Genomic DNA, 72,089 nt, shown 5'->3' on the forward strand with positions numbered 1-72,089 from the left:
AAGGATATCGACACTCCCAGAGTGTTGATTTGTGGCTGTCTACACATCGAAGGACGGCTCACAGTTCTTGGAGGCGTGTCACATACGACACGGGCGCATCTACACACGGACTGTAGGCGACATCCACTAGTTCATCAGGTAGCTTGTGTTTGCTGCTTGATATTCCAGATTTCATCCTGACATTGCAGGTACTTCCACATGGGATGTATTGTAAGAGATGATGTATGTTTGTTGAGGGTTTGCTGGCTGTGAGTCACGCAGCAAACAACCGCCGCAGCGGTTACAGCATAGAGTGGGAAATTTGTGGATGTATGACTTTGTGGGAAGTCTATGTACTATCAGATTTATTGCAGCCTTTGTTGAGGGTCGAGTGAGGTTTTATTGAGTTGGGGGATTCTCGAATGTTGAGATCCTTTCGGTGATACAGGTCTTGGAGCGATCCCTCGAGCACCCTTAGATAGGCAGCTAGGATGTATTGACTGTGAGTTAGACAGTTGGGATTGCATCTTTGCTTTACTGCCGTTGAGGCATTGTCGTAGTCTATGCTTACAGGACAGTCAGAGACAGTACAGGTGCAGGACAGGTTTACCCACAGCTTACAGTGTCAGAGAGACAATGTTTTTTGAGGTGTTTTTTGGTCTGTTTTTGAGTACACCAAAGCCATTTTACAAAGGAGACTCTGTCGAAATTTATGCAGAATCTGAAGCTTTCTTGGTTCATTTGACAGGTTGATATTGGTTCGGAGGTCAATTTACAGGGGAAACTCTGCCGAATTTTTCCCAGGAAAGTAAACCATTGTGAAGCGTAGCTATGGCTGGATCACTACGCTTATGGCTGGATCACAGGACACTGCTCTTTACAATATCAAGAAGCTGGATGGAACCAATTTCCCATTGTGGAAGCAGCAGATTTGGCACGTGTTGGTACAAAAGAAGCAGATAAAACCTATAAAGCTCAAGGGGATAAAACCAGAAGATATGGACGAAGATTAATGGAGCGAAATGGATGAATTGGCACTTTCTACCATTATGCTGACTTTGGCAGAAAGCGTTTACTTCAATGTAGTAGACGAGATGTCGGCTTATCAAGCATGGTTAAAGCTGAGTGATCTTTATGAGAAGCAGAGTGCAGCTTCACAGGTATACTGGCTTAAGAAGCTTGTTGACTTGAAGATGAAAGAAGGGACACCTATGTCGAATCATCTGAATGAATTCAACACAATCTATTGTCAGTTGTCAGCTCAAGGTGTCAAGTTTGATGAACGTGTTAGAGCTATGTTCCTGTTGATCACATTGCCGGAAAGTTGGGACACTTTTCGCACAGGTTTGAGTAATTCTGCACCTCCAGATGGTTTGAACATAGCAGGTGTAGAAGGAAGTCTGCTTACTGAAGAAACCAATAGAAAGACAATGGACAAAGGCAAAGGAACAGCCTTAGTTGTCAGGGGAAGGACCAAAGAAAAGTACAAAGGTGGAAAGAGGAATCAGTCTCGTAGCAAGTCCCGCAGTGCTAAAGGCAAGAGTGACATAGAATGCTACCATTGTGGCAAGAAGGGTCACATGAAAAGAGACTGCAGAGAATGGAAAGCAGAAAAAGGCAAAGAGAAAACTGAAGACCATGGTGAGAAGAACAAGTCCTCAGTGAAGATTCAAGAAATAAATGTGACAAACAGTGTTGCAGAGGATGACAGTCTAGTGTTAGGAGACATCTACTTCTTGAAGAATACAATGGACTCAGCTCTTCTTACAACATCTGATGGAAATGCACTGAGTGACTGGATTATAGACTCATGGGCATCACTTCATGTGTCTCCAAACAAGGAGTGGTTTACCTCTTATGTGACCACTAAAGATCATGTTCGGCTAGGCAATGGGCAGACATGTGAGATCTTAGGTGTTGGAGATGTTCAATTGAAGTTTCAGAATGGCTCTTCTTTCACGCTGAAGAATGTGAGACATGTTCCCGCAATTACAAAGAGCTTGATTAGCACAGGTTTACTTGATGATGCTGGCTACGTCACCACTTTTGGACAGAACATGTGGAAGATATCCTAGGGTTCTATGACAGTAGCACATGGAGTAAAGTCTGGAGGACTTTACATGATTTATGTATCAAATGTCTCTAAAAATGTAATCAATGTAACCAAGCAGTCGAACGTTTCTTTGTGGCATAGCCGGTTAGGACATATGTCCAAGAAGGTAATGGAAATCTTATCTCGTTCTGGTTATTTACCTGGCTTTTCATTTAATGATTTTGAATTCTGTGAACATTGTCTGTATGGTAAGCAAACACAGCAGCCACATAAGCATAGAAGCAGTAGAAGAGATACACAGTTGGCACTTGTTCATAGTGATTTGTGTGGACCTATGCCTAACCTATCTCTAGGGGGAGCTTCTTACTTTATGACATTTATAGATGATTCCTCGAGGAAAGTATGGGTTTACTTTCTCAAGCACAAGGATGAAGCGTTTAGTGCTTTCAAAACGTTTGTGACACTTGTGGAGAATCAGAGTGGCAAGAAGCTTAAATGCTTACGCACTGACAATGGTGGAGAGTATGTTTCAAAGGCCTTTCAGGACTTTTGTGAGTCAAAAGGTATAAAACGTGAACTTACTGCTCCTTACAATCCTCCTCAAAATGGTGTTGCTGAGAGGATGAATAGGACCATACAAGAGAAGGTCAGAAGTATGTTGTCTAATGCACAGCTGCCTAATGGGTTTTGGGTTGAAGCTGTATCAACAGTTGTTCATCTTGTAAATAGATCTCCTAGCAAGGTTTTGCAGAAGGATTCAGTGCCAGAGATGGTATGGTCAGGCAAAATGCCCTCATACAAGCATCTCAGAGTCTTTGGCTGTGAGGCATATACTCACGTTCCAAAGGAATTTAGGAACAAACTTGAGCCACAGAGTAGAACGTGCATCTTTCTAGGCTATGGTAATTCTGGTGAGATGGGGTACAGACTTTTGGGATCCCGAATCCAGAAAGGTTGTCCGCAGCAATGATGTTCACTTTAATGAATCCAAATATCATTCTAAACCAGAGAGGGTTGAGGAGATTAGAAGAGTTGTCTTCCAAGAAGATGGACCTGCACGTGCAAGACAAAATGTCAGAGCTCAAGAGGAGCAAGGACAGGATAGAGTGGAACCACAGGTTGTGGCTGAGCCTGAGCCACCTATTGTGCGTAGATCTGGACGTGTCACGCGACCTCCTGATAGGTTTGTTCCATCTATGAACTATGTCATGTTGACTGATTGCAATGAGCCTTCATGTTACAAGGAAGCAGTGCAAATGAAGGACTCCGGGAATTGGCAATTGGCCATGCAGTCAGAGATGACAGCTCTGCATAAAAACAAGACATGGAAGCTAGTTAAATTACCACAGGGCAAAAAGGCTCTACCTTGTAAATGGGTTTACAGGTATAAGATCACCGCTCATGATAGTCAGCCATAGTACAAAGCAAGGCTTGTTGCCAAGGGCTTTAAGCAAGAACAAGGCATTGACTTTGATGAAGTCTTCTCTCCGGTGGTCAAGATGACTACATTGAGATGCTTTCTTGCATTGGTTGCCATATTAGATTTGGTGTTGCACCAAATGGATGTCAAGATAACGTTCTTGCATGGTGATTTAGATGTGGAAATTTACATGCAGCAGCCAGAAGGGTTTGTTGAGAAAGGCAAGGAAGATTGGGTATGCCAGTTGTTAAAGAGTCTTTATGGCTTAAAACAATCACCGAGGGCATGGTACCATAAATTCCACAAGTTTATGCTTTCTCAAGGCTACAAACGTAGTGAGTTCGATCACTGTCTATATACAAAGAAGGCTAAGGATGGTAGTTGGCTGATCCTTATTTTGTATGTGGATGACATGTTGATTGCTGGCAAGCACTTGGAAGAAATTTCAGCTTTGAAGTCAAAGATGGCAAAATCGTTTGACATGAAAGACATGGGTGAGGCAAGTGATATACTTGGTATGCGCATTGAGAGAGACAGATCAAAGAAGTTGATTTGGTTATCTCAAACAGAGTATATTGACAAGGTTTTGCAACGTTTCAATATGGAGAAGGGAAAGGCATTGAGTGTTCCATTGCCACCATATGTGAAACTTAGCAAACAAGATTGTCCTGTGTCTGAGGAAGAACAGGCTGAAATGGATAAGATTCCATATGCGTCTGCAGTGGGTAGTTTGATGTATGCAATGATTGCTACTCGCCCAGACATTGCATTTGCAGTGGGAGTAGTAAGTCGATACATGTCAAACCCAGGCAAGAAACATTGGGAGGCAGTGAAAGGAATATTGAGATACCTGAAAGCTACAAAGAGTATGCGTATATGCTATGGGAGTCAGGAGCTAAGTGTAAAGGGTTTTACAGACTCAGATTATGCATGTGACTTAGACAACCGAAGGTCTACGTCAGGGTATGTCTTTACATTGGCTGGTGGAGCAGTATCATGGCGTTCTAGATTACAAGATTGTGTTACTCAGTCTACTACAGAGGCTGAATATGTTGCAGCATCAGAGGCATGCAAAGAATCAATTTGGCTTAATCGACTAGTAACAGATTTCGGAATCAAAGAAGAGATGCCTCTGTTATATTGTGATAGTCAAAGTGCTATACAATTGGCTCGCAATCCAGTTTATCACTCAAAGACAAAGCATGTGGATGTGAAGTATCATTTCATCAGGGAAATGCTCAAGGATAAGCAACTTCAGCTTGTCAAAGTTCACACCACAGAAAATCCTGCTGATCTACTTACAAAAGGACTTCCCTCAGAGAGCTTTGCGCATTTTCGCAAGCAGTTAGGTGTAGGGTAGTACATCACTTCTCTACATCTCTTGTATACTAGCTTGTATAGTAGCTTCTCTCACACTTAAAGTACCACATTGGACTTTAAGTGGGAGGTTGTTGGGGTAGAAAGCCCAATGTGGTCGCCCAGGTAAGTGGGTGGGCCGCCAGGTATGTACACATATTCTTTTGTAAAAACCTAATAAGAACTCACTATGCTCTACACATTACAGTAGAGCGAGTTCACCATATCGTCGTGCTCTTCTTCTCGCACTCTCTCTCGTGTCGCACTTCCGCTTGTACTCCTTCAATTCCAAGAGTGGGATGACCTCAATAGCACCCTCAGACGCCACGTAGCTGGAGATTGCCAGTGGACGGCTTCTGCTTGTCTTTGATTCATCGTCAGCTTTATTGGATATTTTTTTTTGTAATCACACAACAAGATAATGCTTGTTCCCACGGACTATAGAAGCTTAAAACTCTCACTCTTGAGGTATTGTCATCCTTTCCCACTTATTGCAAGCTTCAAAAAACCGAGAAGCTTCAAACTTTAAAAACGACCCCCCAACTTCAAACATTCAAGCTTCGACATTCAAAATCAAGCATTCGAAGGCGACGTCAATTTCAAACCACGATAACCAAGGTGGGTATGGGAACTCCTTCGACACCTAGTTTAATTTTGATGTGACACATTTTACATATATGTGTGTATCCTTTTGAAAAGGCACTTAGAGATATGAGCTACCGGATACTGGCTGTGAGACCTTTTGTATATAAACACTTTCTTTTGTATATGAATGATATTATATATGCTGTAAATATATTGCATGTACAATATGGTCTATTGAGTGTGAGTCTCTCTCCTTTTCTCTCTCTCTCTCTCTCTCTCTCTCTCTCTCTCTCTCTCTCTCTCTCTCTCTCTCTCTCTCTCTCTCTACTGTGTATAGCCATGGTTTTTCCAAGCTTCAAGCCACCTTGAGCTTATTGCCATTCGAACCTAACAACTGGTATCAGATCCCGTCTTCCAATCCAGAGCTTTGACCCTTCCCTCCCGCGTGTACAGGCCCTCCAAGTCCAAGTAAAGGAATTTGAAGCAAGTGAATTCAATCAAGAGAGAATCGGGCAAGCTAGGTAGAGAATTGGCGGAGTTTGAGTAAGAAAGCAATCAAGAGTATAAGCTTGGGGGATTGCTGAGATTTGAGCTGACCAAGGTCGAAACAAACAAATCAAGGCAAGTAGTGAGCACAATCTCCATTATAAGTCAAATTTGCAATTTGTAGCACAAGGCTTTTGCAATTTCTTAGTAAGCATCAGTGAGGCAAGCCGTAGCAAATTGGAAATGCTTGGATTCAACCTGCCCTTAATCTACGCCATAAGTAGCAAAATCAAAATCTACTCAATATTAGGTGGGCTTATAAATCAATTTGTAGCATTTGCCACATCTTTTGCGAGCATCTCCTTGGACTCAATTGTATGAGTCACACCTTACCTGGTTCTGCCTCAACTCCACAATGTCACAAAGTGTAATTTTACGCATTGTCGAAGGTCACACAACGTTGCACACTCATTGAATCAACCCGCAACACACATCGTCGACAGCTCAGCCTCACGTAGATCATCGACTTCCTTGCTACAGCCTACGGCCCGACTTTCTCGAATCGGCATGATTTGTTGAAAGCGTCAAGGCATTCGGAGGTGACACACACACACACACACACACACACACACACACACACACACACACACACGCACACACACACACTTGCGCGGCTCAAGGCTCTTCTGACATGAGCTCCTACCCAAATCGAGCCTCATGGATGTAATTCCAAGAGTGGGACGACCTCAATAGCACCCTCAGACGCCACGTAGCTGGAGATTGCTAGTGGACGGCTTCTGCTTGTCTTTGATTCATCGTCAGCTTTATTGGAAATTTTTTTTTTGTAATCACACAACAAGATAATGCTTGTTCCCACGGACTATAGAAGCTTAAAACTCTCACTCTTGCGGTATTGTCATCCTTTCTCGCTTATTGCAAGCTTCAAAAAACCGAGAAGCTTCAAACTTTAAAAACGACCCCCCAACTTCAAACATTCAAGCTTCGACATTCAAAATCAAGCATTCCAAGGCGACGTCAATTTCAAACCACGATAACCAAGTTGCAATCAAAATCATCAATCAAGCCGGCCTTTCAAGGCGAGAACAAAGGGCACTAATTTTGTGTGAAGAGGTGCTTCACAATTCTTATTCATGAAGAGTGACTTCACAAATCAAAATTATTAAGCTCGCACCTGCACCGTTTTTTTGTAAGATTGGACAAGACACTGCCATAGAGAGAGTCTCTCTATCGGTAAGACCAAGTCCTTGGCATCTTTCACGACTGCTTGCACCATGGAAGAGAAAGGAATCATAAAATTTAATGGAGAGGGTTTCCATACCTGGCAAACTAAGCTAAGGGGATACGTAATGAAGAAAACATTATGGGTTGTAGTAAAAACATCTCTCAGTGATCACGAAGGCACACAAACTAGGGCTACTACCACACTCAATCAAGAAAAGGATGAACAAGCACTTGGCATAATAATTACTACACTCCATGACAATAATGTACATTTTATAGATGAGTGCACACATGCATATGAAGCCTGGCAAGTTCTAGAAGAGAATTTTGGAGCTAAAGCAAAACGAAGTAAAGTTAGCTTGAAAAGCAACTTTACAAACTCACTATGCTCGAGGGGGAAGACATAGACAGTTTGGTCATATAGGCTTAAAAGCATGATTACACAATTGACCTACTTTCAATGCGAAGTAGAAGAAGAAGAGAAAGTTGCAGTCCTTCTTACCCTAGTCTTATAGCTTTGGGTGTACCAGTGTTGAGTTGGGCTCGTGTTCCTTCAATAGTCTCACATTGATGGATATTAGCTTAAACTTTATGACATGATAAGGCAATGAATATTCATGCCAATTTGTTTCGTTCTTTTTGGGAGTAATCTGAGTGGCATTGAAGGAGTGTACCACCCTCTCTTCCCACTGCATGGATTCTTTCTAGATTTGCTTTGTTTCTTCAAGTATGTTGGCCTTGAGCTTTGTTTTGGCTACAACATTTAAGCTTTGGCACCCATCAGAAGTTCCTACCTTTGTTTTTGCAGGTGTTATCTTTGGCAATTATGCTAAATCACCAATGGGTTTTGTTCTGCATTGGGCAAACTGTAAAGCTTTAGAGTCACTCATTTGTGATTCTAGCTACTCATCCTCCCTCTACCCGCTTCCCCTTTTTGTTTTGGGCCATCTTCAGGGCATTCCTTAAGTTTTCTATCTCCAGTTGGTAGGCTTGTTCCTTCTACATAAAGCTGATGGTGAGCTCTCTTTGTTGCATTTGCTCAATCTTTAGCTCCATCTCCAGATCTTTGCTCCTCTTTTCCAATGCTTGATGGGCAATGTCAGATCCTTGGAGTGTTAGGATGGCTGGTTGGTCCTTAGCTTGTCAAGAAGCTCATTCTGATCTTTAACCCTTGACTCTTGTTTATGCTACCTGGAGATTTGCCATATCTAATTGTACCTTTAGTCACTGAGCATGGGCACCTGCGTCCAGGAAAGAAGCGTTCATCTCTTTCATCTTCTTCTCTTGCTCCTCATTGTCTCCTCTCCATGATTAGTGGCCATGTGAAATATATTTTGCTCATCTTTGTAATGAGTATCTTTTGTCTCCACCAACCAATCAAAAAATTATGTATTTAAAAAAAATAAGGTTCGTCGTTTCATTAGAAAAATGTGGAGGCATCACCAAGAGCTCTATCCCACTGAGTGGTTCTAGAGGTTGGAAGCCCTCGATGTTGTCTTGACAAGGGGTTCCACCAAGTGGCTACAACTCTCCTAGCACTTCTTTAGCATGCTGTAGCCACTATAAATAAAATGCTATCTATTTTGTAAATTTTACAGTGCATGCTCCTTGTCCAGCCTACTAATGGGCTTCATCACCGGTTACATCCGGAAAAACACTTCAAAATGCTAGCTATTTCACCAATTTTATAGTGTAGGCTGCTTGTCCAGCCTGTCAATGAGCTTCGTCACCAGTTACATCTGAAAAAACACTTCAAAAGGGTTCAAAGGTTAGTGTTCTTATTTGCATATAGTTAGGATTGCACGGCATGATAGGTACAACTGATGATCCAGTTTGCGTGACCACTTTCTGGCGCTTCGCATGTGTATTCTAGGCACTCGAGCCCTTATAAGGGCTGAGTCGCACCAGGGTGTAGGAGGGGTAAGGGGAAAAGATTCTCACCTCTGGTCGCACCTGCAAACTCACGTACAGAAAGCCAACTTGGGCTACAAAAAAGGCGAAGGTATGGCTAAAAGCATCGAAGCTCATTGGGAAGAGCGAGAGAGAACTGTAAACTATATCCCTTCATTTTTAAAGGGGTTAGCACAGCTTCAACAGGGTTTCTACAATCGTGCAGAGAAATTCGTAGTTTCTGTAATTAGGCTCCTTCCGCCCCCCCACCGCCTCTGGGTCCGACTCGGCTCTTAGAGCTTGGCGCTCTAAGGGTGGGTTTAGACTAGGCGACGGAAGAAAAAAGTAAAGGGGCGTTCTTCCTCCATGGCAAAATCTAATTGGCTGGAATTGAGGCACTCTTCCGTCGGGCCCTCCATTTTTCTTCCGACCCCCCCCCCCCCCCCCCCTCGGAAGAGTTGATGGCCAAACCCTCCCCTTACCCAAACCCTCTCCTCTCACTCTCTCTAAACCCAAGGAGTTCGATGATATCATTAATCTCTCCTTTCTTGAGTTTATCAAGCTACACAAAAAGCTAGCCAAAGCTTCTGCCTACACCACACACCTCATGGAACTACACAAGAACAATGCCAATCCCAATAGCCTCAACATGAAATCCCCTCGTTTGCAACTAGAGGACACCCAAGCTCAAGCCCTTCTCAACGCCAAATTCACCGCCCTGACAATCCAATATCAACTAGATTGCACCCTTGCCCTCATCCAAGCACAAAAATGCCTTGTTCAAAACCTCCAAAATATAGTGGATAACTACCACCTTGAAGTAGAAAGCCGTCTCACCAACCTCGTCAACAAGCTCTCCTCTATTACTTTACCCCTCTTAGCCGCAAGTGATTGGCTCCAATACCTAACCAAATGGAAAGTACCTCCATTCGACTCTTCCACTCTCAAATAAAATCCCTTATTGTAAACTCTCATTTGGCCTCCACAAAAGAAGAAGAAGCTTTAAAATCTAGAAAGCGCACCATCACCACAATGAAAGAGTCTATCACTAGCCTCCCTAAGGAGCAAACAATTAAGGAGCTCATAGAGCTAGAAGTTCGCAAGCATTTCCAATCCCTCCCTCTCACTAAGTCACCAAGAAATCGTGCCCCGGCTGTAATGGAATTTGCCTATTCAATTTGAGAATAGCGGAATTTAATGAGAGTACTTTCAAGAAATGATTTTGTGAGCATAGCGGGTAGACATAATTGAAGATAGCAACATAATCATAGCAATTAGTTAACTTGGCATAGACAATAATTTTGCAAGAGAGAGAGTTTAGAGAACATGACAACAGTTGAGGACCGGATTTATGTGGAGCCAGTCCCCCCTCCAATAGTTGGCATTTGTATTATGATTTCTCCCATAAAGAGAGACTTGTTACAATACAGTCTTTGTGTTCCTTGTGACCTAGGTGATGCCATGAAGATGGAAGGCTTCATGCATCACAAACATAACATAAACTTGAAGAAAGCTTTAACTATCCCAAGCCTCAGTCCCAAGACCTCAAACACCTTCGAAGGTGGAGAGAGCTAGTAGGGAATGAGGGTAGGGAAGAGGAAGAAGAAACATTTCGTAGGAGAAAGAATTAGTTCCTCGCTTATCATACTCTTGTTGCTAGCATACATAATAGCATAGTAATGAAGAAGAAGGAGATGTCAAGATTAAGCATTGAAGCATGGCTCTTGGTTGGATTTGCACTCCATAGCCAAGAGTGTTGGTGTAGGCTCTCAACCTCTACTTGCTTGGAGAAGGAGAGGGAGCTCTTGCACTTTGCATAGTACACCATGAGAGTGCTTGTGAGTGTGTGTGGGTGATTATACCCCCTAGGCACCCCCCTAGCTTGCTTGGGTCGACCCCCCCTTGTAGCTCATGCTTGAAGCTCATTGGACCCCTCCAGGCCTAGCCAATCACAAGCAGGAGCCATTACAAGCAACATGGGTAGCCTTGGGACAAGTGTCCCCCTTTCCCCTTTGAGAGAGAGGACTTGATAAATGCTAAAACAATTAGATAATTCATGTAATTTATCATTGGACCCCTTTGAAGCCTAGCCAATAGGCTTCAAGCAACACATGAAGGTAACATGGGTAGGATCCTGACATGTGTCCTTGCTGCCTCTTCAAGTTGGGGCTTCCCTTGTGTGTGTGCGTGGGTGTTCTCTCTCTAGCCCCTAGGAAAAGGGATCGCCCCCCCTCTTGTAGGAATGCTTTTGACTTTAGGTGATCAAGCACCTTACTCACCAAGCATGACAAAGCACTTGAACTAGGGGGTGTTCCCACAAGCATCTCAGGCAAGCTTCTCAAGGCACCTCAAGTACCTTAATCATGCAGCAAGTCAAGCACCTCAAGCATGGAGCCAGTCAAGCACCTCAAGCATCTTAATCAAGCACCTCAAGCATGACAAACACCTCAAGCACGACAAGCACCTCAAGCAGGACAAGCACCTCGAGCTTGGGCCGGGTTCCCACCTCAAGCTCAGCCCTAGCTTACCTAAGGTCAAAGGACTTTTACACACATTTATTGGAGGTCTTCAATGAATCTAACCCTAAGGTCTTATGCTCCACTGGTTAGCCTTGCTCTTTGATAGACCATCTCCCTTTTGGGCCCCTTTACCATTGGCCCCGTGTTGAGATAGATCTATAAGCACATATCTATATCTTAACACTTGTTCTCGTTTATTCTCCCACATTAAGTGATCAATTTAATATGAGAAAATCATTTGGGTTGGTTAGATATTAGATTTTATGACATTACCTCTCTCTTGAAATCATAGTCGTCCTCGACTATGAGGTAGAAGAGATAAAGTCTTAGTCATTAGTCAATCGTACTTAGCGGGTAAAGGATCCCTTTTTACCCTACGACATCTTTCCAAGATGGATGACTAATCCATTTGGTGCTTGGGAGACATAGCTTCCGCAAGCATGTCTGTTCTTTAGTCCATTTCATTCTCCCAAAGTAGAGTGACAAATTCTACTTGGTGTTTGAGAGACGTCGTCATCACAAACATGATTCTAAGCATGCATACTAGTTAAATTTGTGCACAATTAAAAAGAGGACTAGTCATATAAGACAAAAACATGAGTTATTTAAAAGAAATTTGTACATTTGCTTACTCTAATGTAGAATTGTAAGCATTGACAAGGTTCATACTATCCTTAAGTTGTACTCCTTGCATCCATTTAGCATCTTCAAAAGGATAATTTTTGAACTTAATAAGATATCATCGGATAATCTTACCATGTCGTAGTACCTTGTCTTCATGCCGAAGGATAGCTTCGGGTTGTAGCACCTCTTCTTGGTCTTCAACTTTGGGAGGGTCTTCAATAATTGGTTCAATTGGTGGCTCTCCTTTGTAGGGCTTAAGTAAGCTTACATGAAAGGCATTGTGTATAAGCCAATGGTTGGGCAACTTAAGTTGATAAGCCGTCTCATTGATAGGCTTCAAGATTTGGAAAGGAACATAGTATCTTTTTGCTAGTTTAGCATAATACTTTTGATGGCCCGTAGGATTTTTGCCCGTCGTTTGCCTTAATCGAGCCTTAGGAAACTTGAGTAAGACCCAATCATTTTCTTTGAACATTAAAGCTCTTCTGTGCTTATCAGCAGCAGCTTTTTGCCTTTGTTGAGAGATGGCTATAGCCTCCCTAATCTTTTGAAAAGATTCTTGTAGGTCACGGCTATACTCATCGGCGGCGAAGATCTTCCCATGTACTTTCAGTAGCAAGGGACTTTTAGGTCTTCCCTCTATGATCTCGAAAGGTGCTTTCCCTGTAGAAGTATGTACAGTATTATTGTATGCATACTCTACTAGCGGTAAATACTTTTCCCATTGTGAGCGTTGATCTACTTCGGTAACATAAGTCTTGAGTAGATCGAGTATCGTAAGATTGGCTATCTCACTTTGGCCATCCGTTTGTGGGTGATAGGCCGAAGAGAAATTCAATCTTGTTCCTAGATTTTCAAAGAGACCTTTCCAGAAATTACTGGTCATTCTACGATCTCTATCTGACACGATGGATGTGGGTAATCCATGGTGTTTGAAAATATGAGATATGAAGAGAGTTGCCATTTGATGTGCCTTAATAGTCTTTTTGACAGGAATAAAATGTGCTTGCTTGCTAAACCTGTCGACTATTGTCCATATTCCTGTATTCCCACGGATAGACTTGGGTAATCCAAAGATGAAATCCATGGATATACTCTCCCATGGTGAATTTGGAATAGGCAATGGCTGGAGTAATCTAGGTTGCTTCCCTCTATCATACTTGGTCTTTTGGCATACTACACATTTTGAAACATACTCTTGTATGTCCACTTTCATGGTAGGCCAATAGAAATACGTCTCTACTCCTCGGAGAGTAGGTTGAATACCTCTATGCCCTGCATATGGAGGAGCATGGGATTCATACATAACCTTCTCACGAAGGGAATGGGTAACACATAGCCTATTTCCGTGGAGAAGATAACCATCCTGCAAGGTGAATGGTTCCTCTTTCTTCCCCAAAGCAAGGGCTGACATTATGTCTCTAAAGTCAGGGTCAGTAGCATACTCATCTATCATAGAGGATAGATCATTGTGAGTAGCTATAGACACCGCATTAACTTTTGGTCGTCGTGAAAGTGCATCGGCAACTTGATTGTGCTTACCAGCTATGTGAGCAATATGGAAATTAAATTGCGAAAGAAAATTTGCCCACCTCATTTGTTTGTCGGAAAGCTTGGTTTGCGTCATGAAATACTTGAGACTTTGGTGGTCGGTTCGTAGGATAAATGGAGTCCCCAATAGGTAGTGCTTCCATGTGTCTAGGGCATGTAGAACAGCTAAAAGCTCTTTCTCATAAATGCCCAAGACTCGTTCATCACCATTGAGCCTTCGGCTCTCATATGCTATGGCATGCCCTTCTTGAAGCAAAACCGCTCCAAGGCAATCACCACAAGCATCACATTGGACCTCAAATGGTTTTGAGAGATCCGGAAGCACGAGGACTGGTTGGGAAGTAAGCTTCTCTTTGAGTTTTTCAAAAGCATTTTGCTCCTTAGCAGTCCATACAAACTTAACGTTCTTCTTTGTTAAGTCGTGTAGTGGTCCTGCTACTTGAGAGAATTTTGCTATGAAGCGTCTATAGTATGCACACATACCAATAAAGCTTCTTAGCTCATGTAGATTCCTTGGGTTAGGCCATGATTTTATTACCTCTAACTTTGATGGATCCATACGAATACCATCGTGAGAGATAATATGGCCTAGATATTGAATCTCTTGAAGGAAGAATTCACTTTTCTTTTGGTTGAGAAAAAGTTTGTTCTCCCTCAAGGCTTGAAAAATCACTTGGAGATGTTGCTTATGTTCCTCCAAAGACTTGGAGTAGATGATGATATCATCAAAGAACACTCCAGTGAATTTACGATATGGTCTAAAAATTTTCTCCATGAGACGATTGAAAGTAGCTGGTGCATTAGTCAAGCCAAAAGGCATGACTAGATATTCATAAAGACCAAATGTTGTGCGAAACGCGGTCTTTAAGATATCTTCATCCACTATCCTTATTTGATGATAGCCACTCTTAAGGTCAATCCTACTGAAGTAGGTAGAGCCTTGTAGCTTATCAAACAGATCTTCTATCCGAGGTACGGGAAATCTGTTTTTGATAGTGATATGGTTTAGTGCTCAATAGTCCACACACATACGGTATGTACCATCTTTCTTTTGCACTAAAAGGACTGGAGAACAAAAGGGAGAGGAACTAGGCCTCACCATCCCTTTGTCTACCAGCTCTTGTACTTGCCTCATGATCTCCTCTTGTTGAGCTTGTGAGACTCGATAAGGAGGTTTGTTAGGCGGTGAGCTTCCTGGAAGGAGCTCAATACGATGGTCATCATCCCCTCGTTTTGGAGGTAGGTCCATAGGGATATCATCGATGAACACATCTTGGAATCCTTTTAGAAAAGTAGACAAGTTTAACTCTTCTTGATTCCTATCATTTTCATTTGATGAAACATTATTAGCTTTTAGAGACTCTTTGACATAAATCATGTACGCAGAAACTGAGCTCTTCATTGATTTATCAAAAGAAAGAGGATTTACAAGGGGAATAGTGCGACCACGCTCACTAGCATCTATATACATGTTCTTTCCCTTGTAGGTGAAGTAAATTCTCCTTTCAGGGAACTTCATGTTGGCAGCCATGCGATCAAACCATGGTGCCCCTAGGATAACATCCTGATGTTGGAGGGGAGAGATGAAGAAGTCTTCTTTGTCGACATAGCTTTGGACATGAAGCCTCAACTTCCCAATCAAGGGAGTAACGGAGGCTTGTTGTCCCTTGAAAGCTGCATCAGCTGTTACTATATCTCCCATCTCAAAAGCTTGAATGCCCAACTTGGTGGCCAACTCTATTGATATGAAGTTGAGAGTAGAGCCAGGGTCAAACAAGATGAAGGCATCATGCTCTCTTACCTTTCCCCAAGCATAGGAGAGTGATGATCCTTTGCAATGAGCATCCTCTTTTGGAGCTTCGATGGTGGAAGCCCTAGGAGTCTCATTGCGAGTATTCTTCTTGGGGCAAGAACGATAGCCATGTCCTTGCTCCCCACACTTGAAACATTTATGGTCCTTGCGAAAAGCTTCAAGCTCTTCAGAAGAGAGTTTGTTTTTACCTTTGTAAACTCCCTTCTCCTTGGACCGATTGTTGTTGTTGTTGTTGTTGGAAGTGCCTTGAGAATTATTTTGAGCATTGGATTTCCCCTTTGCATCATTTTTATCTTTGTTTTCCATGGACTTGACATTACGTCTAGCCCCTTGATGGAAATTGATGCGTGAAGCAACCATGGTGTGGTGGATTACTTCGGTAATAGTACCGGGCCGTTGAGAGTTGATGTATTCGGCCATCTCTTCAGGTAATCCCGCACAGAATTGTTGTCTTTGCTCTGCAAAGTCTATCTTTTGAAAGACAGTAGCTTTGAGATGTAAATCCCAAAACTTGTCTACATGTTGATAGACTCATGAGAGAGAAGCTTCAAGCTACGCCATTCGGTAAGAACTTTATCTTTAGTATCGCTTGAAAGAAATTGCTTCATGATGGAAACTCGTAGAGTTTTCCATGTCTTTGGGGCTTCTCCATTGCCACGAAGGCTAGCCCACCATTGACGAGCTGATTTTTGGAAGTGCATAGCTACATGGCGTAGCTTGGAGGACTCTGTGAAGCCCTTGTCCCCAAAGGCCGCATCAAATTGCTGGATGAAGGCCAACACTTTGTCGGTAGCACCAAAGGTGCCATCGTAGGTGAGAAAAGAGATACTCTTTCCTCCCTCCTTGAACTTCTTTAGCTTTTGTGACCTTCGCCATGCAGGAAATGATTTGCGATGTCCTCCCCTCTTGTATTCTCTAGGAGAATAGCCATAACTTTCATCGGAAGAGGAGGAAGGTGAAGAAGAAGGAGAAGAGGGTGACCTCTTCCTAGCCCTTTTCTTCCTTTGTTTCCTCTCTTGCCTTTCAGAGTGATGAGGAGAAGGACTATGGGTTGCTCTTTTCCTCTTGGGAGGAGTAGGCGATCGTCTAAACCGTCTTCTTCGTGGAGCCACATCTTCAAAAGAACTTAGACTTTCATTGCTTTCTTTCTCTTTGGATTCCTCCTCTCGAATGGGAGAGAGTCTTCTTTTGGGGGTCTCTTCAAGAGGCCTCCTAAGCTCTCTCTCCTCTTGGAGAGGAAGGGAAATTCCATAGGCACGAAGTTGTTGAGTAACTTCGGCTTGCAAGGTAGGGTTGCCCATAGCTTGTTGCAACCTAGTCACAAGATAATTCACAAACATGGGAGCATCATCATTAGCACCTTCATGTGCAAAATCAAAGCTATCAATGTTCATTCTACTCTCTTGATTATTGTCAGCCATGTTAACAAAATTTTATGTATGTACTTAGTGTATGCTTTGGCAATTCAAAACCTTAGTTGCCACTCCTCTTAGCCTTTGAAAATTGGCTCTTAAGTATCTACACCCACGGCTCAAAGTGGTTAATTATAGAGAGTAGAGGAGTAGGTCTAACATAGCAGAGTTGCCAAGGGCTAGCTCCTTTCGGACTTCTTATGGCTCAATAATGGTAAAGCCGTAGGCAAGTCTAAAAAGACTCCATTATTAAGTCCACAGCTCCCGAGGTGTGCACCATCCCCCACATAGTGGGCTTAACAAAACCGATATTAGATCCCAGTTCCACTTACTCTATTATAATGAACAACATCAACCATTTTTAGGCTACTTAAGGACCTCTCTTCTTAAGCAAGAAAAGAGAAACCAAATGCTCTGATACCAATGTAATGGAATTTGCCTATTCAATTTGAGAATAGCGGAATTTAATGAGAGTACTTTAAAGAAATGATTTTGTGAGCATAGCGGGTAGACATAATTGAAGATAGCAACATAATCATAGCAATTAGTTAACTTGGCATAGACAATACTTTTGCAAGAGAGAGAGTTTAGAGAACATGACAACAGTTGAGGACCGGATTTATGTGGAGCCGGTCCCCCCTCCAATAGCTGGCATTTGTATTATGATTTCTCCCATAAAGAGAGACTTGTTACAATACAGTCTTTGTGTTCCTTGTGACCTAGGTGATGCCATGAAGATGGAAGGCTTCATGCATCACAAACATAACATAAACTTGAAGAAAGCTTTAACTATCCCAAGCCTCAGTCCTAAGACCTCAAACACCTTCGAAGGTGGAGAGAGCTAGTAGGGAATGAGGGTAGGGAAGAGGAAGAAGAAACATTTCGTAGGAGAAAGAATTAGTTCCTCGCTTATCATACTCTTGTTGCTAGCATACATAATAGCATAGTAATGAAGAAGAAGGAGATGTCAAGATTAAGCATTGAAGCATGGCTCTTGGTTGGATTTGCACTCCATAGCCAAGAGTGTTGGTGTAGGCTCTCAACCTCTACTTGCTTGGAGAAGGAGAGGGAGCTCTTGCACTTTGCATAGTATACCATGAGAGTGCTTGTGAGTGTGTGTGGGTGAGTATACCCCCTAGGCACCCCCCTAGCTTGCTTGGGTCGACCCCCCCTTGTAGCTCATGCTTGAAGCTCATTGGACCCCTCCAGGCCTTGCCAATCACAAGCAGGAGCCATTACAAGCAACATGGGTAGCCTTGGGACAAGTGTCCCCCTTTCCCCTTTGAGAGAGAGGACTTGATAAATGCTAAAACAATTAGATAATTCATGTAATTTATCATTGGACCCCTTTGAAGCCTAGCCAATAGGCTTCAAGCAACACATGAAGGTAACATGGGTAGGGGCCTGGCATGTGTCCTTGCTGCCTCTTCAAGTTGGGGCTTCCCTTGTGTGTGTGAGTGGGTGTTCTCTCTCTAGCCCCTAGGAAAAGGGCTCGCCCCCCCTCTTGTAGGAATGCTTTTGACTTTAGGTGATCAAGCACCTTACTCACCAAGCATGACAAAGCACTTGAACTAGGGGGTGTTCCCACAAGCATCTCAGGCAAGCTTCTCAAGGCACCTCAAGTACCTTAATCATGCAGCAAGTCAAGCACCTCAAGCATGGAGCCAGTCAAGCACCTCAAGCATCTTAATCAAGCACCTCAAGCATGACAAACACCTCAAGCACGACAAGCACCTCAAGCAGGACAAGCACCTCGAGCTTGGGCCGGGTTCCCACCTCAAGCTCAGCCCTAGCTTACCTAAGGTCAAAGGACTTTTACACACATTTATTGGAGGTCTTCAATGAAGCTAACCCTAAGGTCTTATGCTCCACTGGTTAGCCTTGCTCTTTGATAGACCATCTCCCTTTTGGGCCCCTTTACCATTGGCCCCGTGTTGAGATAGATCTATAAGCACATATCTATATCTTAACACTTGTTCTCGTTTATTCTCCCACATTAAGTGATCAATTTAATATGAGAAAATCATTTGGGTTGGTTAGATATTAAATTTTATGACACCGGCCAAAACCCCCTTTTACCCCCCTAGAACCTCTCTCACATCTTCCTCCCACCTTGCACACCCTCCCTCATCCCCCACCAAAACCTACACCAAAACCTATATCAAAACCCCAAAGACCCAAACTAGCTCAACTCTCTTCATAAATCACGAACCACCCCACTCTCCTCCCCATGTCCCGCCCTCCAAAAAACCCTTCCTCTACTCCCCTCCCACCAAGCCTATCAAAAACCCAAAATACCCCCTCAATCGCATTCATAACCTCTTTACACCTAATATCCATTCTACCTACAACCCTAAAATAAAAACCAAACCATTCCCCTACAACAAGCTAACCAAACGTCCCAACCACAATAATCGTCCTCAAGAAGACAACGAAGCCGGCAACACCCACCACCACCACTACACCAATCGCGACGACGACATTAACCATAAGCGAACCTATGACGACGACAACAACCACAAGCGAGCCTATGATGACGACGACGACCACAAGCGTGCCTACAAAGAGGCGGGAAAAGGAAAAGGGAGGAGGGACTAGGGCCTTCTTGTCCAACCTCTTGGTTACACTTGCTTTTTAGGAAGCCCCCCCTCCTCCCTTACATTTGGACAAACCCTCAACTCTCTACCCCTTCCACCTCAACACCTTCTACCCTAACCATTTCCAATGGAACCTCCCCTATCCTTTGCAAGAAACTTCCCATGGATAGAGGAAGGAAGAGACACAAATTTTGGCTTCCTCTCATAAATCCCCATGCATTTGAGCTCAAAATTTTTGGTAAGCTCCCTTCGTCTACCTTGGTCAACAACCTTTGTACTAACTTTGTACATAATCTTACCTCCCGTCACCTCTCTAACGATGAAAAGAAATGCTTAGACCTAGGACTTAAATACATCCCCCCTCCCCCGAACCCCCCAACAGAACTCATTATCAAAGCCCACAACTCCTTGGCAAGAAGTTTACAACTCAAAATGTTTTTCCAATCTTCTATATCCAACAAACCCCCCCCTTACAAAATCCCTAACCCCTCTTGGATACCCCCCTCCTTAGATCCTACACTAGAGGGGATCACATCCCTAAACCTCCAAAATCTTAAAGATACGCTTGTACATTATAAATTTTCCCACTCAAAATTTCCCAAATTCGTCAAGCGTGCCCTTAAAACTCTTTCAATGGATGACACAATAGTCATCAAACCGGCGGACAAAAATCTTGGCCTTACCATCCTATCACGGGAATGGTACGAACAAGAAGCCTATAGGCAACTCAATGATACATCCACATACACACCCCTCACCCCACCTTCACTAAACTACCTCGCCTCCTTACTCCACTCCATCACCATCAAATACACTCTCCTAACCCCAGTTGAAGCCACCTTTATCCTCACACCACTCCTTAAACCCTTCAAGCCCTGTCCTATCCAATTTCTCCCCAAGCTACACAAACCCATACTTGTAGCCCGCCCTATTTGCTCTTACCGTGGATACGTGTTTGAAAATGCTTCTAAATGGCTACACTTCCAACTTTATCCTATCCTTCTTTCACAAAAGCAACACCTTAAAGACTCACTATCCCTTATCACCGATCTCCACTCCCAGACCTTCCCCCCCCCCCATTGTCTCCTTTTCACCTTCGATGTAACCTTCCTTTACCCTAGCATACCTATGACTGAGGGACTCATAGCCCTCAGAAATACCATCACTAACTTCTTCGATACCCCAAAAACAGAGTTCATCATCTCACTTGCCACCCTTATTCTTTCACACCATTATCTCTGCTTCAAAGATAAAGTGTGGCAGCAAATTAAAGGCACCGCAATGGGATCTAATTCGCAGTAGTGTATGCTTGCCTCTTTCTCTGCCACCTTGAAAACCAATCCCTTCTTCTCCTCAGCCCGAACCTAGCATTTATAAAAGATTCATAGATGATGCCTTCAGGGTCTGGACAGGTAGTCGCAAATTACTTACCAAAGCCCTCGCTTCTTACGCCTTCCCTTTACAAAAACATTTAGTGATCTCTCCCATCATCTCCTCCTTCGAGGCTACCATCCTAGATATCCACTTCTACAAGGGACATGCTTTTAACTCTTATGGTATCCTTGATTCCAATTGTTACCAAAAGCCTCTCAACTCATACCAATATATACCTTGGATCTCTTGGCACCCGCTCCACCAAAAAGTAGCCTTTATCAAAACAGAACTCAGGCGCTATATCATCAGGGAAAGTAATCCCGACGGATTCGCTAGCTTGAGAAACCTCTTCTTCCTAAGACTCATTCACAGAGGCTACCCAAGAAGCTTCCTTCTTAAGATATTTGGATTGATCACTTGTAAGGAACGTACCTCGCTCTTAACCAAAACCCCTTCTTCAAAAAATCCTCTCCCTAACATCCTCAAACTCCCTTTTGCACCAGAAACTCGAAGACTTCATCCTACCCTTACAATAGGCAAACCTATCCATACAGCCTGCAATCACTCTCCCACCCTTTCTCATCTTGGCAAACCTATCCTATGTTGGACCAACGGCCATAACTTAGGCACTCTTCTAACTAAATCCAAAAACAAGATTCAAACCTAGTTTTTTTAAAAAAAAGACACTCTTCTAACCAAATCCAAAAACAAGATTCAAGCCAAGTTTTTTTAATACTCTTTATTCCCTCCCTAACCACTACCGCTTATTTTGCAGGTTGATCCTTAAAACCCCTCCTTCGTTTCCCGCCCATATAAACCTCACCGACGATAAAGACCCCTCCTATCCTAAAAAATCCCCATTCTTGGAGCTTACATTCCAAATTTTTGTCCCGTTGAATGGTACTATTGTAACACCTTTTTATGAAATTAAATACTCTCCCTTGCTCCTCAAGGCCTTCCCCCCCCCCCCCCCCCCCCCCCCCCCCCCCACATTCCCCTCGATGTACACCGTACACCCGGTCATGTGCATTACACTCCCAGTCTTGGATTAGATACTCTTTTGAGACCCAACATCGTCTTTTCCTAACAATCTTTTCATGGAGAGTTCTTATCTACACCACCCTTCACGTTCTTAGCTTGATAAACCTCTCTTACCCTCTATTCCCCCCTTATTGCCTAATTTAGTCCCCTTCAGGACTTAAACCCCCCCTTGAGGGATACACCCCCTTATATTCCGTTCAACGCCTGCCACACCACCAACCCCCCCCCCCCCCCCCCCCCCCCCCCCCCCCACCCCCACCCCAACCCCAACCCACCCACCATTTTTTCCATATATTATCGGGCCCCGCTTTCACTTAAACTGCTCCTCGGATAACAATCAATGGAGACGTTCCCATATTTTGAGGCCCCGCCTTCACTTTAACCGCTCCTCAATAACAATCAATGAAGACTTCCCTTGATTTTACGGGGACTCTACATCACACTATACACCACTCTTTTCCTTCAGTTAGAGGAACTATCTCCCTAACTTAACCCCTTCAGAAAGTACACTTCCTTCTTCCCCCCCCCCCCCCCTCCCCTCCTTATATAAAGAACACCCTCTCCCCCATGTTTCCCCCCCCTCCTTTCTTTCTCTCCTCTCTCCTTTCTCCTACCACCGATGAGCTCCTCAATGGAGCGAAACGCGTTTGGTACCCCGTACCCCATAGCCCACCCACACCGCACCTCCCCGTAGCCCACCCCCACCACACCTCCCCTCCTTATTACTCATAAGCATAGTGCTTCGCACGCTGAAACATAATTATGAATGATTTAGGGCCTTCTTGTCCAACCTCTTGGTTACACTTGCTTTTTAGCAAGCCCCCCCTCCTCCATTACATTTGGACAAACCCTCAACTCTCTACCCCTTCCACCTCAACATCTTCTACCCTAACCATTTCCAATGGAACCTCCCCTATCCTTTGCAAGAAACTTCCCACGGATAGAGGAAGGAAGAGACACAAATTTTGGCTTCCTCTCATAAATCCCCATGCCTTTGAGCTCAAAATTTTTGGTAAGCTCCCTTCGTCTACCTTGGTCAACAACCTTTGTAGTAACTTTGTACATAATCTTACCTCTCGTCCCCTCTCTAACGATGAAAAGAAATGCTTAGACCTAGGACTTAAATACATCCCCCCTCCCCCGAACCCCCCAACAGAACTCATTATCAAAGCCCACAACTCCTTGGCAAGAAGTTTAAAACTCAAAATGTTTTTCCAATCTTCTATATCCAACAAACCCCCCCTTACAAAATCCCTAACCCCTCTTGGATACCCCCCTCCTTAGATCCTACACTAGAGGGGATCACATCCCTAAACCTCCAAAATCTTAAAGATACGCTTGTACATTATAAAATTTCCCACTCAAAATTTCCCAAATTCGTCAAGCGTGCCCTTAAAACTCTTTCAATGGATGACACAATAGTCATCAAACCGGCGGACAAAAATCTTTAGTCACTGAGCATGGGCACTTGCGTCCAGGAAAGAAGCGTTCATCTCTTTCATCTTCTTCTCTTGCTCCTCATTGTCTCCTCTCCATGATTAGTGGCCATGTGAAATATATTTTGCTCATCTTTGTAATGAGTATCTTTTGTCTCCACCAACCAATCAAAAAATTATGTATTTAAAAAAAATAAGGTTCGCCGTTTCATTAGAAAAATGTGGAGGCATCACCAAGAGCTCTATCCCACTGAGTGGTTCTAGAGGTTGGAAGCCCTCGATGTTGTCTTGACAAGGGGTTCCACCAAGTGGCTACAACTCTCCTAGCGCTTCTTTAGCATGCTGTAGCCACTATAAATAAAATGCTACCTATTTTGTAAATTTTACAGTGCATGCTCCTTGTCCAGCCTACCAATGGGCTTCATCACTGGTTACATCCGGAAAAACACTTCAAAATGCTAGCTATTTCACCAATTTTATAGTGTAGGCTGCTTGTCCAGCCTGTCAATGAGCTTCGTCACCAGTTACATCTGAAAAAACACTTCAAAAGGGTTCAAAGGTTAGTGTTCTTATTTGCATATAGTTAGGATTGCACGGCACGATAGGTACAACTAATGATCCAGTTTGCATGACCACTTTCTGGCACTTCGCATGTGTGTTCTAGGCATTGGAGCCCTTATAAGGGCCGAGTTGCACCAGGGTGTAGCAGGGGTAAGGGGAAAAGATTCTCACCTTTGGTCGCACCTGCAAACTCACGTACAGAAAGCCAACTTGGGCTACAAAAAAGGCGAAGGTATGGCTAAAAGCATCGAAGCTCATTGGGCAGAGCGAGAGAGAACTGTAAACTATATCCCTTCATTTTTAAAGGGGTTAGCACAACTTCAACAGGGTTTCTACAATCGTGCATAGAAATTCGTAGTTTCTGTAATTAGGCTCCTTCCGCCCCCCCACCGCCTCTGGGTCCGACTCGGCTCTTAGAGCTTGGCGCTCTAAGGGTGGGTTCAGACTAGGCGACGGAAGAAAAAAGCAAAGGGGCGTTCTTCCTCCATGGCAAAATCTAATTGGCTGGAATTGAGGCACTCTTCCGTCGGGCCCTCCATTTTTCTTCCGACCCCCCCCCCCCCCCCCTCGGAAGAGTCGATGGCCTCTCTCAACCCCCTTCACTTTTTCACTTTTCCTCCTCCACACTGTTTACACTAGGCGGCGGCACGTTTAGGAAATCTTGTTTCTTCTGTCGGTTCAGTCTGAACCCAGCCTAAGGCCTCACCCTTGGGGACTATCTAACACGGGCATTGAGGGGGTGGGATCTACGGTGGGATGAATGAGAGCCGTAGATCGCGGCAAAGTAATCTCGGGTACCCAAGATTACAAAAAGTAATCTCGGGTACTTTGCACCCGAGATTACTTCTCGGCCGACCCTCGAACCCTTGACCTCACCTTTGCGACTCCCATGCCCTAACCACGAGCACCCGCGTGTTTATTGTGATGGTATGGGCCCGAGATTACTCTTATATTAAAGGTGACCAAAAGTAATCTCGGGTACAGGTACTTTTTGCGGTGCCGACAAGATCTACGGCGCTCGATGCTCTCACCATAGATCCCATGCCCCCATGCCCGTGTCATATAGTCCTGAGGGGCCTCACCGGCAAAAAGGACATCTCCACTAAAATTCTCTACTTTTGCGACTTTGTGCAGAATAGGCATAGAAGACGATACACAGACTCGCGTGCGAAGCACCCTTTCACAATACTTCCCATTGGCAAGGTGTGCAGAGCAGGGTCTCGCACAGGCGAGCGCGCAGGAGCTCCATCAAAGGTCAGCGTTCTCGTCTTAATCACGCGAGGATGGGCGCCCCGCACGTGGCTCTATTCCCTTTTCCAGACCACGGCCATGTGACTCCCATGCTACAGTTAGCTCTGCACCTTGCATCGAGGGGAGCGTATGTTACATTCATCAACGCAGAGCTAGGCCATCAGCAGCTTCCCTCATTCACGGAGTATCTGAACCAGACCGCAAATCTTAAATACGCACATCTCTCTGTCGGAATCTCTGCACTCGAGGGTCCCCTAACTCTTGATGTTGTCGTCTCTGACTCCAGTGGCCTTGGCAATGTCGAATCCTCTTCCTTGCCAGTGCTGCATCGGAGCCTTGAAAGCCAGAGCTCAGCTTTAGAGAAGCTTCTCACTGATCTCAATGGAGCTCAAAATTGGCCTTCTTTTTCTTGTCTTATCTCTGATGCTTTTATGCCCTGGACAGCATCAGTTGCCCAAAAACTTCAGGTGTCATGGATGGTTTTCTGGACCCCTTCAGCTACACGGTTTTACCTGTCGACCAAGGCGTTGGGTCACAAAGGTGTGTGAGAGAGAGAGAGAGAGAGAGAGAGAGAGAGAGAGAGAGAGAGAGAGTACTTTACAAACCTCTTCTAGAGGCCGAAATCAGCCTATGAGATGGATTGAAATTTATGGGTGTGTCCTGTGGCTATCTCAAACAAGGTGAAGCATCCTATTGGCCTGCTAACAATGATCTTTCTAGCAAGTTGTTGTGTGTGGTCTGATTTCTAGGATCAAGTCTTTGGATGTCTTTTCCTGCTACTTGTTTCAAGTTTTAGTCAAGTAAGCTGCTTTAACTTATTTTGCTTATGCCTTTTCTAAAAGCATTTTTAAGTGAATAATGGTTTGTTTTGTCTAGTAGCATATAAAGTAATTTTTTTATTTTTTTCCTTGTTTTCTTGCGTCCTTGCTTTTCCGTTTGTAATTTCTGACTATAAAGGCATATACAGATCTTTATAGCTAGTTCAACACCCAAAACAAAATTGCTCCTCTTGAATCGTTGATCCCCATCGATAAGTTATTTACTCACGTTAGAGACCTTGAGAAACAAACTATGAAGCCTTACGCAATGGCTAAGCCCGAGATTCTAGAGCTGCGCATTGGCCAGTGATTGATGACTTAAGTGATTGTTCATATGCCTATATGCTTAAGTGACTTAATTGTGCAAGTGAGGGTATGCAACTATGACCTACCTGGACATGCACGTCCTGCTAGAGGCGCACAAAGTGCCAGGCTAGGTCCTAAGCTATAGCGCAAGTGCAGTGCGCACGTGACATCCCCACTGTTAAAGGTGAGATGCAACTGCTGCACTTCTATCTATACTTTTGATCAGTGTGACATGAAATGTTTGGGGGTTTTGTGCGTTTTGGGGTTTCGAGGTTTCTGAAACGTTTTGCTTCGGGGCTCAAAGAAAGCGAAACACATGTTTCGTTTTACATGTATTTACCTCTAATTATACATTGAATACACATATAAATTTACCTATCAAAACATGTGAAATACCAAAAATTTGGATGTAAGACTTTAGTCACGAGTAAACAAGGTATCGATTTTGTGAAGCGGCCTGGCTTTAAAAATCCCCAAATGGGTGGTTTAAGGTCAACTGGTCAAAAGGGGGCCCAAAAAAAAAAAGTCGACTTGTTTCGTCCGTTTCGTCGAAACGGTTTTGGGGGACAGAAAACCCATCAAGAGCATTTTTACATTGCACAGACCTATTTTTCCTATTTTAGCCATTTTTCACTTATTATTAATAACTGTAACAAACTGTTGATGTGTTGACCTATTGAAGAACGGAGCTACGGGCCGAGCGGCCTAAACCCTAAGAAGAACAATCAACAAAAGAAGTGTCACAAAGTGTTGACGTAGTTGCCCGTTACCAAAAACCCTAATCCTAATTTCTGGCAGAAATCCTACTGTTGAAACCCTAATTTGAAAATCCTAACCCTAAAACGTGCAAACCCTAATTTTAAAAACCCTAACCCTAAAACTTGCAAACCCTAATTTTGGAAACCCTAACCCTAAAACTTGCAAACCCTAATTCTGGAAACCCCGACTCTAAAACCTGCAAACCCTAATTCTGGAAACCCTAACACTAAAATTGCAGAAACCTTAATCCTAACCCTAACCCTAAGGACAGCAGAAAGATTTTCGAAAATTGCGTTGGCTGATGACGTGGCAGGCTGTACGGAATTCCGTGATTTACGCTGGCAACTTTTTGGCTTTACTTTTGGACAAGATGCTTTTAAGTTTGAAGGCTTTTCACTGTAATTGCTTTTTAGGCCAAGGGCCTTTAAATATGAGGTTAGGGCTCATTCTCTGGCATGCTTCCTGGAGAAGGTGCAGAGTCTGGAGTATCGGCTTGTATTGTGTTGATGCAATATAAAGAAATACCGAAAGGGGCACCAAGGTTTGGGGCCAATACTCTCTTGGGTGGAATTCCGCCACTCCGTGTCGCGTGTCGTCTCTCTCTCTCTCTCTCTCTCTCAATTCAGTTGTTAATGAAGTGCTAAAAGTCTGCTCTTTTCTATTGGCACGTGGTGCCCGTCTTGTGACAGTGGTATCAGAGCAGATGTGTGCTTTTTTGAAAGCATACCGGTCCTACAAAAGAGCAGAGTATTTGGAATTTTATTTTATTTGAGGTATCTTGGCCCTCCAACCTGGACTTATTAGCCACTCCCACCCTTACTTCATCGCGCATCGAGCGCTCTCCCGTCTTGACCGCTCATGTCTTACAGGGCATAAGCCATTAAGATCACTTGCAAAGAAGGATCCGATATTTGTTTCGAGTCACTGCTTTTTCTCAAAAGCAGTGCCATGTAGATGTTGATGTCTATAGCTACCAAGCCGCACACTCTAAGTACTTGGCAAGCTTTCAAGAAAAAAATTTGTCCGAAGTTATATGTTTTCTGACATCTTCCTTCAGAGTGCAACTTCTGGCAGAGTGGGGTATCCTGAAATGCTTGCCATGGAAACCCTAGCAGAGTATAACTTGAAATTTCTTGACATCTCTCAGTAGATGTCTCTTCACGAGCAGATGACCTTGGAGGCTCGGTGTGATTGCTATCTCTTGGGATTACCATCACCGCAAAAGAAACACAGTCTGTCCAAGAGCTGTTGGACCATGATGTGCTCGGCTACGACCTCATGGAAGGAACCTAACCCTAATTTTTGGTGCAGGTTTCAAGATGGAAAGTCAGTCGACTTTTTGAGCTCGACTGATGTCGAGATTGCTTTTGAAGTTTGAGTTTTGTTTGATCTTGTTTGGTGATCCTGTTTGGAATTTGTTTGAAATGGATGATATTTGGTTTGAACCTGTTTTAGTGCCGATTTGAATTGTTTGACTCTGGTTTGATACTGGTTTCAATGATTGGTTATTTTACTCCTGGGTGGAGAAGCGAGAAATACTGTTTTGGTATTGTTTGAACCTCGGAACGACGCAGGCCAATGCCTGGGGAGCGTTCCGTTGTATGCTAGAAAACCTCCGAACGACCTAGGCCGATGCTTGGGGAGCGTTTGGTTGTATGGTTGTACCTCCAAGCGACGCAGACTGCAGTCTGGGGAGCGATTGGTTGTACAGTCCTTTGAGCTCATGGTCCGGATCTTTTTAGGTTATTTGTGGGGGGAGTGACGAGGTAGTCGTTGAGTAGCTTCATACTGCAGACTTCTTGTCTTGGGGGAGTGCTCAACGGCGTTGTTTGTTGTGTCTTGTAACATACATATGTTAGCATTTGTGTTGCATTGTGATGTGCCAATTATTGAATATTCCTAATTGGATGAGATTGCCTAGGTATGTAATTTTAGTGCATCAAGACACCCGTGGAAGATCAGTACGGTCTGGGTGTGATGGCTAATTTTACTACGCCGGAATATCAAGAGTTCCGATCTGAACGAAAGGAGAAGCTAACTCCTTGATCAAAAGAGTAGAAAGGAGAAGCTAACTCCTTGATCAAAACAGCCGAGAGGAGAAGCTAACTCCTTGATGAAAAGAGCAAAAAGGAGAAGCTAACTCCTTGATCAAAACAGCCGAAAGGAGAAGCTAACTCCTTGATCAAAAGAGCAGAAAGGAGAAGCTAACTCCTTAATAAAAATAGCAAACAGATTGTCACTCGGAAATTTTTGAGCTAACTTGAGTTGTTTTGCATATAGGCTGTAATCGAGGACGATTACTCTCTTTCAAGAAGGGGAGATGTAACAAACTGCTTACGTGTCGACCTACTGAAGAACGGAGCTACCGGTCGAGGGGCCTAAACTCTAAGAAGAACATTTAACAGAAGAAGTGTCACAAAGTGATGACGTGGTTGCTCGAGACCAAAAGGCCTAACCCTAATTTTTGCCAGAAACTCTAACTGTTGAAACCCTAATTATGGAAATCCTAACCCTAAATCCTGTAAACCCTAATTTTGGAAACCCTAACCCTAAAACCTGCAAACCCTAATTTTAGAAACTCTAACCCTAAAACTTGCAAACCTTAATTTTGAAAACCCTAATTCTAACCCTAACCCTAACCCTAACCCTTAGGGCAGCAAGTGTGTCATGGCCTCATCCGTGGGGTAGGTCAGACTGCCAGGGTGAATGGCAAAGCCCGCTTCCCATGACTCATCAACTCTTGAATAGAAGCTGACTTCTGTTCCAAGCAGTGATCTCGGATCTCTGTAGGTAGACCCAGGGTAAACCGCTCAATCTGTTCTCTGAACGAGATCTTCTTGAATGAAGAGGCGGGTAGAAAAGAGCTCCAGAATCTTTCACAATAAGCATGGATTGTATCTTTCTTGGTCATCCGAAGATGGTTCCAAGCAGCTCGTATATCTCGTTCATATTCTTGCGTCAACCAAGAAGAAATAAAAAGCTTTTCAAATTTCAGCCATTTAATTGGCGCAGTCTTGTTTAATAGAAGCGTGGACCACCAAGTGCGAGCATTCCCCTTAAAATAAGAGGCAGCTCTCCGAATCTTGGAGTGCTCTGAATAGCATCCTCCCGCGAAAGTGATGGCAAACTGCTGTATAAAAGACAAAGCCTTAGAAGCATTTGAGTATCCTGAAAAAGTATCAAACTTGATCGAGTGGCCACCTTCCTTAAACTCTCGGACTTTCTTGCTTTTATCTTCGAGAAAGTCATACTGGTTGGCTTTAGAAAAATTCTTCTTGTTCGCATAAAAGTTTCCGTTGTCAGAGTCTGAACTGTCCGTAGATGAGTCCTCTGTAGAAGTGTCACTCACTGGGCGAGACTTAGACTTCCTTGCCTTTTTCTTGCCCTTCCCGAAGCGTTGTTTCTGGCTTCGCTTTTTGCTTTTCCTGAAGAGCTAGAAGAACTGTCAGAAGAAGAAGAAGAAGAAGAACTGGGTAGGCCTTCAAACTTGACGCGCTTCTTCAGTTTCTTTGCCTTGTCAAATGTCGACCGACGACCCAAATAACCTGGAAAGTCATTGCTTTTCTTCTGTTTTTTGTCGTGCTTTTTGCCTTTCTTTTGCACTTCGAAAAGCTGAACAATCCGTGCATCAACCACGTTCTCCAGTTCCTTCTCCGTATATTTTCTTGAAGGCAGAAGGTTTCTTGAGAGTGGGTTTCGGGAGTGGTGTTGTGGTTCTTTGCCACTTCATCTGTACCTCTTCCAAAGAGGTCTGGTTCATATATTTTACCATCTTCGTGTCCTTGGCAAAATTGAGCATCATCTTTGTTGCATCGCCGATCAACTGGCGACGCTCCATCTCTCACCGCTCCGCCTAAGTAGGCCAAGGCGGGCCATACTCTGCCGGAATCTTCGTTGTGATCCCTGCCCGCATCTCCAGATGCAGAGGGAGTCGACTGATCATTGCCTGAAGCCATAGATGCCGCGGAAAAAAAAAATTTCGAGGATCGGATTTCCCGTAGAAGAGAAATCGGCCGTGCTCTGATACATCATACCACTGTAACAGATTTGGACACTCCAAGTCAAGAATCAACCGTGACAGCATCAAATAACCACTTCAAAACAATTCACAGATCACAATAAATTTGCACTGGCCCGGTGGAGTTCCGTGCCTAGAGATATTGGCCCCAAAGACTGGCGCTCCTTTCGGTATTTCTTTTGTATTAATCAATCATCAAAGTACAAGAGAGCGGTTAGGGTTTCACTCTCAGACTCTGCGTCCAGATGCCCTTGAGAAGTGAAGCCCTCACCACTTACTTAAAGATACAAGGGATGCCCAAAAGCAAAGCCCCAAAAGCTTTTAAAATAATAAAGCATCAGTCGCTCATCATTTTTTTAAAAAAATAAAAAAATATATTATTATTTTTTTCAGCTTCCGCGATTTCTGAAAATTAGGGTTTTTGGCAGAAATTAGGGTTTGCAAGAATTTTTTAGGGTTTTTGGCAAAAATTAGGGTTTCTGCTGTCCGCCACGTCATCACTTTGTGACATGGGGTATCTTGAAATGCTTGCCATGGAAACCCTAGCAGATTATAACTTGAAATTTTTTGACATCTCTCAGTAGATGTCTCTTCACGAGCAGATGACCTTGGAGGTTGGGTGTGATTGCTATCTCTTGGGACTACCATCGCGGCAAAAGAAACACTGTCTGTCCAAGAGTTGATGGACCATGCTGTGCTCGGCTACGACCTCATGGAAGGAACCTAACCCTAATTTTTGGTGCAGGTTTCAAGATGGAAAGTCAGTCAACTTTTTGAGCTCGACTGATGTCGACTGATCTCGACTGATGTCGAGATTGCTTTTTAAGTTTGAGTTTTGTTTGATCTTGTTTGGTGATCCTGTTTGGAATTTGTTTGAAATGGATGGTATCTGTTTTGAACCTGTTTTGGTGCCGATTTGAATTGTTTGACTCTGGTTTGATACTGGTTCCAATGATTGGTTATTTTACTCCCGGGTGGAGAAGTGAGAAATACTATTTTGGTATTGTTTGAACCTCGGAACGACGCAGGCGAATGCTTGGGGGGCATTCTGTTGTATTCTAGAAAACCTCCGAACGACCTAGGCCGATGCCGGGAGAGCGTTTGGTTGTATGATTGAACCTCCAAGCGACGTAGATTGCAGTCTGGGGAGCGATTGGTTGTATAGTCTTTTGAGGTCATGGTCCGGACCTTTTTAGGTTATTTGTGGGGGGAGTGACGAGCTAGTCGTTGAGTAGCTTCATACCGCAGACCGTTTGTCTCGGGGGAGTGCTCAACGGCGCTGTTTGTTGTGTCTTGTAACATACATATGTTAGCATTTGTGTTGCATTGTGATGTGCCAATTACTGAATATTCCAAATTGGATGAGATTGCCTAGGTATGTAATTTTAGTGCATCAAGACACCCGTGGAAGATCAGTACGGTCTGGGTGTGATGGCTAATTTTACTACGCCGGAATATCAAGAGTTCCGATTTGGACGAAAGGAGAAGCTAACTCCTTGATCAAAACAACCGAAAGGAGAAGCTAACTCCTTGATCAAAACAGCTGAAAGGAGAAGCTAACTCCTTGATCAAAAGAGCAAAAAGGAGAAGCTACTCCTTGATCAAAACAGCCGAAAGAAGAAGCTAACTCCTTGATCAAAAGAGTAGAAAGGAGAAGCTAACTCCTCAATAAAAAGAGCAAACTGATTGTCACTCGGAATGGCACTTGCAAATTTCTGAGCTAACTTGAGTTGTTTTGCAGATATGCTGTAATCGAGGACGATTACTCTCTTTCAAGAAGGGAAGATGTAACAAACTGTTGATGTGTCGACCTACTGAAGAACGGAGCTACCGATCGAGGGCCTAAGAAGAACAATTAACAGAAGAATTGTCACAAAGTGATGACGTGGTTGCCTGAGAGCAGAAACCCTAACCCTAATTTCTGCCAGAAACCCTAATCCTAATTCTGGAAACCCTAACCCTAAAACCCGCAAACCCTAATTTTGGAAATCCTAACCCTAAAACCTGCAAACCCTAATTCTGGTAACCCTAACTCTAAAACCTGCAAACCCTAATTTTGAAACCCTAACCCTAAAACCTGCAAACCCTAATTTTGGAAACCCTAACCCTAACCGTAACCCTAACCCTAACCCTAACCCTAAGGGCAGCAAGGAGATTTCCGAAAATTGCGCTGGCTGATGACAGGGGAGGCTGTACGGATTTTCGTGATTTACGCTGGCAGCTTTTTGGCTTTGCTTTTGGACCAGACGCTTTTAAGTTTGAAGGCTTTTCACTGTAATTGCTTTTTAGGCCAAGGGTCTTTAAATATAAGGTTAGGGCTCATTCTCTGGCATGCTTCCTGGAGAAAGTGCAGAGTCTGGAGCACCGGCTTGTATTGTGTTGATGCAATATAAAGAAATACCGAAAGGGGCGGCAAGGTTTGGGGCCAATACTCTCTTGGGTGGAATTCTGCACTCCGTGTCGCGTGTCGTCTCTCTCTCTCTCTCTCTCTCAGTTCACTTGTTAATGAAGTGCTAAAAATCTGGTCAGTGTGCTCTTTTCTATTGGCACATGGTGCCCGTCTTGTGATAGTGGTATCAGAGCGGGCGCTATTTTGAAAGCATACCGGTCCTACAAAAGAGCAGAGCTTTTGGAATTTTATTTGAGGTATCTTGACCCTCCAACCTGGACTTATTAGCCACTCACACCCTTACTTCATCGCGCATCGGGCGCACTCCTGTCTTCACCGCTCATGTCTTACAGGGCATAAGCCATCAAGATCACTTGCAAAGAAGGATCCGATATTTGTTTCGAGTCACTGTTTTTCTCAAAAGCAGTGCCATGCAGATGTTGATGTCTATAGCTACCAAGCCGCACACGCCAAGTACTTCGCAAGCTTTCAAGAAAAAAATTTGTCCGAAGTTATATGGTTTTTGACATCCTCCTTCGGAGTGCAACTTCTGGTAGAGTGGGGTATCCTAAAATGCTTGCCATGGAAACCCTAGCAGATTATAACTTGAAATTTCTCCATATCTCTCAGTAGATGTCTCTTCGCGAGCAGATGACCTTGGAGGATCGGTGTGATTGCTATCTCTTGGGACTACCATCGACGCAAAAGAAACACTGTCTGTCCAAGAGTTGATGGACCATGCTGTGCTCAGCTACGACCTCATGGAAGGAACCTAACCCTAATTTTTGGTGCAGGTTTCAAGATGGAAAGTCGAGTGACTTTTTGAGCTCGACTAATGTCGAGATTGCTTTTTAAGTATGAGTTTTGTTTGATCTTGTTTGGTGATCCTGTTTGGAATTTGTTTGAAATGGATGGTATCTGTTTTGGTGCCGATTTGAATTGTTCGACTCTAGTTTGATACTGGTTAGAATGATTGGTTATTTTACTCCTGGGTGGAGAAGTGAGAAATACTGTTTTGGTATTGTTTGAACCTCAGAACGACGCAGGCCGATGCCTGGAGAGCGTTCCGTTGTATGCTAGAAAACCTCCGAACGACCTAGGCCGATCCGTGGGGAGCGTTGGTTGTATGGTTGTACCTCCAAGCGACGCAGACTGCAGGATGGGGAGCGATTGGTTGTACAGTCTTTTGAGCTCATTGTGCGGACCTTTTTAGGTTATTTGTGGGGGGAGTGACGAGGTAGTCGTTGAGTAGCTTCATATCGCAGACCGTTTGTCTCGGGGGAGTGCTCAATGGCGCTGTTTGTTGTGTCTTGTAACATGCATATGTAAGCATTTGTGTTGCATTGTGATGTGCCAATTATTGAATATTCCTAATTGGATCAGATTGCCTAGGTATGTAATTTTAGTGCATCAAGACACCCGTGGAAGATCAGTACAGTCTGGGTGTGTGATGGCTAATTTTACTACGCTGGAATATCAAGAGTTCCGATCTGGACGAAAGGAGAAGCTAACTCCTTGATCAAAACAGCCGAAAGGAGAAGCTAACTCCTTGATCAAAAGAGCAAAAAGAAGAAGCTAACTCCTTGATCAAAACAGCCGAAAGGAGAAGCTAACTCCTTGATCAAAAGAGCAGAGAGGAGAAGCTAACTCCTTAATAAAAAGAGCAAACTGATTGTCACTCGGAATGTCCCTCGGAAATTTCTGAGCTAACTTGAGTTGTTTTGTTGATATGTTGTAATCGAGGACGATTACTCTCTTTCAAGAAGGGCAGATGTAACAAACTGCTGACGTGTCGACCTACTAAAGAACGGAGCTACCAGTCGAGGGGCCTTAACCCTAAGAAGAACATTTAACAGAAGAAGTGTCACAAAGTGATGACGTGGTTGCCCGAGACCAGAAACCCTAACCCTAATTTTTGCCAAAAACCCTAAATGTTGAAACCCTAATTTTGAAAATCCTAACCCTAAAACCTACAAACCCTAATTCTAGAAACCCTAACCCTAAAACCTGCGAACCCTAATTCTGGTAACCCTAACCCTAAAACCCGCAAACTTTAATTTTGGACACCCTAACCCTAAAACTTGCAAACCCTAATTTTGGAAAACCCTAACCCTAACCCTAATCCTAACCCTAAGGGTAGCAAGGAGATTTTCGAAAATTGTGCTGCCTGATGACGTGGCAGGCTGTACGGATTTTCGTGATTTACGCTGACAGCTTTTTGGCTTTACTTTTGGACCATATGCTTTCAAGTTTGAAGGCTTTTCACTGTAATTGCTTTTTAGGCCAAGGGCCTTTACATATGAGGTTAGGGCTCATTCTTTGGCATGCTTCCTGGAGAAGGTGTAGAGTCTGGAGTACCGGGCTTGTATCGTGTTGATGCAATATAAAGAAATACCGAAAGGGGCGCCAAGGTTTGGGGCCAATACTCTCTGGGGTGGAATTTCGCCACTCTGTGTCGCGTCGTCTCTCTCTCTCTCTCTCAGTTCAATTGTTAATGAAGTGCTAAAAGTCTGTTCATTTCTATTGGCACGTGGTGTCCGTCTTGTGACAATAAGTGACTTTGTTGGGAAATTAGGTAGGGCAAATTGGCTAAGCAAATATATAAGAAAACCCAAAAGAGGCAGCAAGTACCATCTGAAGAGCACCTTCTCAGCAAGACCAGCAAGAGAACACAGCATTTTCAGCCGCCAAAGACCAACCAGCGTTTTCAAATGCAGATCAGCCCCATCATTTTTAAGCATTGCAGATGAGCTTGGCGTCAGCAGATTTCCAGCAGTTTCCCTAGCGTTTTTGCAGCATCAGCCCTAGTGTTTTTGGAGTTGCAGATTAGCCCTAGTGTTTGTAGTTCCTCCGCGACAGAACACCTATTAGCATCAACGTTTTGACTTTTCAGCATATAGACAGTGCAGAACAACCCCCAAACCTGGCGGATCTCACCTTCCTGCGCAGATCCTCGCAGCACGGTCAGATCAGCGAGAGTTTGTAGATTCAGCCTGCTATTTGCAGATTTCAGCATCTGCGTTTTCAGTGCGTTGTCATCGCATTGTTGTCATCGCTGTTGTCACTGACATAGACTCATAATTCAGTAGATACAAGATTTGCAGATTTCAGCCCTTAGCGTTTTCAGTTTTCAGCCCGTCCTCATCGTCGGCAAGTCCATTGCATTGTAGAGATTTGTGCAATCAATAGTAGACCGCTCTTGCCAAAGAAAGTGGGGCCTTCGGAGGAGGGTTTGACAACATTCTGGTGTTGTATTCGTCTGTCTCTTTCTCTGAGTCTCAGCACCTTCATTCACAGTGTTTACCACTTTGTTTGTGATCATTTTGCACTCTCTTACTAAAGGAACGGAAGGCTCTCCCTTCCGTAAGTAAAAGGAACCCTTGAGCACAGTTCGGAGCACTCATCTTGAGCAAAGTTCAACATTCACTTCCGCAGCATCTTACATTGGTATCAGAGCTTTGGCAGTGTTCTATATCAAACCACAAATTTTTTTTTGCTTGTTGCAGTCGCACGTAACCCAAGTCCACTTGGGCGTGTCAATTCTTAATCGTGTTTTGAAGAGTGAGAGGAAACCCAAGAAAGAAGGGCTTGTCCAGCCTCCCCTTGTTTCTCTTTTCACTCATTGAGAGCGGACCGTGCACTTAGCGGCCGGCCAATTGACGTGAGGTGGAAAAAAAGCAACCTTGGTGTGAGCGCAAGGCCGCCAAGGGGTGCGTCCGCGGGAAAGAGAAGAGCTCAGGTAAGAGAAGATCCTTCTCTAACACAGATTGCAAGCTAAAGAAGAACCTCACGAACTCAAGACCCTCAAGAACCCAAGCACCACAAGACCCCAAGTTCCTCGTGAACTTAAGAACCCAAGACTTCAGTGTATGGTCATCACCTGAAGCGGAATGGATACTTCGCATGGAAGTATGAGCATGGATGTGGCGAAGAAGAATTTTTCCCACCAGGAGGTTTTTTTGACTCTCCCCCTTCCCCATCTACGCCAAGGATTGCACCAAATCCTATGGAGGCTTTGGTTAAGACGATGATGGACGTGATGATACGACAAGAAGCGCAACACGCCACCTTGGAGCGTGAGCGCGAAGAAAGAAAGGCAGAATTGGATCGCGAGTGCAAAGAAAGAAATGCTGAATTGGTTTGCGAGCGCGAAGAACGAAGGGTAGCCTTGGAGCGCGAGCGCGAACAAGCGCGCTTAGCAGCCGAAGATAGAAGGGTAACCTTGGAGCGCGAGCGTGAGCAAGCGCGCTTGGCGGCCGAAGATAGACGAGTGGCCTTGGAGTTAGAGCGTGAAGCGCAAAGAGACCAACACATGCAAGAGTTGGTCCTACTATTTTCTAATGTGCAGGTGTAGCTTGAAAAGAATCAGGAGAAGGAAACTCTCTTAATCTTTTCTTCTCCACAGCACGACACACATGATTTGTATGATCATTCACGAGCATAATGAATTGTATGATAATGATAAGCATGATGATTTGCAGGATAAAGATGTGATTGTTCACAAGGATGATGGTTTAGTTGATGCTTTTTCTAGTGACGTTAACCTCATTGCAGATTCGATCAATCACAAAGAACCGATCTTGGTCCTCGAGTCGAGGTCCCAAGAACCCCCACATGAAGTATTATGTGTGCGCATGATTAGTCAGTACGCATTGTTTGAGTGTTTCATTCGTGATGGTTTCCAGTATTTTAGTCACCGTCCTTATGTGATCCCTTTTCATAGGCATGCCATATTGTACGATGAACACGATTCTCTCATAAATGAGCACGAATGTATTCGGATTACTCATGAAAAGATGAAATGTTTGCACCCAAGGAATTCACATTTCATGTCTCTTCCTTGGCATGACACAATATCCGAAAGAGCACAAGAAGGATTTAGCATCAAGCATCGGTATTTTCATTGTGGATTTAGATCAGAAAGACAAGTTTCGATTCCATTGTTTGTGTGTGTTTGATGAACGGTTTGGCACTCCGTCTATATGTTCATCTACATTGCATGCACAGTCTTTAAAGAAGACTATAATTTTTCCAGTCACTTGACATGGAATGGGTATGTTCATGTTTTTGTGTTGGAAGTGGTTTCAGGAACAATTATGAGTTTGGGGTCCTCTTGATATTGAGTATGCTAGTTTTAGGCCTTTTGTGATTCTGTCTTTGGGTTTTTGAATTTAAAGCTATATGTCTTATGTGGACAGGTTGATCAACTTAATTCAAAGACTTCTAACATTGTAGTTAGTTTGATTTTCCACAGAAATGAATACAGAGCTACAAAAACTTGCCAATATTACGATAGGATTGTCTCCAGAAAGCACCGATGTGTTTGATCTCTCAAGGCTGCGGAATCCTCATAGGCGTCAACTTTTAATGGCTCGAGTTGAGGGTACAAAAATGGCAGACGTAATATTATTGAATACTTTTGATGCACTTGAGGAAGAAGCCGTGAAAGAGTTGGCAAAAGACTTTCCCATAAGGTCACTGGGGCCTTTATGTTTTGGTACAGGACTTAAAGCATCAAAAGCCAATGAGGAGTCTCTCTCCTGGCTTGACAGGCAAGCACCACACTCCATACTCTACATTTCTTTTGGTAGTAAAGCAATGTTGCAGGGAAGGCCATTGGAACAACTAGCATTTGGAATAGAGTCCAGCAATATGCCTTTCTTATGGGTGCTCCGATCTGGAGGCGAGGGTTTACCTGAAGGCTTTGTCGAGAGAACAGAAGCCAGGAGTAAGATTATGAAATGGGTTCCTCAAAAACAGGTGTTGGAGCATAGAGCAATTGGTGCCTTCTTTACGCACTGTGGGTGGAATTCTGTCCTTGAGGCTGTTGTGGAGGGAGTACCGATGATTTGCTGGCCAACATTCGGAGACCAACCTACAAACAAGCTTGTTATTGAGCAGAAATGGAGGATTGGGAGGGGGATACAAGGAGGGGAAGTTGATGCTGAGAATATACGACAAGTGATTCAGGATGTTGTGGGCAATGCAGAGTTTAGACAGCGAGGTTCTCTACTCAGTCGATCTGCAAAGTCAGCCCTTGGGCAAGGAGGCACATCTGATCAGAATTTCAAGTTCTTGATGCAGGAGCTGGCAGTAAGGGAGCATCATGTTGCATCATGCTGATTTACAGTACAATAGGGAGGGATATAAGTATTCTAATAATAAGCCAGCCTTCACAACTTTACAATATCCTTCCCCAAACATGGAAATTCAGAAACGGTGTTTAGTTTATCCCACTTCAAATTTACAAGGCTTATATGCCCAAAAAGAGCAACAGTGCAGACGCAAGGAAAACATCAAATTTGATCACAATAACCAAGACATTTCATACTTGTCCGGCTTATATCATCCAGAAGGTAAGTAGTGGAAGCTTCAATCATGTGAATTAATATCAGATTCTGCCCACCAGCAATGGTGGTCTTTGCTGCTCATTGCTTCATATGGCCTGGTAGACAACCATAACGAGTGTGATTGCAACATTAGTTTCAATCAGTCAAACAAACTGAAAACAAGGGTTCCTGCTTCAAGCGACCGTGCACACAAATTCATTTTCAGTCTCTCTTGATCAGTAGGTTCAATTCCACACCATTCTTTGAATTAGTGTGTGAATGACATGCTCATCAAACAGGTGGTTGCCTTCCTTTGTTGATGCTTCTGCCTTTGAGGCTGGCACAACTGACATAGGAATTGCAAAGCCAACCAGGAAAAAGGTAATGATGATGATTTGTGATTATGCTTGCTAAATATTGCTTGGGATTAAAGTGTTCTACTTCCAAATGATGGAGCTTGCTAAGGGGAGTACTTCATTACAAGGTTTTACACACTCGAACTAAACAAGTTTTTAGGTGCTGGTTTGTCTTTTTACTTGAGAATTCTCCCTAACTCAATTTAGAGTTCTCTATCAAAAGTAAGAGCAATTTTGGTGGACTGCACTGAAAACGAACATGTGCACACTTTAATAATGCTTGTGCAATTCAATTAAAATTAGATTTGAGGACTTTCTATATGGCAACAAGGTTCTTCAACTCATACACGAAGTTTTGGACAAATTCTCACAATAATTCCCACATTGCGGCTTACCTAAACATCATGAGCTTTTGTGCGGGAGGTAGCGCATACCTAGCTAGGTACGATTGAGGGCAAGGGACCACTGGCCCGGTGGGGGGCTTGGTGGTCCCCTGCCCCCCATTGTACCTAGCTAGGTATGTGGTGCCTCCCGAGCAGAAGCTCATGATGTTATGCATAACATGAGAAAAGTTCTAGATCTTCTTGTGATACTACTGTGGATACTTGAAGCAAGAAGTGCCTCGCCTTTTGCAATCATTGAGATTGGACCTATATTAAAAGCTCCAAGTGTAGAAGCTCAAGCCAGTCTCACCACCTTGCCAACTTTCTGGCCATCTCCAAGATGAGGTGCCCATTGCAAACCAAGACCAGACCCAAGAGGGTGTTTTTCCTTTTGCAACCCATGTGCTAGCCTGAGGGCTTGTGTGCAAATCTGCGATGATTTAAGTACGTATTGCCACCACCTTACAGGTGAGGAGCAATGCTAACATATTCCGGTTTGTAGTGTAAAATTCTCGGATGAAAATGAAAAAACACTGGTGTTAATCGGATGGACCTTAATTTTCAAGGTAAAAGTTTGGGCTTTTCAGTTTTAAATTTGGTTTGTTTAATTAGTTTTCCTTTTAAAAACATGGCCAAGAAAATGGATTTTTTTTTTTTTTTGAGCAGTGGTGAGGAGGCATTGGCAGAGATGATTGGGTCGCCTCATATTTTGCTGCTGGCTGTGGAGTCAATTTAAATAAATGAGGAGTACCTTAGAGAAAGAATCGAGCCATTTAAAAGCGTCAGAAGTGGTCTTGCTTTTGTTTGTCTGAAGTCAAGCACGTCATACTAAACTTGGTTTCACTGCACTCTCTGGCATTCCCTCACGGGTCTTAATGACCCCAAAGCGGTGTGATCGTCGGTGGGAGTTGAAGCGCACAAATCTTGAGGCCGACGAACGGTGCGAAAAAAGTCAACAGCCAGCGGCGGACTGAGTTTCAAACCAATCACCTCGGGGATGGGAGCTCGGTGAGTTACCCTCGTTGATAAATGACACGGGCATAACTCATGGGATCAACGGCAGGCGCAAGATCAGCCGTTGATCTCATGGCTGGTTTAATAAAAATTTAACGTTCCCTGCTGCGCGTTCCGCCCTCCGAACCCACCACCTCCAACTCCGTAGCCCCCAGCCTTAACCATCTACGCTATCGCGACTCGTTGATAGCAATGCGCCTTCGCATAATGATAAGCTTGCCCCCCCCCCCTGTTGCGTCAATCCGACGGCCCAAATCGTGCGCCCGGCCGTCCACGCGCCCTTGCCGTTGATCCCGCGAGTTGGACCCCGTGTTACTTATAAACGAGGGTGAGTTACCCACACAGGTGCACGTGATTTAATGAAACCTATGTGAATTCACATTATTATAAAGTTGGTTTCTGTTTACCCCCGCCACGTACTTGTTTACTTTTCGTGTCTTGTTCACTTTTTGTGTCCTTGTTTACTTTTTCACATCCGACGTCTGCGCACGCCTTTGGTTTTGTGCCTGGACTTCTCGAGTGTTGATCCCACTGCTTTGGCTTCATTCAATATCCCATGTTAGATAGTAATGAGGCTAGGATGCAAAGAGATTCTTCAGTGATTGAAGTGTTGATTCACATAGCAATGGCATTTTAGCTTTGAAAGGTTTGGATGCTCATTGTACCCCTTTCATTAGAGTGTGGTCCATATGCTGCAACCTCCTCAAGAGCACGACAATACCATCATTGAGCACTACGTACTACAAAAGTGATGATGCTCAAATGTCCTTCTGTTCTCAACATTGATAGAAATACCACAATTGTGGGACACCTCTATGCTTAGCCACTTCTATTGGAGAGTGTTTAGTCTTTTACCGAGCACAATCAAACACATCACAAGCAACCCTTGAGAATCCACACAAAAACAAAGGTTTGCAATCCCTTGGGAACTTCAAGGCCCATATTGAGCCAAAACCACAACTTTCACTGGCCATCCCTCAACTTGTATGTACACATCCATGAGCCGACAAGCTGTGACAAAAATATCACCATTGCTGAGTGTATCTAGTGCTTAATAGGCTCCATTTGGACCCTCCAACACTTAAAAAGACTAGAGAAGACATCCAAACCTATGCCATTGCAGAATTTTCGGGAAGAAGAAACTATCCCACCATTATCACGCCAAGATGAGCCATGGGTTGTCACGCATCAAAAACTCCCTATATCAAGTGATTTCAACAGATCCTTAATTATACCTCAATATACATGTACATTTACATTATGGGCCTATTTAAAAACCCCCCACCCCCTCTAATGTATTCATAAAAGTATACTTTTTTGCATATTAATAATCTTCTAAAGCTAACTCATGTGATATGATACACATTTTGAAAAAGTGACTGGTGCAGGAGATGAACACACAAACATATGAGGAAAGAGGAAGAGGCTTTTCGAAAAGAAGAAGAAAGAAAAGTATGAACTAACTTTTTTTTTCATCTTTAATAAGAGTAACTTCTATGCAGGTGGAACACTAAACAATTGAAGATTGATGCATACTGTAATTATCTAACATTGCTACACAAATGAATTGCTTTGCATGTGATTGTGCTAGCCAAAAAAGAGAAAAAAAGCTTCCTCTTCTACAATTCATTATTTCATACTGATCCAGAACCACAACTTTCACCAGCCATCCCTCGACTTGCATGTACCTATCCATGAGAACTAAATTTCTTACAAGTTGCGATGGAAATAATACTACTTCAAATTGAGTGTATCTTGTTATTGATAGCCTAAATTTGGTCCCTCCCAACACTTAAAAAAGACTACAAAAGACCATCCAAACCTATGACAGTGCAAAATTGGTGGAATAAGAAACTATTGGGCACGAGTATTGCACATTGACAAGCCAAGATGAGTCCACGAACTCTCAAAGAAAGAGGAAGAGGAGTAACTTCTTCTAAAAGCTAAACTTTTTCATCAACAACCTCTACGTAGTTGGAACACTAAACAACTAAAGATTGCTGCATAAAGTAACTAGCAAACATTGTGAGGAAGAAGAAAAACTATCCTGATGCCTCTATAGTTTTCCCCTCACATGTTTTACAAGAACATTAACACACAAATCGTCACCGAACACGGGAAATCAAACACGCTTCCTCTCAAGTCCTTGAATGTAACTTAGCACAGATGGGCCAATATATAGTTAAGCAGAACCTCAGGCACAAACGTCAGCCACAATGATTCATGTACTCAAAGCCATAAACTTCAGCTATAGTGATTCATATACGACAATGATCCTTAGCCATAAACCTCAGCTACAATGACTTATATACTCAAAACTAGCAAAGATCTCCATATACTTAATAAACCTCGGCTACAATGACTTATATACTCAAAACTAGCAAAGATCTCCATATACTTAATAATTCATATACGACGATGATGCTTAGCCATAAAACCTCAGCTACAATGACTTATATACTCAAGACTAGCAGAGAACTCCATAACTATACAATAAAAAACAAAAGCTATAGAAAAGGCTTCAATTTACTACTCAAGGGTGTTTCAATAAATTATACACTCAGAATTTGAAACAGAAGCGTGCCCAGAGCATGTCAAAACCAAAAAAGATTCTTGGGTGATCCTATTCTGATACCGAAAGAGAAAACTATGTTTTCTGGCTCCAAAACTCAGTTTCAATCTCTTCACATGCTTCAACTTTACCACTCTATCCTCAACATGTATTGTGTGGGGCATGCCTATCCTGCACATGTTGTTGTCTAAAAACTTAATTCAAGATTGAGAAACAATTAGTTCTTGGTTCCTAGTTGTTTATACTGGTGTTTTACTGAGTTTTTATGGTGCTTTTGGATATATACTGGCTCATGATATGGGTTTGGTTGACTACTTTAACTAGTTGATTGATTGATTCTGAATTTTCCCTATTAGTGAATCTGCCCTTCTGGTGATGCTTCAAGGCTTCATATTACTGACATGACATAGATATATTTTGGCTTAGAATAGTCTAGGTGTTCCTTGATAGCTACATAATACTAATTTTTTTTTGTGAAGCCGTGATAATCCTGAAGGTTGTCGGCTCTTAGGTTTTAGCTTGATTAACATTCTTTGAATTTTTTTTTGGCATGATGGTTGCAGGTAAGGATTCCAACTTTTGTTATCATTGGATTCAAAAGCTATTCATTTTATCAATGTAGAAGGCCTTTGTTGCGGCTACAATAACTTTTTAACTTTTCAGATGTAGCTAAAACATCCAAATTTATTTTCATATATACATAAACTTATATAAAAATATCTCTACTCATTTGTACTTGCCTTTGTCAATTCTTTTTTTGAATCTTTAGGTTCAAGTTGTGAATAATGTATATAATTTAATGCTCCAAAACACACACACACACACACACACACACACACACACACACACACACACACACACACACACACACACACACACACGTACTTATTTCTCTATATATTACCTAACAACTATGTTCTAAATCACACCCTAGGTTTTACTCAAATATTACCTTGCTTTATAAAAAACACCCTCGTACTGCTTTCATTTTTTCTATAAACTTCCACTTATGCTATAACTAAGGCTGATAACACACGAACAACTATCGGTATAAAAATAGTGCCTATTTTTTGGGCTACACTTGAATAATATCCACCGTGGGATGGTACCCCTAAGGAGTTATAATATTAAAATAAAAACGTGGGTAGTTAATTTGGTACCGACTAACGAGGCTTGCCTCACGCTCTACAGATATGCCACACAAATTCTCTTTTCCCTGTCATGCTAATGGCGCGTAGGTAACTCTGTTCTCTAGAACCGAGCCTTATTAGAGGCGGTTGCTTTTGTTTCCCTAGTAAAGATGGCACCTTGCCTACTCAAAGCTTGGAATAATGGAGTATACTGCTCGCTACACGCCATGATTACTCATGATCAACCTTCTTCTATTTAAAGAGGTGAGGGTGCATTCCGCCTCTCAATTAACTTTGTGTGTGTTTGATTTGCGTAAACTGAAAGAGAGGACTGTGTGTATCATTCTCTGTTGTGGTGTTATGGAGCTTACAGCGCAACCCACACAGATCGGTTAATGACTATCGCTCTTGGTATTATGGTTATCTCTCCTTTGTAGAGTAGGTCTAAAGGTGATGTAAGCACCTTTGCTTATATGAAATTATGTAAACATTTTGGCTTAGCTTAAGGGTGGCTAAGTCCGACAATGAATGGCATTAAAAGGTTGACTGGTAAACACTTGGTATGGTTGATTATGTCTAATTTATTAAAAGTATTGGCTGATTCCTTGCCATAAAAGGCGCTGAGATGATGGAGCAACTTGGTAGGGTGTTCTGACAATTTGGTTGGGTTCATTACTTGCATCTGTAATAATCTACCTATACTTGAGGAAGATACTCTTCACATTTTTTGGACTCTTATAGTCTTGAACATTACCTTGGTACCGAGTATTTAGTAGGACCTCCTTTAAAAGTAATGGTTTTTCTATTTAAAATCCAAACTCTGTATCTAAACAATTACTGCGTGGTGTAAAGGTTTGTGACCACATGGGCTTACAGAAGCTTCCAGATTGTATCCCATTTTTGACATTTAGATTGAGTAGATGGTTAAATTGGAACATTAGAGTTTGAGATTGTAAGATATTTATACCACTTTTTGACCTTAATGAAAAGACCTTTGTCATTTTAAAAAAGTTCTGTCTATGAGTGAGCGTATTGTGTACGAGAGAGAGTGAGAGTTTCATCTTGACGCTACGCGCGCATCGGTGGTTGGAATCGAGTGCGGAGAAGTGCAGCGTGTTGCCCCCGACGAGAGCTACATGCCAATACCTACATTGCGCGCGTATGGTCTGGTTTTGCTAGCTTGACCCGCGAGCTTGTTACCATATACATGTGGTAGTGATGTGTGTGAACACACTAGGACCGCCGGGGCATTTTTTCCCTCTTTAGGAGGTTTTTTCCCCCGTGCATTGTATATACGCCCATCACTCTAGGGCTATCTATCTTTCCATTGCACACTAAGTAATACACTCTCTATTATGTGCCTTGAGCTTCCTTCGTCTTCTCCAAGCTGTGTGTGTTTCTCTGCAACCCTAATTCCAACAATTGGTATCAGAGCAGGTCATGTCCTCCCGGGGTTAGTCGCCAGCTGCTCCAGCACACGCCTGCTCACTTTCTCCGATTTCAGTGAGCTTTGGCGAGCGTTCGCAGGTCGACAAATATTTTGGGAGCGCTCCAAGAGCTTGGTCTGCTCAGAATTTTGATTTGGGCTCATTTCGGCCTCCGTTTCCACTACAGGCAGTACTGCACAGGCTATTTCTTCATTTTGTGCAGAATTTTTATCAGTGCCGTTTTCTGCATAACAGGTGCCTTATAGTCTTCTACGGTTTGTGCTATATAGAACAGGTTGTTCCCGCTCCATTTCTCCTATTTTCAGACAGTTTTCACATCAGGTGCAGCATTTACCATGGCTGACAACAACAACACAAATGTGTTCAAGATGTTTTCTGCTAAGGACAGGTTGGATGGGGACAACTACCCTATGTGGTCTTATATGATGCAACATGTTCTTGTGTCAAAAGGTGTCTGGAACATTGTGCAGGGCATTGATGTACGTCTTGGTTCTGAGGATGTAGGCGATGTTGAGGATGTTGCAGGTCTTGCTGCAAGGATTGCATCTCTTAGAGTTGTTTTGCCTATTGCAGAACAAGCTCGTTGGGATGTTAAGGATGCGCAGGCTCATGCATTGATTGCGTTGTCTGTGAAGCGCACCATTGTTCCTCACATCCGTTCAGCAAAATCTGCAAAACAGGCTTGGGATATTCTAGCAGGTCTTTATGCAAGCCGCAATGAGGCTAAAATTGCTTTGCTGCGTAAAGAGCTGGAGTCGAAGATTATGCATGAGGAGGATGATATGGACACTTTCCTTGCTAGTGTCAAGGATATCAATGAGCAGCTTATTTCTGCAGGTGAAGTCATTTCAGACAGTTCCCTTGTGCAGACTGTTCTTGATGCCTTACCAGATTCCTACCAGACTTTTGCTAGTACTTGGAGACTGATGACCCAAGGAAATCCAGAAGTTGTCAAGTTTGATGCATTATGCACATTGCTGTTGCAAGAGTCACTGTCCAGAAAAAACAGGACTAGACAGCGTGCAATTGAACGGGCTTTTATTGCTTCTCAAAGAAAGGGTGGTAACAGCAATGCAGCCACTTCTTATGGTTCTGCTGCGAGTGACAAAAATTATGTTCCTAATGCTTCTGCTGGCAGCAATTGGTCTGGAAATTCTGGTGATAAGGGCAAAAAGAAGATGCGTTGCCATTATTGTAAAGCCAATGATCACTTGATCAAGTCGTGTCCTAAGTTGAAGGCCAAAGAGGCTAAGAAGAAAGAGGGTGGTTCCACTGCAAATGCTGGTTCCACTACAAATGCAGCCATTGTTGAGTCTTCTCTGAAAGGAGACTGTAATGCTGATGTTGATGCAGAATGGGCTTTAGCGCAGAGTGCACTTACAATCCTGCTGTCCATGATGCATGCTTGTCAGTTGCTGCAGATTCACATGTGTGGTATTTCGACAGTGGTGCTACAAAGCACATTACCTCACATCGTGAATTGTTTACCTCTCTCGAGTCTGTCCCTCATGGGATTTCAGTCACTTGTGCCAACAACGCCTCTTATCCAGTTCAGGGAGTTGGAAAGATTGTGCTCACTGCTGCTAATGGCAGTTCCTTCACACTTGTTGATGCACTTTATGTATTTGGGATCAAGAAGAATCTCTTGCCTGTATCCGCACCTGCTAGACTTGGACTTGTAGTCAAATTTGTGGATGACAGATGTACACTTCATGATCTCGGTTTTGGTGATGAAATTGTTGCATCTGGGCTTTTGTGCCATGGGCTGTATAAGCTCACTTTGTATGACAAGTGCGGACAAAATTTTGCAAATGCTGTTGCAGATTCAAGGGCTATTTCAGATGCAAAACTTTGGCATGCATGTTTTGGTCATCTGAATTTTGCCAGTTTGTTGCGTTTGTAGAAATCTGATATGGTTTCTTCTTTGCCACCTCTTGAAGCACCTGTCAAACATGTTTGTGAAGGCTGTATTTTGGGTAAGATGCAGCGTTCTAAATTTCCAAAGGATGGTTCAGTTCGGGCCACATGCAGGTTGCAGCTTGTGCATAGTGATGTTTGTGGGCCCATGCAAACTCCGTCCTTGGGCAATTACCTGTACTTCGTGACTTTCATTGATGATTACTCCAGGCATGCATGGGTATTTCCAGATGTACATGATGTACTTGATGCACTTGATGAGGAAAGAGCTGAAAATGCAGATGTACATGATGTACTTGATGAGGAAAGGGCTGAAAATGAGCAGGCTAGAGGTATGCCAAAATGGCTGGTGCACACTTTGCATGACAGTAAATTGGATGCACCTTTGTCTAGTCGTACTCGTTCAGGCTCTCGCCATGCATCTTATGCATCAGATTGTTATGCTTTGGCTGTGTCTAGTTTACATGATGTTGAGGAGCCTCTGTCTTTTGATGAAGCACAGAATTCAGAAAATTGGTTGGCTGCCATGCAATCAGAATATGATGCACTTATAGAAAATGACACATGGACTTTATGTGATTTGCCTCCTGGAAAAAAGGCCATTGGTACGAAGTGGGTTTACAAGTTGAAACGCAAGCCGGATGGTGAGATCGATCGCCATAAGGATCGACTTGTTGCAAAGGGTTATGCACAGCAAAAAGGCATAGATTATGAAGAGACTTTTGCTCCCACTTGTCGTATGACTACTGTGCGTTTTCTATGTGCATTGGTAGCTCATTTTGGTTGGGATGTACATCAATAAGACATTGTTACTGCTTTCTTGAATGGTGACATATTTGAGGAAGTTTATGTAACGCAGCCTCGCGGTTTTGTCATAAAAGGACAAGAGGACAAAGTGTGCAAATGTAACAAGGCTTTGTATGGGTTGAAGCAATCTCCTCGTGCTTGGTATGAGAAAGCTGACACTCATTTGGTCAAACAAGGCTTTCGTAACAGTCCAACAGAAAGCACATTGTATGTAAAGCGTGAGGGTGATGTACTTCTCATTGTGGTTCTTTATGTCGATGATTTGCTGATCACTGGACCAAATGAGAGACATATTGCTGAATTTAAGGCTGATTTGAATGCTACTTTCAAGATGAAAGATTTGGGGCTGTTGCATCATTACTTGGGTATACAGTTTAAGCAGTGTGATGGTGGTATTGCCTTGTGTCAGAAAAGTTACATAGAGACATTGCTATGTAAGTTTGGACTTGAGTATTGCAAACCTATTGCCACTCCCATGGAAACAGGTTTGAAGTTGAGTCTACATGATGCTGGTGATCCTGCTGATGTCACTCTTTACCAAAATGCTGTTGGCTGCCTCATTTATGTATGCAACACGAGGCCGGATATTCAGTTTGCAGTCTCACAGGTCAGCAGATTTATGCATAGCCTAGGGTCTAAGCATTGGCAGGCTGTCAAGAGGATTTTCCGCTACCTTAGTGGCACTTTATATCTTGGCTTGTTTTATCCCAAGGGGGGATCATTGCCGCCAGACTTACATGCTTTTTCGGACTCAGATTGGGCTGGTTGTTTTGACACACGAGTGTCCACAAGTGGTTTTTGTTTCATGCTTGGCAGTTCATGTATATCATGGTTGAGCAAGAAGCAACCTACTGTGGCCACTTCGAGTTGTGAGGCTGAGTACAGGGCAGTCTTCACAACTACGATTGAGTGTGTATGGCTCAGATGCCTTATGGATGATTTGGGTGTTGGACAGGACACTGCCAACACTATCCACACTGACAGTCAGAGCGCATTGGCAGTTGCGAGGAACCCAGTTTTTCATGCTCGCACAAAGCACATTGAGGTGCATTACCACTATGTGAGGGAGAGGCTCTCAGCAGGAGAGATCAGCTTGGCTTATGTGCCAACACAGGACAACCTTGCAGATCTTTTCACAAAGGCATTGTCTCATGAGAAGCTTGAAGCTTTCCGCAAAGCTTTGGGCTTACTCCCCTTTGTGGACTGATCCTGTCCTCAGGGCATGGCACTTCCCTTTACTCATGTGCCAGCTCTCGTTCACCGCATCACTCCATGGGGGGATTTGTTACCATATACATGTGGTAGTGATGTGTGTGAACACACTAGGACCGCCGGGGCATTTTTTCCCTCTTTAGGAGGTTTTTTCCCCCGTGCATTGTATATACGCCCATCACTCTAGGGCTATCTATCTTTCCATTGCACACTAAGTAATACACTCTCTATTGTGTGCCTTGAGCTTCCTTCGTCTTCTCCAAGCTGTGTGTGTTTCTCTGTAACCCTAATTCCAACAGAGCTTCATCTGGTGATTCGGTGAGCATACGTTATCCGTTTTTTTGCATTTCAGCATATCCACGCGTTTGCATTGAGCAGAGCTACACATTAGGCACTTTAGTTTTTGGAAACGACGACCTGTAAATTTCGACCAGACATCTTACGTGATTTTGCAGCAGGTGTTTAGGGTTGGGATTTTGGTTCATAGACCTTAGGGAGAGTGACCTATTGTTACTAGTAGGGTCTACTTCAAGTTATGTGGCGTTTCGAGAACGTTTGATGCGTGTTTGGGTCTTGGAAGCGTTGTAGGAAATCTCCTCTTATGCACTCCTGAAGGTTGTAGCTTAGACATTGGGTAGAGACCTCTGTAGGAATTAGTCGAGAGTAAGTCGTGACACCCTATGCGTGCTTCCACGCGTCTGCGGGTCGAGCTTCGTCCTTAGTTGACAAATCTTGTTAAGTGAGTTCTCACTGTGCTGACGCCGTCGCGGCGTATCCGCCAACATTGGCGCCGCTACCGGGGACGAAAACCCTAGGTAGGTGACCGAGACTAATCCTTGGGGATAGGGATTCTCTGGCTTGCCAGAGTCTCGTTTTACATTTAGATAGGATCAGAGGGTGGAGGACTCTCTAGGTCTTAGAGGGAGTCTAGGGAGCGTGTGTCTAGCCTAGATCCTTCGACTTAGGTAGACTTAGATAGTTTTTAGGCCTTAGTTGAGTTGATGAGTAGGAGTTGGAGTGGTAGAAGCGGTGAAAGGAGAGCTTGAGAGTCCGGAGAGGCCAAGAAGCAACCGAAACACCAATATCACCATTTCACATGATGAGTAGGAGTAGGGTAAGTAGGACATCATGATTCATGATCTAGAGCACTTCATGCATGTTATACTTGCAGTTAGGTTCATCACAAGGTTGTAAAAGATGCAAAAGAGTGTTTGAAAGCTGAAGTGAAGTTCAAAAGTTGCTGTGAGTGTTTCTGATAGAGCTGTAGAGCATCATGAGCATTTCTATCAGGAAAAAAATAAATTTTAAGCCAGGAGACATCCTACATGTAGGATGCCTACAGACTGATCTGGTGGGAATTTTGAAATTTTGAGTTGACCAGTGTGTTCAGAAGGTAGGTTTTACCCTATTTTCACCTGGAAAGTGGAAATTTGACCATATCTTGACAGGATAAGGCTAGATAGACAAAAATTGCCAGACATCCTACCCAAATTGTGTCAAGGCATTATTTTAAGACCAAAACCATAGGGTGGCTGCATGAGCATGATTTGCATGATTTATTGAGTGCCTGAGAAGGGTTTCATCTCAATTGGGTGAGAAAATTGGGTTCTAAGCAGACGTTAGCATCTTTGATTGAAAAGGGCTAGAACATCTAAAATTGGGGTCTTTTGAAATCCAAACCAAAATCTAAGCATAGCACTGAGTTGCTGACATCAAGGGGAAGCTGTGGCTCAAGTCTGGGGTCAAACAGGCCAAAAAGACATCCTACGCGTAGGATGTGTTCTATGTGATTTGGCACTCGAAAACCAGGTTTGAGCATACCTAAGTGATCAGCACCTCAAGAGAATTTTGTGCTTTGCATTTGAAGCCATTTTGAGCAATTAGACCTAAGGGACCCTGTTACAAGTGTGGTGGAGACCATTGGCTAAGACACTGTCCTCATGATGAAATCATTAGAGTTAACACATATTGCACTGAGTGTGGAGTTACTCATTTGATTCTTGATTGCCCTAAGAACCCGAGCAAAGGAGCAAAAACTACCTTGAACATGCTAGAAGCAGTGCCTTCCAAACGAGACAATAATACCTATTCAGGCAGTGACACGAGTCCAAGCTCAAAGAATGACGAATGAACCCATAATTGAAGAGCCAAAAACCGATGCCCCAAGTTCATAAGTGAAGAATGATAGAAGCACTTGGAAAGCTAGAAAGGTGCGTATGAAAGCCAGGAGAGAACGAGAGCAAATGGCTCTATCCGAGGAGTTAAAACACACAAAGGATATGTTAGAGTGGTTAGAGGATCTAGCTAGCCTAAGCTTACACACTACGGCAACCATAGTACCCAAGGAAATAGCAGAACCCAAAAGTGCAGGATCAGGAGGATCAGTGTTGGCAGAAAAGGTAAATGAGCAGTTAGACGCACTTTTAAAAGCATACGAAGCCAGACTAAAAAACAACCAAACCCAAGATTAAAGATGGATGACTTATCCATATGCTGAAATAGAAAAACAGAGGTTGGAAATGTGTTGAAAGATGATTGAAACAGCCCAATCATTGATAGAAAATCCACTTGAAAAACCTTCAAGTTGGCATGAAGTACCAGCTCCAACCCCTATCAAACCAACTTTGGAGAAACAAGTAGAAGCAAAGGAGGGACTCACGATTGCCTCTGAGTTTAGGAGAGAGCCTATCATAGTGTCAAATACAACAGATGAGACAAGTGATGGTTTTCAGCTTAAAACATTGGTAGAAATGGGTAAGGAGTGTAACGGTCTAGATGATCTGTGGAAGCAAATCCGTGATTCCAACGAAGCTAACAGGGTGAGTTACCACATGAATACCACGAGAAAAGAAAAAAATGATATCTTACCTCCTATTGAAGAATTTGAGGCAAGATCACAAATGAACTTTGATATGCATTCACAAGGGGGATACCACGGATCAATTAGTTCGGGGCACAGCCAACCAAACTCACTAAAAACTCTACCCTCTTACCTAGGAGAGTATGAAGCCAAGTCTGAGGTGAGAGCAATCCCATCCCAAAGACTTTCTTCTAACAGAGTGATGGATTCACAAGGGTTGATTGAGTTGCTGTCCACCCATGTGGCATGTACAATCACAGTAGTCGAACTCCTGAGGTTACGACCAAACATGTGGACCACCGTAGGTAAATGCTTGGAAAAATTTGGAGTGAAAGACCCCACCTCGAAGCTTCAAGAAGGGATCAGAGAATTGGACAAGCCTCAACTAAACACTAGGCTAGTACTCTTAAACAAGGTTGGAGAATATTGCGAGGGGGAAGATGGAAACACCACGCTACCAGTAGAATTCCAGGGAGTAATTTCCAAATCTATTATAGACAGTGGAGCAGGAGTTGCTATTGCCACTAAGGAAATCTGGAAAAAATGGGGAAAACCGACTTTGAGAGCTACCAGAATGAAATTGCAACTGGCAGATGGGTTCATGGAGAAGCCTTTAGGACTCTTAGAAAAAGTAATTGTCACCTCGTGTGGAATCGAGTATGAGCATACATTTGCAATAGTCGATTTCGACAAAAAGAACAATTACAAGATCATCTTGGGAAGACCGTTCATGAGACAATTAAAGATGGGGTTACGACCACATATACCTCAGACATGGCGAGACTACAACCAAAATACACCTAAAAGACCATAGTTACAAAGATGTGAACCAGACACCAGTGGAAGAGTTTGATTCAGCTACATTGGCAGGGTCCGAACTCCCAGCATGGTTAGGGAAACAATAAGAGCTATGGATGTGCGGAGTTTCATATTGTGGGAGCTTAAAAAGAGAGGAATGCGCCTTAGAAAGAGCTATTGAGGACAAGGATTATATTCCGGAACCTTTTTTTGAAGATGCCTTGGAACTGTTGGAATGGGAACACATACTAGCAACGTTGGATGTCTGTACAATTACAGATAGCCCAACGATAAAATTTTGCGATAAGGATGGCTATGATGTGCTACCCTATTACATGGTAAGCCTTACACGAAGAGGATATGAGATTGTAGAATCACCAGAACAAGAAGAGTTTTATAACTCCTCTGAGCATCTGGAGGTAAATAACGATGCAGATAATGGGTGTTCAGACAGCTCAAGCGAGCGTGGGGAGAAAACAATGAATATCAAGTTTTATGATTTTGCCAATCAGCACCCTAGACGCCAGGAACTCTATAGGAGAAAACGAGCAGAAAATATAAAACTCACTATCTAATGCTTGTCAAAGCAGAGGATTGTGTAAAAGACCAAATATCAAGAAGATTCTCGAGACTGCGAAGGGAACGGACGCAAGAGGAAATAAAACAAGCACAGAAAGCTAAAACAGAAATAAAATAAAAAAAATCCCAAAAATCAAAACAAAAAACAACAAAAGACCTAGAGTGGACCAAATTGGAGCGTAAAAAGAACTACCAAGAACTAAAACGGTCATTACGAGAGGTATGGACGACTGAGGGAGAAAGTGATGGTAAGGAGGAGTCAAAAAAAGGAAACATGAATGTACCATCACACTATCGGAAATTCACCATCTAGGACAAAAAAATCATAATGACACCACCAGTCAGGGAAAGAATAAACCAAGAATTTTACGATGGGCCGGAAAATGCAAAATGGATAGACCTCGCTGAACTAGGTGAAAAGTCTCAGCCGGTCTATATCGCAACTGATTTAGAGCCTGAAGAAGAAGAACGGCTAACACAACTTCTCAAGAAGTATAAAGATGTGTTTGCATGATCCTACAAAGACCTCAAAGGAGTTGATCCATCGATATGCCAACATACATATAATGACACATTTGCTAAACGAATCAAATAGGATATTGACAAGATGATGGATGCTGCTTTCATCTATGAAATCGAGCATACAGATTGGGTGTCACCCATTGTGATTGTCCCCAAAAAGAACGGAAAGCTGCGAGTGTGTGTGAACCTCAAAAAGGTAAATGCAGCCACCATAAGGGATAATTATCCCTTGCCGATCACACAACATGTACTTGAGAGGGTGGCCGGGAAACGGGGTTACTCCTTTCTAGATGGGTTTTCAGGGTATAGCCAATTGGCAATTGCAATAGAGGATCAACACAAAACAACGTTTGCCACAGAATGGGGAATATATGCCTATAGAGTTATGCATTTCGGCTTAACTAATGCCCCAACTATCTTTCAAAGGTTAATGACGCATGAGTTCAAAGAATACCTGAGAACATTCTTAGAAATATTCTTTGTGTACACTCTCTTCTACGAGAGGAACATATTGACCATTTACAAAAGGTATTTGAGAAGTGCAGAACATATCGAATCGGTCTAGTAACCCGGAATAGTGCATTTTTATGGTTAGGCAAGGCCGCATCTTAGGACAAATTGTCTCAAGAAATGGCATAACCACTGACCTAGACAAAATCAAAGTCATAGTAGACCTGCCAAGGCCTACTAACACAAAAGAAGTGCAATCCTTCATGGGACACTGCGAATATTATCAAACATTCATATATATTGATAGCCGTTTTTCGGCTCTCATAAAATAATTTTTAAGAAGTCACTTACCCCACAAAAACACCCTAGCACAATGATTAGGCTCGCTTTTTGTTTGTAAATAGTGTGCGTGTGCTTAGGGTTTTTATCATATTTTTTTATCAAATCCTTGAGCAAGTCATTCGGCTAGGAGACAAAAAAATTAATTTATAATATTACGGTCCTCTTTACATGTAAATATTTTCTATCAAATAAAGGACCTAAGTCTAAAGGGTTTTTTTTTTTAATTTTCTTGTATTTGTATAAATATATATTCCTAGGCGTGCGTTACCATGCCTAAGTATGCTAGCTTCCATCGCTTGTCATTCCTTATACATATTTTACTATCATTCTATCCCTTAAGCTCAACTCACACAAGCCTTGAAAAACCTTTATGTGACTTTATTGTAAAAATTCACCAATAACCTTATCGGCTCCGTCATATTTTTTTCCATCCCTCCCAGTTAAATATTCACAAGTACATAGATTTTATCGTCAAATAAATTCCATGAATTACTCAAAGTAGATAATAATTGAGGGTCCCTTCCCTCATGATTTTCCTCCTTTTATTTTATATATTTTTTGCCACCATGCATCCCATGTGTCCATTTTTCATGACTAGCTAGCCTATTTTCTTACCCCACAAGTATATATTATATTTGATACGTATCCTATACCATACATGTGTGCAAGCTCCTTGGCAATATTATGTCATGGTTGATGTATTGGGGGCTCACTTGGAAGACTACAAAGAAAAAAGAATCAAATAGTGGCCCACTTCAAGCTTTATTAGGTGCTGCAGGGACAGCTTTTTGCTCGAATTTTGGCACCTTCTTATGATCCGAATTTGAGGATACTTCCAAAAGACAAAACGTAGCTCGTGAGCTGAAGTATTTTTCATAAAGTTTTCAAAAATTTTGAAGTCAAGGGCGATTTTACATGAAATTTATGGCCGACTTCAAAACTGCCACCTCATACATCCAAAAAATCTTCCTATTTCTCTCACCCTTCCACACACCTACTCACTCTTACACACTCCTCCCTCTCCTTCCCACTCCCAAACCTGGAACTCTCATGTCCTAATTCACCCTCTTCACCATTGCCACTTCTCTCACACCTCTATAGCCTTCATCCTCCATTTCTACACCCTATGTGCTCTCTTTCCTCTTTACATAAAGGTCCATATTACCATATCCTCTTCAACTTTCTAAAGAACTCTAAAAAATAAAAAAAAATCCATGCATCCCATGTGTCCATTTTTCATGACTAGCTAGCCTATTTTCTTACCCCACAAGTATATATTATATTTGATACTTATCCTATACCATACATGTGTGCAAGCTCCTTGGCAATATTAGGTCATGGTTGATGTATTGGGGCTCACTTGGAAGACTACAAAGGAAAAAGAATCAAATAGTGGCTCCACTTCAAGCTCTATTAGGTGCTGCAGGGACAGTTTTTTGCTCGAATTTTTGCACCTTCTCATGATCCGAATTTGAGGATACTTCCAAAAGACAAAACGTAGCTCGTGAGCTGAAGTATTTTTCATAAAGTTTTCAAAAATTTTGAAGTCAAGGGAAAATTTACATGAAATTTATGGCCGACTTCAAAACTGCCACCTCATACACCCAAAAAATCTTCCTATTTCTCTCACCCTTCCACACACCTACTCACTCTTACACACTCCTCCCTCTCCTTCCCACTCCCAAACCTCCAACTCCCATGTCCTAATTCACCCTCTTCACCATTGCCACTTCTCTCACATAAAGGTCCATATTACCATATCCTCTTCAACTTTCTAAAGAACTCCAAAAAATCAGCAAAAATCCAAGGTTAACCTCTGCAAATGAAGGATTTTATCATGAATTATTCAAAGTTTTGAGATAACATAGCTTCATCGACACGTGCAACTTCGCCATGCTGACCGCTTCTTCTTCCGGTGCTGTAAAGAGGTGAATGCCAACTTCTCCAAAGCTTCAACCTCTCTTTACAAGCTCATCCCTTCTCTAACTTTGCTCATCATATATCTCACCATTTGGTGAATGATTTTGTAAATGTTTTGTAGTGATTATTACTAACCACTAACCACTAACCTTATTGTAAAATTGCACCCTCTACTATCTATTAGAGTAGGCACTCCCAAATTATTCACTCAATCCTCTCTCCTTTCACCCTCAATAATTCTCTTCCCTTGAGCCCACATCCATGTGACTCAAAGGACAAGAGAGACCCACCGTCATTTAAAAAAATAAAAATATGCACAATCTTTTATTTCTTCAAATAAACTTGATTATGTCTAATCCTAATCGGGGCTTCTAAAACCTATAAATAGAGCCCTTCTCTCCCTTGTAAATCATCACATGATCACACTACACCACACCATTCTCAACACATAACACACCACTCTTCAAGCCTAGTTGTGTAGAGTGTGTGCATTGTGAGTGCTCTATTCCATCACTACACATAGGTGCATGGAGAAGCTTGAAGTTAGTTATGCCATCTAGAGGAGTGGAGTGATACCATACTCTGCATCACACTTGTAGCCTACTCTTGTCCATAAATAAGATTTATAGTTTTGGGTACAATTGTATGCTGCAACTACGACTCTTCTCTCCAACTTGACTTGATAAGTTGGCTCATTAGGTGGTTGAAGGTATATTGTCGTTGAAGTCTGTTGTGCTATTTCATGCTTGTTGGTTTGAGGGCTCGTTGAATTGTTTGCCTAAAAAGTCAATTGTAAGAATCGGTGAGAGGGCTCCCGTGACCCTAAGACAATTTGTGTATTGGCAACAAGGTCAAGTTTTGTGTTGTCTCTCTATTTCTCATCAAGCTTTGTGTGCATCTAGTCTTTAAGGCTAAGACTGAGTTGCTCAAGTTGATTTGTGCTCTTTACCTCTCTCTGGCTTGGTGAATGTTTGTGTTTGGTGTGTGTGGCTATCTTGCATTCCCCTACCTTTGTGTGTTTGATTACAAGGAGATATCGCGTGCGTCCTAGTTCGCATCTACAAATAGGTGGTGCCCTTTTCTTGTATTGGTTTGTGGCTGTGGGTTGTTGTTATCTTTGATTGTGCTTGCCTGAGCCCCAATTGAGTAGCACGGGAGCCTTGAGAGGTGTTTAGAGTTCGCCTCTCTCGTTGCCCGCCCCGGACCACCTCAATATGTATGCAGTCATCGCACAACCTCTATATCGTTTGTTTGTAAGTTTTGACTGGACTAAGGAATGTGAAACTTCATTCCAAAGGCTTAAGGAAAACCTTGTATCAGCAGATGTACTTAAGGCACCAGATTGGCAAAAGATATTCCATGTTCACATTGATGCATTTGCATATGCAATTGGGAGTATTCTGGCTCAACCTGGAGACGGGACAATGAATTTCCCAGTTTGTATGCAAGCCGATAGTTAAACAGTGCAGAAAAGAACTACACAACCACTGAAAGAGAGGGGTTAGGAATGATTTATGTTGTAAAGAAATTTCGGCATTATTTGCTCGCAAACAAATTTGTGTTCTTCACAGATCATCAAGCTCTTTTGTATCTGGTAAATAAACCACACAATACCGAGAGAATTGTACATTGGTTTATTATATTGCTAGAATTTGACTTCACGGTGGTGGTCAAAAAGGGTAGAACACATCTACGGGTGGATCATCTTTCAAGGCTACAAAACGGGGAAGCTCCTGAAGGAGTAGATGATGACATACGTGACACTTATCTTTTCAATATTAAAATGATACCCAAATTGTCTTAGGAAATTGTTAGCATTCTCTCCTTTGAAGGTAGGTTTGATAACAAGGAAGACAAATACAAACAACAAACAATTCGACAAACAAAAAACTTCCAGTTGATTGCAGGGCGACTATATCATCTAGGATCGGACCAAATTCTACGATTGTGTATAAATCCAAAGGAATTCGAGTGTTATCTTGAAGAAGCACACGTCCAGGATTGTGCATTTCATTGTTCAAAAATGAAAACACACCAGAGACTAAAGCAATTAGGGGTTTATTGGCCAACTATGTATGCTGACACACATGCTTATGTTAACAATTATACTATACAACCAGTGGATCACGCGACATTGTTTGAGGTAAACATTGCAAGTGCATGGAGTCAATATATCATTGATTTCTTAACCACAAGGACGTTTCTTGAAAACATAACAAAAACACGGAAAAGGGCTATAGAGCTGGAGGCTCGCGACTATAATTTAATTGGGAACCAACTCTATAAGCGAAGAAAGGACAATCAACTTAGAATCTGTGCAAGTGAAAGTGAATACCTGCTGATTCTAGAACACGCACATGGAGGCATAAGTGGAGGCCATTTTTCAAGCGATAAGATGGCAAAAATTGTCTTAACCGCAGGAATATGGTGGCCTACATTGCATATGGATGCTGAGGAGTTTGTAAAGCGTTGTGACGCATGTCAGCGTACCAAGGTGCCGATAAAGAGAGATGAGATGCCACTACGGCCAATGATGGGAGCAAGGGAATTTGCAAAATGGGGCATTGATTTTGTGGGGCCTATTTCACCCCCTGCATATCGCACCCATACCCAATATATCATTGTGGCTACAGACTATCTCACAAAATGGACGGAAGCCAAGGCAACACAAAAAGCAGATGCAAGAGCCACTGCACAATTTTTGTATGAGAATGTCTTTGCACGATACGGATTACCAATAGAAATTGTCAGTGATGATGGAGGAACACATTTTCTTAATGAAGTCATTGAATATCTGCTGGAGGAATTCATGGTCATACATAGAAGATCTGCTCCATATCATCCACAGGCAAATGGACAAGATGAGGCCACAAATAAAACATTGTGCACTGTTCTGACTAAATTGTATCAGAGTTAAGGATAGGCTGGGATTAGCAGTTACACTCAACACTATGGTCATACAGGGTAGCTTACAAAACATCAATAGAAACTACACCGTACAACATGGTGTTTGGCTTAAATGCTATATTACCCATAGAGTTTTTAATTCCAACTCTACGAGTAGCGAAACGCTTAGAATGGAAAGGGCATGAGATCTCTTCAAGAATAGATGATCTTGAAAAGCTAGATGAACTTCGCTTTAGAGCTTTAGCTTCAATCTATGCTAAAAAGAGAAGACAAAGAATTTTTTGACAAGCATGTGCGCACGAAAGAGTTCAAAGCAGGTGATTATGTACTTGTTTATACCTTGAAGCAACATGCCAAGAAACTTAAAAAGCGAGGGATGAGACCCTCTGTGATTAGTGACCTATCACAAAGTGGAGATGTCAAGCTTGCTACATTAGCACGTGAAGAAATGCCAAATGGGATTAGTGGGTGTTGATTAAAAAAGTATCATTTGCCACTAACACAGGATATGCTTCAACAAATCCATCAAGAAAAACAACGGATGAAGGAGAAACAAAGGGTATGGGAAGAAGCCCAAGTAGAAGCAAAAGAACGCATTGCAAAAATATGGCTTCTACGACAACAGCAACAATGTGGATCACCGTTGCAAATCAATACCATTCGACTAACGAATTTTGATGAAGACGCAGTGGAGCCAATAATTGCAGTCAAAGTGGGTAGCAATCAAGTTGAAGTGACGACATTGCTTGATTCTGGAGCTCAAGAAAATCTAATCTCTTATAGATTATACAAACAGCTCAAGCACACATGTCAACTACATCCTACTCCACAAGTGCTGGAAAGTAGTACATCACATTTGCTAAAAACATTGGGCTGGATTATATTGCATGTACAAGTACATCAATATATTTACCCACACAAGTTTTATGTGGTTGAGGATGAAAGCACAAAACACCCCATGTTGTTGGGACAACCTTGGCAAAAAGAGTATGATGTGCAGATAGATTGGAATGCGGATGCGGTAAATATTCAGCATGCACAAGAACAACAGGTGGTAGCCTTTGCTTAGCAACCCCGCAAGAACCAGATGGCAGCAACACAATCACTGGATAAAGAACCAAAAGGATGGGTGCCACTAAAGAACAACACTATACCCATGGCGAACAAACAGGGAACTGCCAGCCATGTTCACTACAAACATAAAACAATACCTACCAAAGTGCAAAGATCAAGGTTAGCAACCCGTGCAAAACAAATATGGGTGTGGAAGGATAGAGGTGACATGGCAGACAAACCACAATCCAACAGAGGAAGTCAACAGAAGCAAATAGTTCAACCAAAAACCAAGGGAATAAAAAAGATATGGTCCCAAAGAAAATGCTCAGCAACAACTTAAATGCGACTGGCATTTTGATCCTGAAACCAAAGCAACAGGAACTCCCTTCAGTATAAGCAAAATCAGCATACAGACACACACTATGTATGAAACCGGTAAACCGATCTATGTGGGTGCCAATCAGAAGCAAAACAATGACAACCGCGGAAGTAGCAATAAACCTACAAAAACCTCCAAAGCAAAGCTACAAATGGAAAGCAAACGAGACAAAGTCTATGGCCAATTCCGCCACGAAAATTCTCTCCAAGGAGACGACTACGGCCATATCGACAATAGCGGCAAACCAAGCGACTTTTGCAAGAAGGACGATCAAGCAAAGAGCGGTAGAGTTACAACTTTTACTTGCAAAGAAAATATGCCAACCAAATCAACAACAAACAGGAAATCTCGACGGCGAATGCCAATAAGCATCTTGCTTATACCCTCCTCTTGCACATCATTAATTTTTCCATGCATTGACCGAGTATGCATCATATAGGGCCAGATTACACGGCCAAGCATTAGCACAATTTTTCACTCCATGCACGGCACATATACCGAGGCGATACCTTGTCGTCCGGGAGGACTCCGTCTAGGAGGGGGGGAGGCATTCTCAAATGCGGACCCAATGGTAGAAAGAGCAAAAAAAGGGCATGTTTTTCGACTATTTTTAAGGGTTGTCGTTTGATTGCAAAATTTTCTGGACTAACCCAAGTACATATGTCCTTATATAGCATGAATAGACAAGTATGTGGGGCCAAACGCCAAATCAAGCCCCTAGGTGTGTGTATATAAGTAAAAATAGCCATTTTTTGGGCAAAATATTAAAAAAACAAAGAAATACGGCCATAAAAATTGCATGTGAGTGTGTATAGTATTTTGCGGTGATTTTTTTGATTTATTATGATTATTGGGGATTTTTTGGGTTTAATTTGCTATTTTTCTTTTAATTTTACTAATTTTTGATAAAAAAACTTAAAAAATACAAAAAGCAGGTGAAAAATGATCGTAATGAAAAACAAAAAATATGGGGAAGATCAGTGACTATAGAAAAACCTATGGTACAATGGGGGTGCAATTATGTGAATGAAGCGGAAAGCGTGTTTTGGCCAGATTTTGACCAAAACATCAAATTTCTCGTAAACTGGACAAATGGAGTCCAAATCGAGAAATTTTTGAGCTTAAACTGCATCTCACAAGAAGTTGGGAGCACATGTCAAATTTCATGGAAAGTGGTTCGGGGACCCCCATTATAAGAAATTTTCACTTCATTTTAAGCTCATTTCTACTATTGCCTTTTGAGAGAGAGCTCCTGCCACCTAGAGCGAATGGGACTTCCAGCAGCTTCTACGACGCGCACGACCACCCGATAGGCACCAGACATGAGAGGTAGGCTCACCACCTTGAGCTTTTCGCGCATGTTTGTTGTTTTGTCGCGAAAACTAGCGTAGGGTTCACATGGGAAGAGGGCAGTAGAGACCTACAGGTAGAAGTGACCACCTAACGGCTAACCCAAAAGCAATGAGACTTCATCGGCAACTTACCCTAGCAAAGGAGACCACTTTTGGATGACCAAAGGCAGTAGAAAACCATCGGGAAAAACCCTAATTCCTAGAGCTCCGCAAGAGGCCACCAAATGGGAAATCGGCAAAAAGGCACCCAAATGCTACCAAAACTCATGGGTAGGAGCATCTCGACATGCTTGACAAGTCTATATAACCCACATGGCCATACGGTGACCCGAAGCGGCACTAAACTTCAGAAACGACATCAGACACACAAAGCGTCAAATAGCTCTCGCGGCCAAACCGCATGTCCGTTTGCCACCAAACTTCACGAGCAGCTTTCCTAGACCATCAACAACCAAGTCCTATGGTGGTGGACCACCACAAGTCATCGAAGACATGAAAATGCAACCACGGGTGCTTCCAGAGCGACAAATTGCCAAACGGAGCTCCGGTGAAGCCAAAGTTGACAAAAACCATATGGCAAGGATCCCCAAGGGATCGGGAAGCTATGGAGACCAACATCAAGAAATTTCATCGCCGAAAAGCACTCAAAGAGTTAGAAAATGGCTCGGAGGCTCTAAAATCCACATAGGGAGTTTCTTTCTATCTATTTGACTTTTTTGTTGAAATAGGGCTTAAAAGGGACTCACGGGGACTAAGGGCAGACATTAGTAGCAGTCACCATAAAAATTTCATCAGGAGACATCCTACGTGTAGGATGTCCGCGTAGGATGTCTCAAGGCCAAATCTGGGCACCAAACCTAACATTTCTCATCACACACAACTTCTGAATAGCCTGTACATGCTAGCCACCAAGTTTCATCACATTTGGACAAAAAATGATCTCATGTGTATCAAAAAACTTAAAGTCAGGGCATAGAGGCAATAATGGGCCATGGACCTACCAAAACTTGTCCAAATCAAGTGAAACTTGCACAATACACTCATGAGCACATTGCCAAGCTATCCGTGGGGTCACAAATGAAATATGATGAAATAGACATCCTATGCGTAGGATGTCTAAATGACCAAATTGGCCCCCAGATGATATTTTTCAGTTTCAGATCTCTTTATGACACTTTCATAAGCCTATATATCAAGTTTCAAGCCATTCCCATCACATTTGGCCCCCAACACCTCCAAGATGCACTTTTTGAGCCCAAAAACACTACACATGCTCTTACCAACACCAATTCTTGTCCAAATCAAAATCCAAGAGCAGGACCATGTTTCACATGCCAAGAGGTACCCCCAAAACCAATTTCAAGCCATTTTGATGAAAAAGACATCCTACGCGTAGGATGTCTCAAGTGTGATTTTGACCTTCTGTGCAAGAAATGACATCATGGGAGCCATTACCTTGGTGCAACAAGCTCATATATCAAATTTCAACGATTTGAATATCATTTTCCACCTGTTGAGGACATTCTACCAATTTGTGAGCTTAAAACCTGAATCTGCCCAAAAATGCACTTTTTGATGCCCAAACCCAATTCCAATCACATAGCCATGTTGCACATGCCAAGGGCCACCAGCCCGCCAAGTTTCACCAAACACTGATGAAATAGATATCCTACGCGTAGGATGTCTAAATGATAAATTTTGGCCAGAATGATACTGTGAGCACATGCACAGTTTCCCTAGTTCCTTTTAAGTTTTATTTTCAATTTTCAAGTCATTTGGATAGTTAAAACTCAGTTTCTCAGCTGATATGGAAAAAACGCTAACTTTGGACTACTGAGTGCAACAGGATCCATGGAAGTCGCAAAATCACCGGCAAAGAAGAAGAGAATGACAATAATAGACTACTTAGAAGAAGTAGAGCCATTTGTCATCCCAGAAGGAACCCTGAAGCCAACCAGCACATGGATTCAGGATGATTTGCTAGAGTCCAATGATTTGAAGATCTACCAAGGCGTATTCAAAGATCCTGAAGGAAATGCAGTGGAGCTACCCATGCTACCTCGGGAGCTCAATGAATTTTTCAGAAGCAAGATGGGATTACCTAGAGAAGATAGATCTCCATAAATACTTTGAAGCTTTGCCAGCGGGGATTGACATCAAAAGAGTGTGGGAATTCATGACCACTATCAAAGAAGATGGAGTGGCCCGAGTCACCGATCTGCAGGGCAAGCTGGATACCATGATTGTCATCACAGAGAGGGTGGTGGCAGCCGCACTAGACATCTCCAACAAGGGAGATAGTGTGACCAAGAGAAGAGATGAAGTCAAGGTGTACTTCGAAAAGAAGAGCAACTACACTTTTGAAGATATTGCAAACCCTAAAGTGGCTGTCATGAGCCAACTCTACAACCAGTACTTCCACATGTGTACAAAGCGGCCACAGAAGTACAAAATGCCGCCTGGAGCCATTGCTACCACCTTCAGCTGGGCAATGCAAAAGAGCAAGCCAAAGGTGATCAATTATACTGCTTACATCCATGACAACCTGGTGAAGATGGGCAACAAAAATCCCACCCACATTGTACCTGGTGAGCTAATAACAAAAGTGGTCTATGGAGCACTCCATGCTAAGGGAAACTGGCCTGAACCTCCATCACAGAATGATTGGCTAAAGCTAAAAGAAGATAAAGAAGAGGAATCTCCCAAAGCACCCAGAGTTGTCACACGTTTAAAGCGCCAGTTAGAGACAGTGCTAGAAGAGCCACCAGAGTCGAAGAAAGGAAAGAAGAAAAGTTTACAAGTGCCGATCAAGAGACCAAGTCACAGAAAGCGGCGCGGCTAGAAAGATTAATGGAAAGCTTCAGAGCCGAAACAGCACTCAAGGGGGATTTAAACAAGCTGTGGTAGCCATCCCTGGAAGCCATGTCGGGATCTTCTCGAAGGGTGCACCGAGATCGATTTGAAGACTACATCAAAAACTTCGAGATCCTAGATGCTATGACCGAGAATATCCCTAATGTCCCTTTTACAGAAGAAGAAGTGGACGAAGTACGACGGCAGCTGCTGGAAGAGCAGGAAGGCCAAGAAAGGGAGAGAAAAACCAAGGTGGACAGGGATTTCAAGAAAAAGCCAGCGACTCCATCGTCAAGCAGGGTGTCCAGCCCACCGCCATCACCACCTCCTCTTAGCCCTCCACAAACCCAACAAAAGGAGGAGCTAGACAATCTGATGATCAAGAAGACTCCAAGCAGGAGAAGACCAAAAGGGAAGAGCAGAAAGAAGAAGATAAGCCCAAAGATGAGCAGCTAGAGCCAGAGGAAAGAAATTTTAGCACATTTCTTGATCTACTAGCTACAGGGTACTCTCGAGAAGAGGCAGCTACGGTAGCCTTTGAGTTGACAAGCACAAGGCCCACGGAACAAATGCAAAGCTTGTAGTTAGTGGAACTGAAAGATATGGCCACTGATACAGTGGACCTACATCCACCGACCAATGACTGGGATGTGGTGATGCACAAGCTAACCGGGCTCAGAGCAAAATCATTGGCCACGGAGAGTGAGATTGCTAATCTCAAAACCACTGAAGTTCAGATCAAGGCTGAAGTAGACACACTACAAAAACAAAGCCAAAATCATATAAGAAACAAACAGAGCTGCAAGACAGTCTGGCCACGACATTACAAAGATGCTAGGAGATGGAACAAGAAAATCAGGCAGCAGATCAAAGACTTCAAAGAGCTGAAGAAGAATACATAAAAATCAGCAAGTCATTGACAGATGCAGAGAGAGAAAGGGACAACCTGACTTTACAACTTGCTGAAGAGTCCAAAGAAGTGGAAACACAGAGGAATGCCAAGGAAAAGGCAGAGATTGAGCATGAGGCCAGCCAGGATGAGGTAATAGAGCTGAAAGATTCGATTAAAGTCAGAGATCAAACCATCCAACGACTATGAGCATCTCCGGCCAGAGTCAGAGCTGCTAGCTCGACTCACACCACTTCAGAGAATGAGCTTTATGAAGAACAAATGAAAGAGTTCCAAAAGGAGTTAACATTGGAGAAGCGGCAAAGGCTGATGCTGGCCGAAGGGTCATTGGTGATGCAAAACCGCCTAGAAGAAGAAAATCAGGCCATGAAGAATGAGCTAGAAGCCATCAAGAGGAAGCTTGAGGAGGCAGAAAAGATAAATGCAGATCTAAACGACTTCCTAGTAAACATGGGAGAGCAAGCGGAAGAGGAAAAGAAAACACTTCAGAAGCAGATAGAAGAGTTGAGAGGCCAACAAAAAATGGAAGAGCAACAGTTTAGCACCGGGCACCATGGAGGGAATTGACATGAAAAATGTGTCAGATCCCGTGGACACCAATTTGCAAGAGGACATCCTAGTAGGACCCTCACAAGAGCCACAAGATCTGACACAAGAAGAAGAAGAGAAGCTGCAAAAGGCCATAGAAGCGGCAGCCAAAGACACAGCCAGAGAAGCATTGGAGTGGTAGCAGAGAGTGTTTAACTTGATGACTATTCAGAAGATAGATGCCAGTAACCTTCGGCGTGAATGGCTACAGCCCTCTCTCCCATATCCTTTCCTAAAGTATGAAGGTGCTACGATCAACAAGCGAATAAAAGAGGAGCCAATAGTGCCACTGTACAAAGTAGACATCTCCAAACTTGAAGGGGTCAAGCTGATAGTGGATTCTCAGCGCAGGTGGAGAAAGGCATGGCTGACAAAGTATCCTCAATATCTAATCCATCTGGTAGAGGAACCTAAAGTGATCAGAGATAACCTCAGTTTCTACCCTCTACCAAGGATGAGGACGTGGAAAGCCCACGAACTGCTGTGTAGAGAAGCCAACCTACTTGGCTAAATTACTCGAAGCTGCCAGGCTCGAAGGCAGCCGAGAGAATAAGTGAGCAATACATGGTGAAAACCCTAACGGGCGCCATCAAATTGTTCACTGGCTCGCCTGACCTATCTTGCATCATGATGAGAAAGATTTGTAAAACCCTTTTGGCAGTCTTCGAAACATTTAAACCAGGCCAGGTGACAGACAATATCTTCTTCTTTCAAGATACATACATATGTGCATATGATCTGTCTGGTCAGCCTTCTCACGAGGTGATACATGCATTGTATCAAAGGATTATGTTTTTTCCATCTTATCACCTCCAGGCTTTTGAAGAAGCCTTCTACACCGGCTTCTTCACAATCAACACAGACGTATTCAGCCCGACGCTACTGGCTCAACATGCGAGATATGAGTCACTTCTCAAGATGAGAGAAAGCCTACATTGAAGAAGCAGCTCAACAGCCATGTCAGAGACGACATGAACAAGGAGGGGAGGAGTGTTAGCAGCGGGATGCACCCTATGGAGCTCGGCGGTATATTATTTTTGTTAATTATTCGTTTATTGAGAAAAACCAACATTGCACCTTTGTAAATAGTGGGGCTTACAGAAGCTTCTAGATTTTGTATCCCATTTTTGACATTTAGATTGAGTAGATGGTTAAATTGGAACTCCAATAACATTTTGATAAAGAGTGACATCGATAGGATCACCAACATCATGAAGACTTAATTTCAAAACCTGTTTCCATGGGAGAGTAGCGATAGGTTTACAGTCCTCAAGTCCAAATTTACATAGTAATGTCTCTATGTATCTTGTTTGACACAAGACAATACCCCCATCACATTGTTAAAACTATATCCCCAAGTAATGATGCAAAAGCCCCAAGTCTTTTATCTTAAAAGTAGCATTCAAATCAACCTTGAATTCAACAATGTGTCTCTCATTCAAACCAATATTCAGTAAATCATCTACATATGGAACGACGATGAGGAATACATCACTCTCACGCTTGACATACAAAGTGCTTTCAATTGGACTATTACGAAAGCCTCATTTAATCAAATGATTGCCAGCTTTCTCATACCAAGCATGAGGAGAGTGCTTCAACCCATACAAAGCTTTCTTAGATTTGCACACTTTGTCTTCTTGTCCTTTAACAAGTTAACAAGACAACAACACTGTAATTGCCCATTACAAAGCTCGCCTGTCCTATACACTTGCTCATGCTGACCAGACACAACACGAAAATATGAAGGGCGAACAATATCACAATAGTTAGGCTCCATTCAAACAAGGGCAATGGTAGCACACACACATTTGATTGCCTACCCTCTACTCAATTTACAAGGAGCGACAATAGGTGCAACACTTGTGGTTATAACAACGTGTGCTTCCTAGGAAAAAGAAATTCCTTGACCAAATAGGAATTAAAAAAATGAGGGGAGTCCAACTTATAGCCTAGTGCTTTAAGAGTTTAAATGGGTTCATAGAGATCCAGATTCAATTCTTAGAGGCATAATTTAACAAAAAATAACATCCTTAATATGCTTTATAAAACATATAAGTAAATACTAATGCTAATTGTATCTACTAACATAATATGGCGGAGAGGATGACCCTTTACACGTGTCATTATCTGCGAGCTAAAGGCTATAAGCCAAAAGAGAGAGAAGCACGCGATAAAGAGGGGGAGCGAAAGACAGAGAGAGAGAGAGAGGCCACCGGCCCTACTCGTGTCTAATTTAAAATGACATCTTTTGAGGTTCTTTATAGTTTTTTGGTCTTACAAGATAAGGGGACAATTTCATGTGAGCCATTTTTCTCAAGTCTTGGTCGTTTTTGGAATTTACCCAATTTTGAGGTGTATTTTGGAGTAGGAGAGGTATTTATCCTTAGAGGGAATCTGGAATCTTTGTAGTATTATTTAAGAGTAGTCAGCAATATTCTTTTTTGTTGGAAATTGTACTTACAGATCGGCCCAAAATGTACCAATTGAGGTAGGAGGAGATTTCGGCCAGTGCGAGACTGGAGAGCGGGAAACAGCCACTCTTCGACAATCTATGATTTCTTGTTACAAAGGATTCGGCCGGTATGGCCCACTGGCGACCACCGGTAGTTCTCAACCGCCAACTACCTCTGACCGGTAGTTTTGGGCAGTCCTTTTACACTTCAAGTCAAAAAAGCGAGCCGGTGACCGCCCATCGAGGGCTCACATGAGCAGCCTGAAAGTGCTACCAAAATCTTGATGCAAAGAACCACGTGAAAGTTAGACGAGGAGGAGGGTAAAAAATAAAAATTGGAGGGGAATTTGAGATATGGCTAGTTAATAAAAATCACACTAATTACTAAGTAGATTCTATTCATCAAGTGTTTAATCCTTTGGTGATTCCATTCTGTTTTGATTAACTTTAATCATGAGGAATATTCGAAACTAATGGAGGGATGTAAGAAATATGTGGATATCAGGAAAAGGCAAATAGGTATTTTGCCGGCTTTACTTGCACTTTTGGCAAAATTTGCAGGCATTTTTCCACTTTTTCAAGCGACGGTTAGACGCTTTCATAATTTCGAACCTATCACCATCTAGCAGTGGTTCTTTTTAATCTACCAAAAGGTCCCCACATTACACACACACACACACACTCTCTCTCTCTCTCTCTCTCACACACACACACACACACACACGGCTAGCCACATATACATGAGAGACGCTAGCTTTTGCCTCACATTTCTTGCTTTTCACTTTCCTCCCAGTCAATCAGGGGCTGCGCACAAGCCAGAAGCTCATTAGTTGCCAACCTCTTCATCGACTCCTTGCCTCCGACTCAAGTAAAATCCTTTTTACTCTTGTAATCACGTCATCAGCTCTCGTGTAAGGTACTTTTATCCAGCTCAAAGCCTCCCGTTTTTGATCTGTTATCATTTTTTTAAAACTCATTACAATGTAGCTGTTTTAAGGGATTTCTAATGTGAGGGTCCTTGGCATGCATAGCTGTACGCTGCGCAGGCAAGAATGGCTCTCGCTTGGCCGTTGAAGAGGGCGATTCTTGCGCTGGAAGCTTATTGCTGCTTCTGCCTGCTATTCTCCTTGGCGCCTGCGCGTGTGAACGCGCACTACTCTGTGTGGAGGCATGCCCATGCAACCTTCTATGGAGGAAGCGATGCATCCGGTACAATGGGTAAGGATTTTCAATATTACTCTCGTTTGCTGATCCCAACTGGGGAGAGAGAGAGAGAGAGAGAGAGAGAGAGAGAATATCTGTCTCTCACCTCGCAGGTGGTGCGTGCGGCTATGGAGACCTGTACAGCCAGGGGTACGGCACCAGTACGGCGGCATTGAGCACGGCACTCTTCAATGGTGGTCTCACGTGCGGCGCCTGCTTCGAGCTGAAGTGTTGGAGCGACCCGCAGTGGTGCTTGCCGGGCAGCCC

The 72,089-nt window shown here is 42.9% G+C and overlaps 2 protein-coding genes across 2 annotated transcripts in view; both read left to right on the plus strand.

Annotated features, from left to right (window-relative positions):
• The first annotated feature begins 25,055 nt into the window (after positions 1 to 25,055).
• Positions 25,056 to 40,273, plus strand: LOC147465515 (UDP-glycosyltransferase 85A7-like). The gene is made up of 2 exons (XM_086520476.1): positions 25,056 to 25,730; positions 38,735 to 40,273. Exons 1-2 carry the CDS (start codon positions 25,223 to 25,225, stop codon positions 39,601 to 39,603), a joined length of 1,377 nt encoding a protein of 458 aa, XP_086376602.1. The 5' UTR covers positions 25,056 to 25,222; the 3' UTR covers positions 39,604 to 40,273.
• A 31,075-nt stretch (positions 40,274 to 71,348) lies between these two features.
• The window catches only part of LOC147465516 (expansin-A4-like), a 2,082-nt gene continuing 1,341 nt past the window's right edge, over positions 71,349 to 72,089 (plus strand). Inside the window, exons 1-3 of the mRNA XM_086520479.1 lie at positions 71,349 to 71,535; positions 71,651 to 71,837; positions 71,936 to 72,089. The exon at positions 71,936 to 72,089 is cut by the window's right edge and continues 165 nt beyond it. Coding sequence (XP_086376605.1) covers positions 71,672 to 71,837; positions 71,936 to 72,089 — 320 coding nt within the window. The 5' untranslated portion in view covers positions 71,349 to 71,535; positions 71,651 to 71,671. The remainder of the gene's footprint in view (positions 71,536 to 71,650; positions 71,838 to 71,935) is intronic.

The sequence above is a fragment of the Adiantum capillus-veneris genome, chromosome 1 (assembly GCF_014529385.1).
Source record: "Adiantum capillus-veneris isolate H3 chromosome 1, ASM1452938v2, whole genome shotgun sequence".
Classification (NCBI taxonomy): domain Eukaryota; kingdom Viridiplantae; phylum Streptophyta; class Polypodiopsida; order Polypodiales; family Pteridaceae; genus Adiantum; species Adiantum capillus-veneris.

Bases quoted from the DNA above. Each gene is read 5' to 3' on its own strand.
- LOC147465515 (XM_086520476.1), top strand. From the start codon at position 25,223: ATGGGCGCCCCGCACGTGGCTCTATTCCCTTTTCCAGACCACGGCCAT. The intron at 25,731-38,734 runs GTGTGTGAGAGA...GATTTTCCACAG, and splicing joins CAAGGCGTTGGGTCACAAAG to AAATGAATACAGAGCTACAA.